Below are 72,089 nucleotides of genomic sequence, written 5' to 3'. Positions count from 1 at the left end.
AAGGGCACAAGGCGAGACCCAGATGCAGACAGGAGGCAGATGGTTAGAGTCTTTGTGTTTATTTATATCCAAAAGGAGTAGGCAAGAGAATGGTCGTGGACAGGCACAAGGTCAAAACCAGATTCTGAGTCAGAGGTACAAAGTGGTAGACAGGGTCGATGTCAGGGTAGGCAGAAGGGTCAGACAGTCGGGTACGGAGTCCAGAAAAACATGCATGGTCAAAACCAGGAAGACTAGAAAACAAGAGCACGGGAAAAGCACGCTGGTTGACTTGAAAACATACAAGACAAACAGGCACAGAGAGCCAGGAAACACAGGGATAAATACACTGGGGAAAATAAGCGACACCTGGAGGAGGTGGAGACAATCACAAGAACAGGTGAAACAGATCAGGTCGTGACACATGGTATAAAAAGGATAATCAACTCGGGGCCATGCGTTCTCTGGGAAAACTGAAAACAAATTGTTATTGACAGAGAGGTTTGGAACGCTTTGTTATTGGTCTATTAATTTACCTCATGGTGATGTCACCATGGAATGCAAAACTCCCGCCCATGCAATCATGGGTTTTTTCCGTAAGGTTAGAACATCGAAGTATTCAACCTTTCAATCAAAATGATATAGTTGTTTTAGTACATTGGTAGCATTAGTGCAGCATGCATATACAATATAAATTACTTTGTTAAAAAGTTTGGGTTATTCGGTTTTGCCGTAATGGCTTAGGTAATGAACTGAAGGACTCAAGATGAATAGTGGGTTTGAGTCTCGCATTAGATTTATTCACTAACCAGTCTGTTTCTGCTCCCTTGCCAACTCCTTATGGAACTGTGTTTGTCTTGACTATGACAGAAATGGAGTTGGCAAGATTCACAAATAGATCAGGGACCACCCAGTAAGCACCGTCCGACGCTGATGTCCATGGACGTCTAAAATATGTAATTTTGTTACTGGGCAGGCTTCACTGCTATAATAGTGACAACTTTCTAAACAAATATTTTCGATTTCACCCTTCCTCCTCCCACATCCAAAACAGATTTGAACATGATTGTTTTGATATCCTGTTCTGCTTACAGGCTTTGTTCAAGTCGGGGGAGGATAGCAAGGAGAAAGATAGTCAGTTGTTTTGAAGTTTCACGGGCCCAACAATAATAAATGAAATTTATAAATAATAATGAAATATACATCTGTCACAGAAAACATATGATTGCTGGGGAATGTGAAAGATATATGAATTTGAGGATGACATTTGGTCAAATACTATAATAGACAGCCAAAAGCCAACCCATTCCTAATAATATATAAAGCATTATGGAAATGAGTTGGGAAAGCAGGACGCTTGAGACTATTTAATAATGAATCACAAATGCAGCCGAGCAATCTCACATTGTTCTGTTCTGCATCTATTTTCTCTTTAGGGTAAGAGGAGCCCCATAATTATTGTTCTTTGTTTAAACTGAGAGCTGGCACAAGTCTCTGCCTCGGGTCTATAATCTTCACATACCAGTGAGTGGTTGAGATTCTATCTGTTCTGTGTCTCTATGTTGCTGTGCCCAATGGACCTGTAATATGCATGCAGTTGGACTGTATTCAAGCCAGAACTGGGTTCAAATACATGGGTATTTCATTATGTTATTTAAATACTTACTTTCTGTGTATTTGAGTATTTTCAAATAATGTGGCCAAATCATCTACTTCTATTTGAAGTATTTACAATTATTTTCAAATAACTTCCTATAAATAGCCAAAACGATTTTCAAATACATTATTTCAAATACCCCTAGGACTAAACAGACCTGGGTTCAAATGCATGTAGTATTTAAATATTTGTCTTTTAAAATACACTTGCTTGCGTATTGTGTTTTCAAATGCATGCCAATACTTTCCAGATGTATTTCCAAATACAACCCAATATTCAACTACTTACTTTGAAATGTCTTTGAAAGTAACCCACGTCTGATTCAAGCCTCTATCTGCACATGAATCCAATGTATTTATTTAAGGGGGAGTTTTCACTTGACATCTAAACTCATGCAGTCTGCTGAGGAAAACAAATCATGCAACAGACTTGGACACATCTTGTGGGCTTTTGGGGTCACACACTTCACAGAGCTACCACTTAGAAACTGTGTCTTGTACTCTTGTCGTGTACATGGTTGTGTTTCCATGGACCTCCTCCATATGTTAAAGGTCATTTTGATATCAATATCAAATCCTTTCTGGGTACAATTAAATACTTTACTTTATACCATTGCAGTGTTGAATACTCATACTGGCTTGAAGGGCATTCTAGAGCATGCATTATTTCAAATCAAAATCAAATCAAATGTATATATAGCCCTTCTTACATCAGCTGATCATCAGCTGATTTCCCTATAGCACACAGTATATCCGCACAGTAAAATTCAATGGCTATAGTTCACTCTTACTTGTTCTATGTTTGATCTGGTATTGAAAGCAAAAGTGAAATTGAAAATGTTATTGGCATTGATAAATTCGATTAACATAATGGCAAACTAGGACTGTTGGTTTGGTTAGATAAACTAGCAAGTATGTTGTGTTAATAAGGCAACTGCTATAGCTATCTAGTAAACTTGCTAGATACTTCAGTGGATGTTGAACACATTTCTAACGGAAAATAAACACATTTCTACCAGCAAATGTGTTAAATTATAGCCATGGTATTAAAAAGATAATCAACTTTGGGCTCTATGCGTTCTCTGGGAAAACTGAAAACTAGCTGTTATTGGCAGAGAGGTTTGGAACTCTCTTTGTTATTGGTCTGTTAACCAATTTACCGCATGGTGATGTCACCATGGAAAGCAGAAACTCACACCCATGCAAACCTGCTGATTAGAAGGTTCTATGTAGATCGTATTTTCAACCTGGAAATAACACTGATCAAATTTTCTCACACATTTACAATGTTAGTTTCATCAGCTGTTGTACAATATGATATACAGTTGAAGTCGAAAGTTTACATACACTTAGACTGGAGTCATTAAAAATCATTTTTCAACAACTCCACACATTTCTTGTTAACAAACTATAGTTTTGGCAAGTCGGTTAGGACATCTACTTTGTACATGACACAAGTCATTTTTCCAACAATTGTTTACAGACAGATTATTTCACTTATAATTCACTGTATCACAATTCCTGTGGGTCAGAAGTTTACATACACTAAGTAGACTGTGCCTTTAAACAGCTTGGAAAATTCCAGAAAATGATGTCATGGCTTTAGAAGCTTCTGATAGGCTAATTGACATAATTTGAGTCAATTGAAGGTGTACCTGTGCATGTATTTCAAGGCCTACCTTCACACTCAGTGCCTCTACTTGACATCATGGGAAAATCAAAATAAATTAGCCAAGACCTCAGGAAAAAAAAGTCTGATTCAACCTTGGGAGCAATTTCCAAATGCCTGAAGGTACCACGTTCATCTGTACAAACAATAGTACACAAGTATAAACACCATGGGACCCCACATCCGTCATACCGCTCGGGAAGGAGACGCATTCTGTCTACTAGAGATGAACGTACTTTGGTGCTAAAAGTGCAAATCTATCCCAGAACAACAGCAAAGGACCTTGTGAAGATGCTGGAGGAAACAGGTACAAAAGCATCTTTATCCACAGTAAAACGAGTCCAATATCGCCAAAATTTGAAAACCCGCTCAACAAGGAAAAAGCCACTGCTCCAAAACTGCCATAAAAAATCCAGACTACGGATTGGAACTGCACATGAGCACAAAGATCGTAGTATATGGAGAAATGTCCTCTGGTCTGATGAAACACAAATAGAACTGTTTGGCCATAATGACCATCGTTATGTTTGGAGGAAAAAGGGATGCTTGCAAGCCGAAGAATGCCATCCCAACCATGAAGCACGGGGTGGCAGCATCATGTTGTGGGGGTGCTTTGCTGCAGGAGGGACTGGTGCACTTCATAAAATAGATGGCATCATGAGAAACTAATATTATGTGGATATATTGAAACAACATCTCAAGACATCAGTCAGGAAGTTAAAGCTTGGTCGCAAATGGGTCTTCCAAATGGACAATGACCCCAACCACACTTCCAAAGTTGTGGCAAAATGGCTTAAGGACAACAAAGTCAAGGTATTGGAGTGGCCATCACAAAGCCCTGTCCTCAATCCTGTAGAAAATTTGAAGGCAGAACTGAAAAAGCATGTGCGAGCAAGGAGGCCTACAAACCTGACTCAGTTACACCAGCTCTGTCAGGAGGAACGGGCCAAAATTCACTCAACTTATTGTGGGAAGCTTGTGGAAGGCTACCCAAAACATTTTTCCCAAGTTAAACAATTGAAAGGCAATGATACCAAATACTAATTGAGTGTATGTACATTTCTGACCCACTGGGAATGTGATGAAAGACAAAAACTGAAATAAATCATTCTCTCTACTATTATTCTGGCATTTCACATTTTTAAAATAAAGTGGTGATCCTAACTGACCTAAGACAGGGAATTTTTACTTGGATTAAGTGTCAGGAACTGTGAAAAACTGAGTTTAAATGTATTTGGCTAAGGTGTATGTAAACCTCAGACTTCAACTGTAAAACACAGGAAAAATCACATTTCTGATTGCACTGGGCCTTCAAAGCCGTTTTAATGGCTGAACATGAGCTATTCCACAATACAGTTGATTGCTACAGTACAGTTCCACTATAATTATGCATGATAACATAATACCTCATCTGAGTGTGTGTGAAACTGGGGCACAGTATTCACACACTCTCATCCCCACTGTTCTTTTCATCATGCCCTAATACATCCTTATCATCATATCGTTATGAATCTTTCAGATCCTTATAAATACTTCAAAAATCCCCTTTTGATCAATTCCATCGATGTGCACTCCAGGGGGGGCAATTCAGGGCATATCAATGATAACAGGAAAATAACATATAAAAACAATATTTAAGATGTTATGAGAGAGGATCAACTAAAGAGATAAGTTGGGGCTACAGTAATTAATTCATTTGATGTGCCCACTGGATTGTGTATTTTTTTAACTAGGCAAGTCAGTTATGAACAAATTCTTGTTTACAACGACGGCCTAGGAACAGTGGGTTAACTGCCTTGTTCAGGGGCAGAACAACAGATCTTTACCTAGTCAGCTCAGGGATTTGATCTAGCAACCTTCCGGTTACTGGCCCAACGCTCGAACCACTAGGCTACCTGCCGCCCCAATAACAAATGTATTGGACATCATATTTTGAGGAGATTTATTGTTAAATTAATACACTGCGTACACAATTATTAGGCAAGTGAGTATTCTGATCTTATCATTATTTCTATTAACATTTTCGAACTCCAAACCATATAAACTTGAATGCTTATTGGATTTAATCATTTTCAGGTGATATGTATTTGTGTAATGAGGGATGGTGTGGCGAAAGTGAATAACACCTCATATCAAGGTGTGCATAATTATTAGGCAGCCTCATTACCTCAGATAAAATGGGCCAAAAAAGAAATTGAACTGACACTGAAAAGCCAAAAATGTAAAATGCCTTTCAGATGGATGCGACACTCTTTAAATAGCTAAACTATTGAGGTGTGACCACCAGACATTCAAACGTTTTGTTGCGAATAGTCAACTGGGGCGCAAAAAATGCATGGGGAAGAAAAGGCGCAAATTAACTGCAAAAGACTTGAGAAGAATTAAACGTCAAACTACCTGGAACCCATTATCCTCCAGTGCCACCGTATTCCAGAACTGCAACCTACCTGGAGTGTTTAGAAGTACAAGGTGTCAAGTGCTCAGAGACATGGCCAAGGTCAAGAAGACTGAAACAAGACCACCACTGAATAAGATTCACAAGTTGAAGCGTCAAGATTGGGCAAAGAAATACCTGAAGACAGATTTTTCAAAGGTTTTATGGACAGATGAAATGAAAGTTACTCTTGATGGACCAAATGGATGGGCCCGTGGCTGGATCAGTAATGGACACAGGGCACCACTTTGAGTCAGGTGCCAGCAAGGTGAAGGAGGGGTACTGGTATGGGCTGCTATCATTGAGGATGAGGTAGTTGGACCTTTTCGGGTTGAAGATGGACTGAAACTCAACTCCCAAACCTACTGCCAGTTTCTGGAAGATTCTTTTGTCTAAACAGTGGTACAGGAAGAAATCCTCAGCATTCTAGAAGGCCATGATCTTTATGCAGGACAATGCTCCATTACATGCATCCAAGTACTCCACTGCTTGGCTAGCCAGCAAGGGCCTCAAAGATGCCTGAATAATGACCTGGCCCCCTTCCTCACCTGGCTTAAATCCTATTGAGAACTTGTGGGCCCTTCTCAAACGTGAGATTTACAGTGATGGAAGACAATACACCTTTTTGATCAGCATTTGGGAGGCTGTGGTTGCTGCTTCAGCGAAAATTGATCGTGAACAGATCAAGAAACCGACAGACTCCATGGATGGAAGGCTCATGGCAGTTATTGAAAATAAGGGTGGCTATATTGGTCACTGAATATTTTTGAAAGACCAAAAATGTTATATAATTGTAAAACAAGTGAGTTGAGAGAAATTATTTTTGTAGTTTGGTTGCCTAATAATTCTGCACACTTATATATTTCCCTGAGAAAGACAAAACTCACTTTTCCTTTGTTAAACATTCAGGTTTGAGGTTCAATAACATTTTGGATTCAATGAGAGCATTGTGTTTGTTCAACAATAAAATTTAATCCCGAGGAATACAATTTGCCTAATAATTGTGTACGCAGTGTATTAAGTAATTCTTTGGTATTATTATTATTTTTATTTTTTTTATTTAAGGGGTAGATCAGCTTTAATATTACAAGTTGTGGCTTCTATCAATGTAATTGTCTGTGTCATTTTCAATCCCCCATATATTATTTGGTAAATATACTGAACAAAAATATAAACGCAACATGCAACAATTTTACTTAGTTACAGTTTTTAGAAGGAAATCAGTCAATTGAAATAAATTCATCAGGCCTTAATCTATGGATATCACATGAAATCAGGGGCGCAGCCATGGGTGGTCTGCGGTTGTGAGGCCGGTTGGATGTACTGCCAAATACTCTAAACTACATTGGAGCCGGGTTATGGTAGATAAATGAACATTCAATTCTATGGTACCGCTCTGTTGGACATTCCTGCAGTCAGCATGCCAAATGCACGCTCCCTCAAAACTTCAGACATCTGAGGCATCGTGTTGTGTGTCAAATCTACACATTTTAGAGTGGCGTTTTATTGTCCCCAGCACAAGGTGCACCTGTTTAATGATCATGCTGTTTAATCAGCGTCTTGATATGCCACACATTTCAGGTGGATAGATTATCTTGGCAAAGGATAAATGTTCACTAACAGGGATGTAAACAAATTTGTGCACAAAATTTGAGAGAAAAAAGCTTTTTGTGCATATGGAACATTTCTGGGATCTTTTATTTCAGCTCATGAAAAATGAGACGAACACTTTACATGTTGCGTTTATATTTTTGTTCAGTAATATATATTTTTTATATATATTTTCCTTCTTTATTATTTTCCCCAAACGCTACAATCCCTCCCTTAATTGGAGTAAACTAATGGACAACAATACATAGACTTCTATTTCCAGCTTATACATACTATATACATTTTATGGACACAGTATATTTTACATTAAATATTTCGTTTTTTTTGTTATTTTTGTTATTTTTAGTCCCACCATTCAGCATCCCTCTACCCCTCCCATCTATCTCTGAACACCATCCAGTTTTGATTTCTATTACCCATATATTTTTCAACTGTGCTGTGATATTTCACAAAAGTCCTGAGGCTTTGTATTCTCATAGTTTCTACAGATTGTAAAGGATCGGTGTCCCGCTAACATTCAAATAAATGTTTAAAATCCATAATATTTACGATTATTTATGTACATATACGTGTCTTATATCGGCTGAAAGCTTAAATTCTTGTTAATCTAACTGCCCTGTCTGATTTACAGTAGCTATTATAGCGAAAACATGCCATGTGATTGTTTGAGGATGGCGCCGCACATCAAAATATTTTTCCACCGGCACAGGTTTCATACATTCACAAATAAAGATGAAATATTCACTTACTTTTTGAAAATCTTCCTCTGATTTGTCATCCAAAGGGTCCCAGCTATAACATGTAGTGTCGTTTTGTTAGATAAAATCCTTCTTTATATCCCAAATAGTTGACGCCATCGATTTGAGTAATCCACTCGTTCAACATGCAGAGAAAGGAATCCAAAAATCTACCCCTAAACTTTGTTTCAACAAGTTAAAATATGTTTCTATTTACTCCTCAGATACCCTAAAATGTAATCAAACTATAATATTTAGTTCGGAAAGAAGTATGTTCAATAGGAAAGCGATTTTAGCAGGTGCGTAATGTCTTCATGGCGCGTGCAAACATGAATTTCAAAGACTGTGTCCCTCTACTAAAACAGATATTTCTTATTCGTTTTTGAAGTTATAAGCCTGAAATCTTGAACATAGACTGCTGACACCCTGTGGAAGCCACAGGAATTGCATCCAGGGAGCTAATTGTTCTTTCTCTTGCAATTTTAAGAGGATGGTCTCTCAAAAAAAACAATTCTGGTTGGTTTTCTTTGGATTTTCTCCTACCATATCTATCGTGTTATATTCTCCTACATTTTTAAACATTTATACAAACTTCAAAGTGTTTTCTTTTCAATGGTACCAATTATATGCATATCCTGGCTTCAGGAACCTGAGCTACAGGCAGTTTACTTTGGGCACGTCATTCAGACAGGAAGTGGAGAAAATAGGGGCCTAGCCCTAAGAAGTTAAAGATAAATGTTTTGCAAAGAGTATTATTATATTATTGATCGATTGACTATGACTTTTCAAATCACCCACTAGTGCTATTTACAGAGTTAGCTCCAGGTAAATGTTGTAATTCTTCAACCTGCGACCAAAAACAATCTACATATGTGCAGTACCAAAACAAGTGATCTAATAATTATTTCCCTGCGCAGCAAAATACGCAGAGCTGGGATGGTTGTGTCCCCTATATATATATAACATTCTATTGGTTTCAAAGTTTTGATTCCGGCGTTGTTTTGTGCATCAGTTCAAAAACCATGTGCCATGGAATCGGTACATCAAAAATATCTTCCCAACTATTTTATAACCTGTATGGCACAGCTGTCATTTTTTGGTCCTTAAATGAAACTGGTATACTTAAGCAATAAGGCATGAGGGGGTGTGGTATATGGCCAATATACCACGGCTAAGGGCTGTTCTTATGCACGACGCATAACTGAGTGCCTGGACACAGCCCTTAGCCATGGTATATTGGCCATATACCACAAATTCCTGAGGTGCCTTATTGCTATTATAAACTGGTTACCAGAGGAGTAAAAATAAATGTTTTGATGTACCCGTGGTATACCTACCCAGCTCTGATATACCACGGCTGTCAGCCAATCAGCATTCAGGGCTCGAACCACCCAGTTTATAATTTTGTGTTTATCACAATTTTCTTTAACCAATTTTGGTCTTTAATGCAGGGCTGACAGACAAGTTCCTTACCTTCTCCACCTTCAACTTGCCTCTTCCATTTTTGCGGTAATACTGTAATTAGTTGTTTATAATTTTGAATAGAGCAGACATTTCTATATATTTTTGTTAGCTGCATGTGTGACATAACTCCACCAGTCCTACTTATGATATCATTTACAAAGATTATACCGTAAAAAAGTTTTTTTTTAATCAATTAATATATTTGAGTTTAACCATAATATTTGTTGTAATATTTGTTCTGTCTTTTCTGGTCGATTAAACTGAAATAGCAACTAACTTTCTATGGCTTGTTTTAAAAATAACGATATTTTGGAGATATATATCAAATAACCAAAAGTGAGAGGTTGTAATCTGAATAAAGGGAAAAAGGCCATTCTTGAACACGGGGTGAGCCATTCTTACTAATCTGATAGAGAACCAGTTTGGATTTAAGTATAGTTTAGAATTTTTTATAATTTCTGCCCTCCGAATTCATATTCATTATATTAATAGGCCCGTTTCATTTTGTCTGGCTTAACGTTCCAAATAAAATGGCATATATTTTGCTCGTATAATTAAAAAAAAACAAGTCATTAGGTGTAGGCAGGGCCATAAGCAAATAGGTAAACTGGGAAATGCGTAAAGAGTTAATCAGTGTGATTTTTCACAAATAGACAGGTATTTTCCTTTCCATGTTAGCAAGATCTTAACTGCTTTTTCTAACTTACTATTCAAATGTATTGTAGTGAGAATTTCTTTCTGTCGGAATATCTAGTATGTCCACTTCACCGTCAGATAATTTTATTGGTAAACTTAAAGACAAGACTCTCGTTAATCAAACCACACTGTCCGATTTCAAAAAGGCTTTACAACGAAAGCAAAACATTAGATTATGTCAGCAGAGTACCCAGCCAGAAATAATCAGACACCCATTTTTCAAGCTAGCATATAATGTCACAAAAAACAAAACCACAGCTAAATGCAGCACTAACCTTTGATGATCTTCATCAGATGACACCCCTAGGACATTATGTTATACAATACATGCATGTTTTGTTCAATCAAGTTCATATTTATATCAAAAAACAGCTTTTTGCATTAGCATGTGACGTTCAGAACTAGCATACCCCCCGCAAACTTCCGGTGAATTTACTAAATTACTCACGATAAACGTTCACAAAAAACATAATTATTTTAAGAATTATAGATACAGAACTCCTCTATGCAATCGCTATGTCCGATTTTAAAATAGCTTTTCGGTGAAAGCACATTTTGCAATATTCTAAGTAGATAGCCCGGCATCACAGGGCTAGCTATTTAGACACCCACCAAGTTTAGCCCTCACCAAAGTCAGATTTACTATAAGAAAAATGTTATTACCTTTGCTGTTCTTCGTCAGAATGCACTCCCAGGACTTCTACTTCAATAACAAATGTTGGTTTGGTTCAAAATAATCCATAGTTATGTTCAAATATCCTCTGTTTTGTTCGTGCGTTCAAGACACTATCCGAAGGGTAAATAAGGGTGACAAAAAATGTCTTAATATTCCATTACCGTACTTCGAATCATGTCAACCGCTGTTTAAAATCCATTTTTATGCAATTTTTCTCGTAAAAAAGCGATAATATTCCGACCGGGAATCTGTGTTTTAGTACAAAGAGAGAGAAAATAAAAACATGGGGTCGCCTCGTTCACGCGCCTCAGTCTGATTGTCCTCTGATAGACTACTTACCAAAGGCGCTAATGTTTTTCAGCCAGGGGCTGGAATTACATCATTCAGCTTTTTCCCGGGTTCTGAGAGCCTATGGGAGCCGTAGGAAGTGTCACGTTACAGCAAAGATCCTAAGTTTTCAATAAACAGAGCCAAGAAGCCCAAGGAATGGTCAGAGAGGGCACTTCCTGTACAGAATCTTCTCAGGTTTTTGCCTGCCATATGAGTTCTGTTATACTCACAGACACCATTCAAACAGTTTTAGAAACTTTAGGGTGTTTTCTATCCAAAGCCAATAATTATATGCATATTCTAGTTTCTGGGCAGTAGTAATAACCAGATTAAATCGGGTACGTTTTTTATCCGGCCGTGTAAATACTGCCCCCTAGCCCTAACAGGATAAATAACAAAGAAAATCCAAACTAATCCAGTCAAATATTTTGATTTATTGCACCTGTTGCTGAAATGGTTGTTCCAGTTTAAATGGTTTAGGCAGTCTTGTTGTCAATTTACCTGACCCTGACAGTCATTCTGAATGCAGATTAATAAAAATTCCAACTATTGGATATCCTAACTTTGTCTGGATTCCAATAGCAATTACACATCACTTTGCAAGCCAGCACAATGTGACTTGCAAGCCTGATGTGGCCTGTAAACCAGGAGGGTAGGGTAAACCCAGGACAACAAAGTAAGGCCTTAGGATATACCTGTATATATTGGTTTTTCATAGAGTTTAATTTTAATGATGGCAATCACCTAGATACTCACTTGGTGAAAGTCACAGGCTTTACAAAATAAAGAATTTAAAATACTTTTGTCTGTCACTAACAAATACAATCATGGGTTGTAACGCTACAATTCCCTCGAAAAGAAAAGGCACCTTGGGTAATATGCAAATTAAGCTTTACAAACTACAGCGTTAAAACAAAAAACACCCCAAAATGATTAACTGTAACAATACGGGCGTTCATTTCTTACACTGAGAAAGTGTAACAGTATCAGCACTAAGCAAAGTAGGCTTTAAGTCATTCATTATTAACGCATTTACATGCAAAGGAAAACCCTGACCTTTGACCCAGTTGGTGACTACGTTACATAAAGGCCAGAATAATAATATGCATTTTTGCCCTCTGTGATTCTGTGACTGCGTAAAGCCAGAATAGAAGAGACCTTCTGTTATCTTTCCTTAAACAGCTGATAGCGTTAAACAAGGCCAGTGCAGTGGTGATAGTAAAAGGCAAGGAGAATAATGTCTTTGCTCCAGATGGCACCCCGTTCCCTATTTAGCCCCGGGTCAAATGTACTGCAATATATGTAGGCAATAGGGTGCTATTTGGGATGTAGCCTATGGTTTGGTCTGAAAGTCTGGTATGAAAACTGTGAGCTAATGAGTATCAAGGTTGTTAGAGCATAGATATTATACACTGCTCAAAAAAATAAAGGAAACACTAAAATAACACATCCTAGATCTGAATGAATGAAATAATCTTATTAAATACTTTTTTCTTTACATAGTTGAATGTGCTGACAACAAAATCACACAAAAATAATCAATGGAAATCCAATTTATCAACCCATGGAGGTCTGGATTTGGAGTCACACTCAAAATTAAAGTGGAAAACCACACTACAGGCTGATCCAACTTTGATGTAATGTCCTTAAAACAAGTCAAAATGAGGCTCAGTAGTGTGTGTGGCCTCCACATGCCTGTATGACCTCCCTACAATGCCTGGGCATGCTCCTGATGAGGTGGCGGATGGTCTCCGGAGGGATCTCCTCCCAGACCTGGACTAAAGCATCCGCCAACTCCTGGACAGTCTGTGGTGCAACGTGGCATTGGTGGATGGAGCGAGACATGATGTCCCAGATGTGCTCAATTGGATTCAGGTCTGGGGAACGGGCGGGCCAGTCCATAGCATCAATGCCTTCTTCTTGCAGGAACTGCTGACACACTCCAGCCACATGAGGTCTAGCATTGTCTTGCATTAGGAGGAACCCAGGGCCAACTGCACCAGCAAGGGGTCTGAGGATCTCATCTCGGTACCTAATGGCAGTCAGGCTACCTCTGGCGAGCACATGGAGGGCTGTGCGGCCCCCCCAAAGAAATGCCACCCCACACCATGACTGACCCACCGCCAAACCGGTCATGCTGGAGGATGTTGCAGGCAGCAGAACGTTCTCCACGGCGTCTCCAGACTCTGTCACGTCTGTCACATGTGCTCAGTGTGAACCTGCTTTCATCTGTGAAGAGCACAGGGCGCCAGTGGCGAATTTGCCAATCTTGATGTTCTCTGGCAAATGCCAAACGTCCTGCACGGTGTTGGGCTGTAAGCACAACCCCCACCTGTGGACGTCGGGCCCTCATACCACCCTCATGGAGTCTGTTTCTGACCGTTTGAGCAGACACATGCACATTTGTGGCCTGCTGGAGGTCATTTTGCAGGGCTCTGGCAGTGCTTCTCTTGCTCCTCCTTGCACAAAGGCGGAGGTAGCGGTCCTGCTGCTGGGTTGTTGCCCTCCTACGGCCTCCTCCACGTCTCCTGATGTACTGGCCTGTCTCCTGGTAGCGCCTCCATGCTCTGGACACTACGCTGACAGACACAGCAAACCTTCTTGCCACAGCTCGCATTGATGTGCCATCCTGGATAAGCTGCACTACCTGAGCCACTTGTGTGGGTTGTAGACTCCGTCTCATGCTACCACTAGAGCAGTGGTTCTTAACCTTGTTGGAGGTACTGACCCCCACCAGTTTCATATGCGCATTCACCGAACCCTTCTTAATTGGAAAAATAAAATTCAAAACATAGGTATATATTTTACTGGTGCACAAAATGAACCGTGCATCAACATCAGTGTTCAAAGAACAAAACCATTAAAACATGATTTTCACACAAAAACAAAAACATAATAATGAATATTTACTGCAAATCAGTGTGACTTCTGCTGTTGCCTTTCAGAGACCAGTTCAGAAATGCGCGGCTTCACCTTGGCAAGTGCCACTCTCATGTCATTTTCGCAACAAAGTCTGTTCCTTTTCTTCGTTTTTATGTCCAGCATCCTCGAAAAGGATTGCTCGCAAAGATATGTTGTAACAAACGGTATGAAAATCTCCAGAGCTTTCTTAGCAATAACAGGGTACGTTACCATTTGTTGACACCAAAACGTTGAGAGCGTTGTTGTTCTGAAGAGTTGCTGTTGAACCTGGCTCTGCTGAATTTCAATGATTTCATCGAGGTATTCATCATTGACATCTGTTGTCTCAACACTAAACGTGAACGGCTGTCTCACCCATGCTGGATATGACTCTCTTGTAGGGAAGTATCCGTCGAGAGACTTTGCAAGCTCATCTAAGTGCGTGGCAATTGCTTGCTTCAGTTCCGCGGGCACAGAAATGTCTCCGATTCCAGATACATCTTCGATCTTACTTACACAGTCGTCCAGCAGGGTATAGTTTGCGAAGTTATCGTTCTCTGTTCGTCGTTTCCATAACGGTAGCTTTTTTTGAAAAGCCTTCAGGTTTTCTTCCGCTTCGATGATGTTGACTCCACCGCCCTGCATCTGTTGATTGAGATGATTGAGAGCTGCGAAGATATCAGCCATGTACGCTAAAATGAGAATGAACTCAGAATTTTTTAAGCAATCTGCATGACGATGTTGGTGCTCTTGCAAAAACAGGGCTAATTCCACACGCACGGCAAAAACACGATTCAGCACCTGTCCCCGGGATAACCACCGAACGTTAGAATGGTACAGAAGTACCTCGAATTCAGAGCCCATTTCTTTACACAGCTCACTGAAGAAGCGGTGCCTCAGAGCACTATTTCGCACATAGTTCACGCATTCCACTACAATTTTTAATACTTCTGCCAGTTTTGGAGGCAAGGTTTTTGTTGCCAACGCATGCCTGTGCAGAATACAATGCGTAACAATGATGTGTGGTGCATCGGCTTTCACTAGCGCACCAAAACCAGACTTTCTTCCCAGCATGACTGGAGCTCCGTCCGAACAAACTGCAGAAACCATATCCCACGAAAGATTGTTGTCTTTGAAGAAGTCATCCACAAGTGTCATCCACAAGTGTCATCACAAATCATATGAGTCGGATGTGTGTCTTGACCTCCGCCGAACCCCTGAGACTGACTCACCGAACCCCTGGGGTTCGATCGAACCCAGGTTAAGAACCACTGCACTAGAGTGAAAGCACCGCCAGCATTCAAAAGTGACCAAAACATCAGCCAGGAAGTGTAGGAACTGAGAAGTGGTCTGTGGTCCCCACCTGCAGAACCACTCCTTTATTGGGGGTGTCTTGCTAATTGCCTATAATTTCCACCTGTTGTCTATTCCATTTGCACAACAGCATGTGAGATTTATTGTCAATCAGTGTTGCTTCCTAAGTGGACAGTTTGATTTCACAGAAGTGTGATTGACTTGGAGTTACATTGTGTTGTTTAAGTGTTCCCTTTATTTTTTTGAGCAGTGTATATATGTGCTATACCCACACATGCACACACTTGCACGCACACACACACACACACACACACACACACACACACACACACACACACACACACACACACACACACACACACACACACACACACACACACACACACTGCACAAATACTACATAATCACATCTTTAGTGTCTCATCTAATCCTCTGCAACCAGGCTTTACAGTAAAGAACACTGTAGTAATTGTGTTTTCCCTGGTAGAGACATACTGTATGCTCAGGGTGATAGCATCAAGAAGATGTACTTCTTTAGTCAATGATGCAGGTAATTGAATCCTTGTCTGTATCATAGCCTAAGAGTCTATTGACACACCCGTGTGTCTATCTAAGTAATATAATAAAATAATCTACCCGTTTAAGATAGAGATATCAGGTTTTTTGCTCTACGACCCCCACAAGTGTCACGAGACTCATCTGAAGGTAACCCATACAAACTATTGGAAGTGTGGAGGTAGTTTTGTGCCAACAAGAATAAGGGGTTAAATATGTGTCCAAAGAAGGAAAAATATTTAGTGTTCTCATATCACCTAGAGATAGGACAGACACTTTAAAACCTTATTCCTTATGATTTATTTTTTGACTGTCTTTTTTGCCACTTATGAATGTGTTAGTATAGGCCAAATTCAATATTCTGTCAGTTCATTTCTAAATGTAAAATGTAAAATCAAATAGCTAAATGATCCATAGTATGACCATCTTAAAACAATTCCATATGTTAGCTTAGTACCCCCCACAACGGCTTTGACTTTTAGAGTCTAAAGCACATCACACCTTACACACAGTGTTGGAGTGGTGCCTGGAGAAGTGGGTATACTCTAATACTGCCCAAAATTTCCCAAACGGCCCGCCCAACGAAAGAAAGGCCCCCTGTCTGAAAAATGATATGAAAAAAAGTGACATGTCCCCACTACACCACTGACTGTCAGTGACTGGCATAACAAGAGAAAAACGGCTGATGCACAACCAAATTTCGAAATTGCACCTCATGTATTCTAATGTTCTAACTCTCAACAGTAACAGTAACAGAGAGAGAGAAAGACAGCAGTGCAAATGTATATTATTTGAATTTATTTAACTTTTATTTAACTAGCAAGTCAGTTAAGAACAAATTCTTATTTACAATGACGGCCTACATACTTAGACTTCAGTATTTCAACAACTCTTCTCTTCCAACTTGTTAGGCAATCATATGTACCTACGTGGGAAGGATGGCCAGCCACACAGGAGGGTGATTTTTACTAAGGAGGAGAAGGATGCTGGCCCTTTCGGAGTGATGCGCATGATTGCCAAAATCAACCTACGCTTCTTCTGACAGGGAATTGTCTAGGAGGTGGACAGCTGGGCAAGTGAATTTTGTTTATCAATCACATTCTATTATATCTGAAATTATTATGGTTTCAGTGAATGTCTTATCAGAGAGCACACAATGTTTCAATTTGTCATCTTTTGCTTTAAGGTCAGTAACCTGTCTAGCCTGCCAGAAGTTTGAGAGGGCGAAGACCGTGGTGCCGGAGTTGAAGCCCATCAAAGTTGTTTCACCATGGCACATGATCAGTAAGTGTCCCAATTCAAATTTGGCACTGATAAATTGTTTTGTAATGGTTACTTTATTTGACCACAGCAGAGTTCAAGGAGGTATGTGTGTGTTTCAGTATCCTTACAAATATGAAAATATGCATACTGTATGACACAGATATAGGTAATAATAAAGTAATCTTCTCCCTAACACTTTAAATGTTAGGGATGGACCTCATCGGACCCTTCACGAAATCCAGAAATGTCAACAGCTGGTGTCTGACGGAGACCCATCACTGGGTGGAGGCAATACCCATTAAGGTCAGTAAAGGAAGAGTACGTGTTTAACTCTAAATTCCCTTCTGTAACCCATTAAAAAGCGTGCTAGGAACCAAAAAAGGATTTTAGTTTTGTATGATACCCATCAAGGACGAGACTGGCGAGGCCACTTCCAAGGCGATGGTGGACATCTTCATCTTGAGTGACCGAAGTCATGAACGCTGGAACAATGTACTGATGTTATAGGTTATATTCTGTTACCAATGGTTTGTTTTATTTATTGGTTTGTTTTTGTTTTTCCATGGTATATAATCAGACAGATTTTAATATCTTACATTGTCAATAGATATCGCTTTCCTACCCCCTCCTCCAGGTTTGGTGAATGGACCAACAAGACTGCCATGGGCAAGTCCCTTGACTAGTACCAGGAATGGTGGGAGAACAAATTGAAAGGTAATTATCTTTGCGCACAACAGCAGCAAATCAGCTAAAGTTCTCCCAATGCTAAAGGGTGGAGATCCCTCAGATGCTCAGATGCAGATCTCCAAACTCACTATCCTGGCCAAAGTCTATGAATCCCTAGTGAACTCACAGTTAAAAAAACTTCTTCAATGAAAAGAACATACTGAGCGGGGTTCAGTCTGGTTTTAGATCGGGGCACAGCACCACAACTGCAGCTATGGTAGTGGCAAATTACATCATAAATGCACTTGAATTGACCATGTTGCTAGCTAGACTAAGTAACATTGGTCTCAGTGAAGGGGCAGTAAATTGGTTTAGGAACTATTTTCCTGAAAGAATACAATGTGTATATACTGATAATCACAAGTCTAGCTTTGTTGAGATTAATAGAGGTGTGCCCCAGGGTTCTATTTTAGCTCCTGTGTTGTTCTCCATTTGTATTGAAGATCTGGGAAATGGGATGCAGCCAGCAAAATTGCATCTATATGCAGAAGATACAGTTATATATTAATGTGCTCCATCTCTGGTTCAGGCTGTTGAAGAGCTCCATACTGCTTTTCAGTCACTGCAGGCCTCCCTTTATGGCCTCAAACTGGTCTTGAATGTACAAAAATTATGACCTTTAGCAGAGCTTGCACTCAGCCAGAGAAGGTTAGCATTGTCACATCTGGTGGCTTATCCATTGAAAAAATGTCATCCAACAAATACCTACAGTTGAAGTCGGAAGTTTACATACACCTTAGCCAAATACATTTAAACTCAGTTTTTCACAATTCCTGATATTTAATCCAAGTACAAATTCCCTGTTTTACGTCAGTTAGGATCACCACTTTATATTAACAACGTGAAATGTCAGAATAATAGTAGAGAGAATGATTTATTTCAGCTTATATTTCTTTCATCACAGTCCCAGTGGGTCAGACGTTTACATACACTCAATTAGTATTTGGAAGCATTGCCTTTAAATTGTTTAACTTGGGTCAAACGTTTTGGGAAGCCTTCCACAAGCTTCCCACAATAAGTTGGGTGAATTTTGGTCCATTCCTCCTGACAGAGCTAGTGTAACTGAGTCAGATTTGTAGGCCTCCTTGCTCGCATGTGCCTTTTCAGTTCTGCCCACAAATCTTCTATGGGATTGAGGACAGGGCTTTGTGATGGCCACTCCAATAACTTGACTTTGTTGTCCTTAAGCCATTTTGCCACAACTTTGGAAGTGTGCTTGTGGTCATTGTCCATTTGGAAGACTCATTTGCGACCAAGCTTTAACTTCCTGACTGATGTCTTGAGATGTTGCTTCAATATATCCACCTCATTTTCCTACCTCATAATGCCATCTATTTCGTGAAGTGCACCAGTCCCTCCTGCAGCAAAGCAACGCCACAACATGATGCTGCCACCCCCGTGCTTCACGGTTTGGGATGGTGTTCTTCGGCTTGCAAGCATCCCCCTTTTTCCTCTAAACATAACGATGGTCATTATGGCCAAACAGTTCTATTTTTGTTTCATCAGACCAGAGGACATTTCTCTAAAAAGTACGATTTTTGTCCCCATGTGCAGTTGAAAACCGTAGTCTGGATTTTTTAGGGAGGTTTTGGAGCAGTGGCTTCTTCCTTGCTGAGCGGCCTTTCAGGTTTTGTCGATATAGGACTCGTTTTATTGTGGATATAGATACTTTTGTACCTATTTCCTCCAGCATCTTCACAAGGTCCTTTGCTGTTGTTCTGGGATTGATTTGCACTTTTCGCACCAAAGTACATTTATCTCTAGGAGACAGAACGCGTCTTCTTCCTGAGCGGTATGATGGCTGCGTGGTCCCATGGTGTTTATACTTGCGTATTATTGTTTGTACAGATGAACATGGTACCTTCAGGCGTTTGGAAATTTCTCCCAAGGATGTACCAGACTTGTGGAGGTCTACAATTGTTTTTCTGAGGTCTTGGCTGATTCCTTTTGATTTTCCCATGATGTCAAGCAAAGAGGCACTGAGTTTGAAGGTAGGCCTTGACATACATTCGCAGGTACACCTCCAATTGACTCAAATGATGTCAATTAGACTATCAGAATCTTGTAAAGCCATGACTTAATTTTCTGGAATTTTCCAAGCTGTTTAAAGACACAGTCAACTTAGTGCATGTAAACTTCTGACCCACTGGAATTGTGATACAGTGAATTATAAGTGAAATAATCTGTCTGTAAACAATTGTTGGAAAAATTACTTGTATCATGCACTAAGTAGATGTCCTAACCGACTTGCCAAAACTATAGTTTGTTAACAAGAAATTTGTGGACTGGTTGAAAAATGAGTTTAAATGACTCCAACCTAAGTGTATGTAAACGTCCGACTTCAACTGTTCATGTATATTCAACCAAAAGAGCAATGAGAGATAGCATTTTTTTTATCATAATAGAGGGAAAATAAGGGAAGGGCAGGTTAAAATGACAGCCAGACAAGCCAGTATATGAATCAAACGGATTGACATATGAATGGGGTGGAAATTAGCTGACTGTGATTTGTAAGGTAAGTAACTTTAATGTGTCAAGCAGATTACACGTTTTCTTTGCCATTTCCGAAAAGTAGTCATGTTTAAGACATGGATTTCGTGTTGTAATGTTAACAAGGTACCCAAAAGTAGTTTGAAGTAATGTTTTCAATTTATTAACTAAACATAACTTGTTTAAACAGCGAAATTGTCATGGAAATCAGGCTTGTTTGCATAGCGATGATGAAAATAACATAATTTAGGCTGTAACGATCTCTAAATTTCGAATCATTAGGTCATCACACCATTGATATAGCAACGGATGCTAATAGTTCATTGAATCCCATTGTAACGCAGGTGGACACTTTTTGGTCGGGGGACATTATTTGGGATGACAGGCCCCCTAATGGCTGGGGGCGGTAAGTGACCACTTATGTTGCTTATGCTCGGAGCCGGCCTTGTCATACACGTTCAGTATGTTTGAGTCTGCCTTTCCTCCTCTTTCAATCATCAAACACACAGCAGGGCACAAATTGACTGTAGTTAATTATGGTAGTCTATTAAGCCATGGTTAGGGACCGAGGATGAAGCATTTGACATGGATTTATGTTCCAAGAACCACATGGTGCCATCTTCCTCTGTAATGTTCAGTAAAGACCTCCTGAATTCATGTACTGACCATGTAATGGCTTGCACTTCCATGTGCAGGCATCTTGGCTAGAGAACACAGCATACACCTGGGTTCAAATATTAATAACATCTTTGAAATACTTTGAGCGTTTGCTTTGTCAAAAGATTAGTATTTCGGCCCATATTCCTAGCACACAATGACTACATCGAGCTTGTGACTCTACAAACTTATTGGATGCATTTGCAGTTCGTTTTGGTTGTCTTTCAGATGATTTGGGGCCCAAAAGAAATGAATGGTAAATAATGTATTGTGTAATTTTGGAGACACGTTTATTGTGAATAAGAATAGAATATGTTTCTAAACACTTCTACATTAATGCGGATGCTATAGGAGTGTGCCGATCTAGTAATCATAACCGTTTTATTACACTTGATACTCATAATCGGATTTACTGGTGAACGGCAAACCCGGAAGTGTGCTTTAAATGCCGGAAAGCCTAAACCTTAAATCTGCATTACTACGCTCAGAGTGCATCATTATGTTCCATCACTCATTCAGAAACATTGTTCAAAGTTTAACGACCCCGACAGATGAAAATGCAAATTAGGGCCATTTACTTACTTAGTCCTATTCAATTATCAAAGAAATAAGCAAATAAATACCCTAACGCATGGCTGGCTACTACGGACTGAATTTATTACAGACATTGGATGAAGGTAGGCTCATTGGCTTGCCACATATATTATTTCGCTTTTGAGAGGAGCAAAGCTTTTTCCTCCCGACTCGAATGTCACAACATTTGTACAATCAAAATAAACTATCTGCATTTATAATTAGATGTTCTAATGATCTGTTGCTCGTTAAACATGCTTGGGCTAGAATAAATAATACTAGCAAGATGCATGGGCTTGGATCACGACATAACGACAGACGTCATCAGCAATGGAGTGTTTATAGGGACAGACATAGTAGGCCTACTAAACAATGCCAAGTAGACAGACAACAACAACCAGACGGCATCAGCAAGGTCTACAGAAAATAACTAGATTGAACAACTACTAGCTACGGATTCATACATGATGTTTGGAGAAGGCGCGATTTATGCCTCGATTGACTCTAAGTGAGTGAAACAAAATGACACAATACATTATTTACCATTCACAAAATAATCTGAAACACAACCAAAACGAACTGCAAATGCATCCAACAAATTTGGAGATTCACAAGCTTGATGTAGTCATTGTGTGCTAAGAATGTGGGACCAAGTACTAAACTTTTGACTACCTTATAAGAATCTTTAGGGGTGTAAATGCTTTTGACACCTTCCTTCTTGAGAAAAAACAACATCTCTTTCTCTGAGCAATTGTCAAATAATATAATTTACCCCCCCCCAAAAAAAAATGTGTACACAATATCGCTCAGTATTTTAATGATTTATTTTAAATAGTCATTATTTCTCATCTTTAAGTCAATCTCGACAAACAGAAAATACATCCCTTCCTACCTTCTAGGCTTACCAAGTGTCGAAGGCCTGACTTGACAATCTCAGAATGTCATTCAACTTTTTGTTGTTTTGTAACAGATGTCTCTTTCCATTTATAAAATGGCCACTGTACAGTTTGGATTGATTGATTTTATTTGACATTTTTGACACCTGACATTTTTGACACCCTGTTTATTGTGGTGTTGGAAAAGGCAAACCATGATATTGAAACACCCGAAGTCGGTATGCTTTGATTATTGGTTTTGTGGGGAGTTGGCACAGAAACCTGTTGGTGGAAAATTTGTTGCATATATATTATATAATTATAAATATGGCATCAAAATGTTGAAAATCAGATTTCCCCCTAGCTGATCATTGTCTGCAGCTGGCTTTGATCGTAGTTTAGGCATAATAAAACAATCAGGTAGACTTGTTTGTGGTGGTCAGCGAACCCTTAACCTTCTGGCCCGTAGCCTTGTGCGGCATTTACTGTGCCAGAAAAGCATGAATGTGCCAACGTCGACATCCACGTTTATTAACAGGGTCCTACAGTTATTGTTATTTGTGATCATAAACATTATTTTGAGTTAATTCTTTGAGGGGGGGCATTTCATATTTTACAGTACAAAGAGCAGTGCTGGTAGCCACCACCGTATTAAGTCCCGTGTGGCTCAGTTGTTAGAGCATGGTGTTTGCAACGCCAGGGTTGTGGGTCGATTCCCATGGGGGACCAGTACGGAGAAAAAATGTATGAAATGTATGCATTCACTACTGTAAGTCGCTCTGGATAAGAGCGTCTGCTAAATGACTAAAATGTAAAATGTAAACAAACCATCAGTCTTGACAAACCATCAGTATCATAACAGCGGCACACACTTTACCTACCTGCCCTGCAATTCTGCGCCTCTTGTTATTGGATTTATTTGTGCCAAAGCGTGCGGAGCGACAACAGTCAGTCCGTGTCTCTCTTCTCGGTCGTTGCTATGTACAGATCTTCTTCATAGCAGTGCTCTCGTTCAGAAGTGAGCACATCTATCTCTTTGGACTTTTGAGTCTTCCTCTTTTAGTTTTCTACATCACCTTTTGGAAGGAAATATTATCAGTTGGACATTTTATGAAGTTCTTAAGGTAAGGTAAGATCTTTATTTCATTTTTTTGGTAACACTTTAGTTGACACCTAGCGTCATAACACGTTATGACACGGTCATAACCATGTCATAATATGGTCATGACACATTTTTAGACCGGTTGTGACATATATTGCGTTATTTTATGGCTGATTATGACACCTACATAAGAGTGTCCAAACCCACAAAACCTACCACAGTAGTTATTGTAGGGCTGGTTATGAAACCTACATAAGAGGTTCAAGACCCACAAAACCTACCACACAAGGCAAAAGATTCCATCACACCATAGCATACTTGTCAACAGTATTTTTATGTTATATCAAATTTTCTGAAATTGACGATATTAAATGGCAATTGTGTACACATTGATGTCAAACATGCACCTACAACAAAGCTCGGTTGCTGATGAATGCAAGAGCAGATTTCAGGAGCAGTGCAAGACATCCTCTTTTTAACTGATGACTGACTGACATAAGGGCATGTACTTTGGTAGGCCTATCTGGCTTACATGATTCTGATGTTTATAATGCTTATTGACAGTGTCCTAAAGTGCATTTTCTACAAGTTCTTTAAAATCTGATGAAAAAAAACATGACTGTAAAAAATGTATACAAGTTACAATAAAGGATTTAAGGAACACACTTTCAAACAAAAGGAAACTTCTTGGCAGGGAAAAAATGTGAATAAATGTGGGTTTTGACACTTATGTAGTTGTCATAATTAGCCATAAAATAATGCAATGTATGTCACAACATGTGTAAATATATGGGTCATGACGGTAATGACCATATTATGACAGGTTATGACCATGTCATAATGTGTTATGACGCTAGGTGTCAAGTATAGTCTTACCATTTTTTCCCCTTCTGCTAAATGTTAGAAAGTAATGATGAATCATCAAAGCATTATGCCTATCCATTGAAAAATAATTTTGCCTTTATTTAATTTCAAAACGCATATAAATGGTCACTTTTCAAAGCGAGATGACGACTGCCGTCACATGGTCCATAATCAACCTAATTATATGACTGACCTTCGTTGATACTCTACAACTGCAGATTTAAGTTGTAGTGTCAGAGTTCAGTGGGTAGATGGCCTATAGTGTATACGACTGTCTTTCTGATCAATGGCAGGTGCTATAGCAGTCTACCCACTCCCATCCATCTAATTTCAGCTAGAGATTGGCACAATTAAGTTTATAGTTCAGGAACTGAAATTGAATTTTTGTGAATGTAATTAAAAATAGATATTTCATTACATATTGAATTCTAACATCTACATGAGTTAAATTTGAATTATTTCCATAACTGCCGTTGTCCACTGTCCTGTGGTGCTGAATGCTGGAACCTCGGAACGCCGCGATCAACGTTGTGCGAGGTTCTGAAATCTGTTGATTTCTTCACATCGGGCATTCTGTGTTATGTGCAGAGGGTGACTCACTGCTTCTCAGTCATTCTGCTTGCTGATCTTAATATCTTGGTTTTGATCTGGTCTTGGATCTGGTCATGTCCAGTTGTTGACTGGAGGTTGTAGAGGATTACAGATGAGTTTATCTGTGTTTAGCCTGGGTTCAATTAGTATTTGTGATCTTTCAGATAATTTAGCTGTGCTTGATTGAGCTTGCCTGGTGCAATGCAACCAATTAAATGAACCCACTAGAGAAAACCCCACTTGGCACTCCAGGCAGTCAAAGTTGTAAATTTTTTTTTTTTTTTTTGAAACCCAGATCTGCCCAGGAGACAGCCCTAGAGAATATGCTGATTGAAATTCAGAATGAGATTGCTACGGTAAATTCCATCAGCGGGTCTCACCTGTGGCTTAAGTAATGAAGTGCTGCAGGTTAACTGACAGCATCTGGAAGTCAGTCTGATCTGATCATTTCTCATGTTGGTGGTGTTTTGTTCTAAATCCAATTGAACTTCTTCACTTACTTTTCTTTAGAAGTAAAGAGCAAAGTAAGGATGAAAGTGCACACAGGTGGTATGTGAAGTCTTTTAGCTAGAAAGGAGGACTTCAAAACTATTTGTCAACTCTTAAAATTTCACATGTGAAAGTTAACAAAAGCCTAAAGGAGTGTACTATTTCAATCATTGGCAGTTTGGAATTTCAGAGAAAAAAGAGCTTGATATCAAGGATAATTCTCTCCAGTCAAATATTTGAGAAATTTGCTAATTATTTGAAGTGATGTGATTGATCGCTTTGATGCCTTGGTGCACAGAGGGGTACCAGCATGTCAGCAGAATATCACCATAAAAAATACATAGACATTTTTCACTCGAGCTCATGTGTGTGTGTGTGTGTGTGTGTGTGTGTGTGTGTGTGTGTGTGTGTGTGTGTGCGCCTGTGAGTGAAGTTGAGAGACAGCATACACTTGACGGAATCCTCACACAATCATCAAAGCAGAAAATGGTTCTAGTTGATTTCTGGAGACTAGGTTGTGTATGTAATGGTGACCAATCACTATCCAGTGTGATAGTGAGTGTGATATTGCGTTTTATTACCTGTAGATTGTGAAGGCTTTAACCTTTCTGAGTATGGGCTTTCTTGATTGGATGATTTTGTAAATAGGATGTTTGTCAGGCCCTGACCTTAGAGAGACGTTTTATTTCTCTTTGGTTAGGTCAGGGTGTGATGTGGGGTGGGCATTCTATGTTGTCTATTTCTTTGTTTTTGGCCGAGTATGGCTCCTAATCAGAGGCAGCTGTCTATCGTTGTCTCTGATTGGGAATCATTCTTAGGCAGCCTTTTCCCACCTGTGTTTTGTGGTTAGTTGTTTTCTGTTTCGTATCTGTACCTGACAGAACTGTGCGCTTTCGTTTCATTTTTGTTTGAGTGTTTTTGGTGAAAATAAAACATTATGAACACTTTCCACGCTGCGCTTTGGTCTCATTCCTACGACAGCTGTTACAATGTTTCTAACAGTCTCAGCACATGGTCCTGGTAATTTAAATCTGAATAACTTGAATGGTTGAAATGGTTACACCCAGTGATGTAGTGGTAAAATAATAGGTGGGTGAATGCTGATAGCCATTCAGGATTGTTTAAAGAAGTAACGCTCCCTATACTTTTAATGCATTTTACCGCAAAAGGTGGGTAAACGCTTGAGCAAAATAAAAGGGTTTGTAAACAGCATTTACTTGCGTTCACCCTCCACTACAGCACTGTTTACGCCTCCCTCCACTTACTGCACATACACACATCCGTAGAGACCTACAGTACACACAATGTAAGATTTATCACATATGGCGTTCTGTATGTCAATGGTAAGCGCCTTCAAGGTTCAACGCCACAATAGAAAGATGGCTTTTGACGGAGAAAAAAATAAATATTAAAATAGCCAGAGTGTTGCACATCATCTCTACCAGAACTTTTATTTTGTCAACCACTACAGTATATTCACAAGGTGTCCAACATGACAAATCATTTCACTATCTGCACAGCACAAAGAAACCCACAATCTAAAACCACCATCTCGCTGTCATACTCTCCCTCCCCTTTTCTCTTTCTCTCTCTTTCCCTCACCCCCTCAATCCCTCCTCAGATTCCACCATGACGCAGACCCCGGATGCCAACTGCTCCAACAGCTCAGAAGACTGGAACACCTTTTACTTCAACTCCTCAAGGGACCCCCAATACCTCCAATACCCACCCTACCACTACACCCAACAGAATATCACCTACGTGGACTTGTACCTCCACGAGCCCTTGGTGGCGGTAGTCTTCATCGTGTCCTATCTGCTCATCTTCCTGGTCTGTATGGTGGGGAATGGTGTGGTGTGTTTCATCGTGCTGCGGAGCAAGAATATGAGGACAGTCACCAACCTCTTCATACTCAATCTGGCTATTAGTGATTTGTTGGTTGGCATATTCTGTATGCCCACTACCCTGGTGGACAACATCATAACAGGTTAGTACTCAATGGCCTCCGAACCCTTACCTTAACCCTGACCCTAACCCTCAACCACAACACTAACCATAGCTTCATGTCCAAACTTCGGCTCAACCTTAACCCTACACAATTGCAGGATTTCCCACAGCTGTGGAGGGCACCTGGGCAGGCAATCAACAGGCAGTGGTTGGTAAGGACGTGGGCGCACTAGCTCTCTCTTTCCTTATAGGACACCTGGTAGAAGCGCTGCCTCCTGACCCAAAGGTCTTGAGTTTGAGCCTTGCTGCAGCCCATGTAATACGTGGGTGAAAAGTACATTATCAAACATCCACTTTGGTCACCCATCCATGGAACTCCACCTTGACTCTCTACAGCCAGACCTCCAGGGACATAGATCCACAATCTACCCACTCACATTCCCTCTCACTGGGCCTGAGAGTGCACCTGCGGTCAGGGCTCTAAAAAATAAAGATTTTGGTCGCATACGCTCCTAAGTATTTTGTTGCGCTATTTTGGGAACCCCATGCGCTTAGACCAGTGCTACCAATTAATTGTTTTAATTTAGAGCCCTGCCTGAGGTGCTGGTAACCCGGGACTAAGAGGCCGACTTGGGGGTCATCTGGAGGGAGTGAGAACCAGGCGTGGGAAACACCCAGCCCTTCCCCAATAGCTGCCTGCACCTTTACTAGGGCCAGGTAAAAAAAAAAAAACTCGACCCTCCACAGGGTTTCGCCAGAGGGCTTCTTTTGTTGTCGAAAACCAGTACATGTCTGGTTGACCCTTGAACTAAGTGGGGCTACTAAGGGAGAGGCCGCAAAGTCGACATAAGCCCTGGTACCCACAGAGGTTCAGTTTTGACCCGTCAGTGGTGGTCAAACACTCAAGTTGAAACATAACCGTTAATAAATCAAAACGAAAGTCTAGAAACATATTTCCCCATAATCAGATACATTTTTAGATAAAGTTAAATATAGGCTAACCATATTAGAAGGTGAGGACAGCAGGGGCTGGGGGAGTGCTTTTCGACCTGAAGGCACTGCCCAGGAATAAGATTGGGGGTGAGAGGTGTCGCGGAACCTATGATTTACAGTGACCGGGAGACCATGAGGGTCCCGGGTGAGACGGAAACCAATCAGATCAGTGTTTCAATTCCAGAGGGATCCACTAGAGCTAGTCGGGCGCAACCCAGAAAAATGGGGGGGATATGGGGAGCCGGGGAGCAGAGTCAGAGCCAAAGCCCTCTCCCGACCACGAGCTCCCCGAGCCAAGGGATAGAGAGGTGGTGGGAGTGAGCCACACTGCACTACACTGCCAACAGCAGAGGTTTGAATTAGGCAGCGCTTAGCAGAGTACAACAGGGAACTAAGTGGGAATACCCGGTTCACCAGCAACCCCCAATCCCCTTCGGATGCAGCCTTGATGCCGTGCATAACGAGGAAAGGGGAGAGAGTCAGTCAGGGTGCAACCCAGGCTATGGGAACCAAAAGGTCTGTGTTGGGAGAGAGAGGTGGTTCACCAGCGACCCCCAATCCCCTTCGGAAGTGGTCGTGAGGCCGTGCGTAATGGGGAGACGGGGAGAGCCAGTTGGGCGCAACCCAGGCAAAATGGTGAGATGCGGGGAGCCGGGACGCAGAGTCAGGTGGGTGCCTCCCTCCGAGACGTGAAGAGAAAGGAGGAGTGCACGGGGGAGAAGGGAGAGAGCCGAGACCCCCTCTCTTTACCACCGAGCCGTCCTGGTCTACACTTAGGAGGACGAAGGCCACACGGAGGCAGCCTGCTACTGCCCCAACTGCGAAAATCCAGGGGTTCCGATTGATGGCAAAGCAACCCTCAGACAGGCGTAGCCCCAGGAGGAACCTGGGGCAGCAAGGTGTTTTCACCATTTTGTTTTTACGCGTAGGCTAGTGGCTAGACGGAGAATGGGGGAGAGCCAGTCTGGCACAATCAAATCAAACTTTCTTTGTCACATGCGCCAAATACAATAATTGTAAACCTTACCGTGAAATGCTTACTTACAAGCCCTTAACCAACAGTGCAGTTCAGGAAGAGTTAAATATTTACCAAATAAACTAAAGTAAAAAATAATAAAAAGTAACACAATAACATAACAATAACGAGGTTATATAAAGGGGGTACATGTACCGGGTCAGTGTGCGGTGGTACAGGTTAGAGGTAATTTGTACATGTAGGTAGGGGTGAGGTGACTATGCATAGATAATAAACAGCGAGTAGCCGTAGTGTACAAAACAAATGGAGGGTTGTCAATGTAATAGTCCAGTGGCCATTTGATTAATTGTTCAGCAGCCTTATGGCTTGGGGGTAGAAGCTGTTAAGTAGTCCTTTGGTCCTAGACTTGGCGCTCCGGTACCACTTGCCATGCGGTAGCAGAGAAAACAGTCTATGACTTATGTGACTGGAGTCTCTGACAATTTTATGGGCTTTCCTCTGACACCACCTAGTATATAGGTCCTGGATTGCAGGAAGCTTGGCCCCAGTGATGTACTGACCTGTACGCACTACCCTCTGTAGCGCCTTACGGTCAGACACTGAGCAGTTGCCATACCAGGCGGTGATGCAACCAGTCAGGATGCTCTCGATGGTGCCACTGTATAACTTTTTGAGGATTTGGGGACCCATGCCTAATCTTTTCAGCCTCCTGAGTGGGAAAAGGTTTTGTCGTGCCCTCTTCACGACTGTCTTGGTGTGTTTTGACTATGGTAGATCATTGGTGATGTGGACACCAAGGAACTTGAAACTCACGACCCGCTCCACTACAGCTCTGTTGATGTTAATGGGGGCCTGTTTGGCCCGCCTTTTCCTGTAGTCTACAATCAGCTCCTTTGTCTTGCACTTTGAGGGAGAGGTTGCTGTCCTGGCACCACACTGCCAGTTCCCTGAACTCCTCCCTATAGGCCAATCCAGGTGATGGGAACCAACAGGTCCGTGTTGGGAGAGAAAGTTGGGAAGACCCGGTTCACCAGCGACCCCCAATTGACCCCCAACAAGTCCGTATTGGGAGAGATACAAGCATATAAATATCAGGGATTTACTTTAGTAGGAACCGCACACTGGATCCATGCACCTGGTATCCGAGCGGGATAGGGGAAAGCTCCAGGGGCCCCCAAGGGTGTGCTGGGGTTCCATGGCTTTGTTGGGGGAGATCCCGACTGGGGAGACCAAGGCCCCTACCCGGGGTCAGTCACTGGGGGGAGACACTGGCCGTTTTAGAGCAGTTTAACCGCGGGCACCCAATACCTGGTCACCCAATATAAATCAATAGGAGCACTCTGAAAAATGACAGTCCCACTTTTCAACCTTTTCCCTTGGTCCTCTCCCACTGACATGGTGACTTCTGGCCCCCTTGAGGCACCCACTTTCTGCGTTTCACTCCTGCCTCACCCTCTGGAGCTCCATGCCTTACACTGGAGCTCCACAGCCTAAGCCCAGAGCTCTAGGCCTACACTCAAAGCCTGCCCTCCATGCCTGCCCTGCCTATCCACCTGCCTGCCCTCTTGCCTGACCTCTCCCTGGGCCTGAGACCATGGCCTACTCCCTAAGCCCACCCTATGGAGCTCCACACTGTTGTTCACAGTTCAGCCCTGCACATGGTAACCCACCCTTAAGAACGAATGAAAGATCCGGGGCCAGGGAGGGCTGGGGCAGACCAAATAAAGACCATCCGATTAAATAAAGGACACAAACTCAATAAAATGATGCACAATTATAATTTATTCTCAATTTATTTTGAATCAGCATTCTTGCTTTTCTGGGCAACCTGACAGAATTCTAATAACGATTCTGTGTATCCAAAATGTAATTCAAAGTGTGAATTCACCATTCCTCGATCTGTGAAGCTATCTTGGGTGAAATTTAATGTTGAAATTGAAGTCACATCACAGCCCATACTCTTCAAATATTTCCCCCACGCTTACGCCTTGCCCCGACAGCTAAAGAAAAAGGTCTTGGATCCCTAATAACCACTTAGAGAAGGGTGGATTTGGTGGAAGTGCTGTAGCCAGTCAAATCCCTCTTCCGACAAGACAATTTGAGATTCCCCGGAAGCATAATTGGTTTTGTGAGTAAAAACACAGAGTTGTTACCCCTGGTCCTCTGGAACCACTTCTGAAGAATGTTTTCCATTGAAATACGAGAAGCCCCCTGCGGAACCCTATCTGATTGCAAGGGCCAGTACTCAACCCTTGTTTGATCGAACCGCTGCTTTTTTGTAAGAACGTCTGCAGCTGTACGGGGATTAGCAGAAGGGGTTGAACATAACAATTGGAAATGATTTTTGTTCTGAACAGAAACACTATTTTTTTTCATTCCGTTCCACTCTCCCGAGTAGCAAAATAAAGTATCGGTTTATATTGTTCCTTTCTGTTCCTTTTTTAACCTTTAAAATCGACAGTGTTTTTTTTACATTTAGCTCATTAAAATACTTCACCAATCAGTGCAGATAGAGCAGCTTGCTATGGAGCGGACAAGCTACCTAGTTATTTACAGACAAGTGTAGGGCGCGAGATGAGACTGAAATTTTGCACGTGTGGAGAGAGGAAGAGAGGGTGGAACAGGAGGCTTGGCTTGAATCCCTGGGCACCTTGTAATGACATCTATATTTTAATATGCAAAAAATGTGAATCTGTGAGATAATCTGCTCCTGCAATTCTGTGTTGATTTTCTTCATTTTAGGCTCAAAAGAAGCGTGTCATCCTCACATTCGGCTGGCCACTTTTATTCCTCTGTTCCCTGGTAGCGTAGAGATGTTAAAAGTCTGCTCAAAAGTCATGAACAGTCAAAATCATGTTTTCATGGAATTTGATGATATTTGTATGAAACCAGATCAAAGTATGATGACTAAAAGAAAAATGACTGTTGCTTATACATTAATTAAGTTTGATCATAAAGTTACTGGTCCCCTCCTCCATGTCAAACACTTGGATTCGGGAGGCGGGATTATTAAGGGGCTAGGGTGACATCACCCTAACTCTCATTTTAATACACCAATGGTAACATGATATTATCTTACCTCATTTGAATAAGTACCACCTAGTAACCAGCATCGGAGAAGGTGTGTTTGTGGAGGGACGTGATTTATATAACTAGATAGCTACTCTACTGGTGCCAAAATTTGACTGTAGGGTGTCAGCAAATATAATTAAAAGTTTACACTATCCATCTATGGCAAAGATATTTAAATGTCTCCCCTTTCATCTGTATCTGATGTTAGCTAGTTACTGTCTAGCTAGGTCTTCAGCCAGCATGGAAAAAAAGGTGGGGAAGGGTCGTTAACTCTACCAGTTGTCATTTGAACACATCAATCAGTGTTGCTGTGAACTGCGACACAAGAGACATGCCAAATGGGAGATATATAAATAATTTACATAATTGATGAAATGTCAATGTTGTCTGAGTTGTTTTGTACATCACCAAATTTTCTTGAGATCATTTTTTTGCAATACTGCTCACTGCATCCAAGTTTCTTGACATACAGTGAGGGAAAAAAGTATTTGATCCCCTGCTGATTTTGTACGTTTGCCTACTGACAAAGAAATGATCAGTCTATAATTTTAATGGTAGGTTTATTTGAACAGTGAGAGACAGAATAACAAACAAATCCAGAAAAACGCATGTCAAAAATGTTATAAATTGATTTGCATTTTAATGAAGGAAATAAGTATTTGACCCCTTCTCAATCAGAAAGATTTCTGGCTCCCAGGTGTCTTTTATACAGGTAACGAGCTGAGATTAGGAGCACACTCTTAAAGGGAGTGCTCCTAATCTCAGTTTGTTACCTGTATAAAAAACACCTGTCCACAGAAGCAATCAATCAATAAGATTCCAAACTCTCCACCATGGCCAAGACCAAAGAGCTCTCCAAGGATGTCAGGGACAAGATTGTAGACCTACACAAGGCTGGAATGGGCTACAAGACCATCGCCAAGCAGCTTGGTGAGAAGGTGACAACAGTTGGTGCGATTATTCGCAAATGGAAGAAACACAAAAGAACTGTCAATCTCCCTCGGCCTGGGGCTCCATGCAAGATCTCACCTCGTAGAGTTGCAATGATCATGGGAACGGTGAGGAATCAGCCCAGAACTACACGGGAGGATCTTGTCAATGATCTCAAGGCAGCTGGGACCATAGTCACCAAGAAAACAATTGGTAACACACTACGCCGTAAAGGACTGAAATCCTGCAGAGCCCGCAAGGTCCCCCTGCTCAAGAATACATATACATGCCCGTCTGAAGTTTGCCAATGAACATCTGAATGATTCAGAGGACAACTGGGTGAAAGTGTTGTGGTCAGATGAGACCAAAATGGAGCTCTTTGGCATCAACTCAACTCGCCGTGTTTGGAGGAGGAGGAATGCTGCCTATGACCCCAAGAACAACATCCCCACCAACAAACATGGAGGTGGAAACATTATGCTTTGGGGGTGTTTTTCTGCTAAGGGGACAGGACAACTTCACCGCATCAAAGGGACGATGGACGGGGCCATGTACTGTCAAATCTTGGGTGAGAACCTCCTTCCCTCAGCCAGGGCATTGAAAATGGGTCGTGGATGGGTATTCCAGCATGACAATGACCCAAAACACACGGCCAAGGCAACAAAGGAGTGGCTCAAGAAGAAGCACATTAAGGTCCTGGAGTGGCCTAGCCAGTCTCCAGTCCTTAATCCCATAGAAAATCTGTGGAGGGAGCTGAAGGTTCGAGTTGCCAAACGTCAGCCTCGAAACCTTAATGACTTGGAGAAGATCTGCAAAGAGGAGTGAGACAAAATCCCTCCTGAGATGTGTGCAAACCTGGTGGCCAACTACAAGAAACGTCTGACCTCTGTGATTGCCAACAAGGCTTTTGCCACCAAGTACTAAGTCATGTTTTGCAGAGGGGTCAAATACTTATTTCCCTCATTAAAATGCAAATCAATTTATAACATTTGACATGCGTTTTTCTGGATTTTTTTGTTGTTATTCTGTCTCTCACTGTTCAAATAAACCTACCATTAAAATGATAGACTGATCATTTCTTTGTCAGTGGGCAAATGTACAAAATCAGCAGGGGATCAAATACTTTTCTCGCTCACTGTAGGAGTTTCAAAGAGCTGTCAATAAAGGCAAGTTCATGAATACAAACTCTCCGCCCACTTAGCCTGTCTTTTCTAACTTCCTGGTAGTTAGCCATGAGAGAATAAGTACATTTTCTCAAATTCTGAGCGTTTCTATCCCCCAAAAATAGTCACTCAAAAGCTATTTTACATGGGAATCAGAATAACTGTTCGGGACCTATAAAAAAAGATGGTCTTTAAACTAAAACTGTTATGACTTTGACTTTTTAGTATTAGATGGTTTATAAAAGTTTTAGGCAGTATAGATCATATATAAGTAGATAATAGCCTAATATGTTAGGGATAGATACAATTAAAACATTGAGTCATTGTATCTGTCCCTAGCAAATAAATACATTAAAACAATGTATTTATATACAAAAAAAACACATTCAATCACCACCCGTCAAGTCAGATGCATGGCACCATTATAGTTTAGTTTGCGCTAATTTGCAGCACATATGCCTACAATCATTTCTTGATCCAACGGTTGGATATCAACCGTTATAAATGGCAAATCATTCATTCTTAAGCATTTGCTATAGCTATAACATTGTACAACATTGACAGACAACTAAGGAAGAGAATAGACACGGGAAAATTTATTGATAATCTATATTATAACACAGTAAGCCATTTTAAGACCAAAAGAAGACCTGTCAGGGTTTTCGCTGCTGGTCATTCGAGTCAAGTGCAGGAGAGCAGAGAATAGGTGATCAGGCGACTTTATTAGCCAAGAGCAACAAACAGACGGGCGCAAACAGCTCCAACTCAAGCCAACCGGCAAAAGTGACAAGCGCAAAATACCGTCAATAATAGAACAATAAGGTTCACCAATAATTCCCCAAATAGGGTACAGGCAATGCCCAGGGTGAAAAACAGACTAGCGTGATACAACAAACACAAAACAAAAACAATTCCACACAAAGACATGGGGGGAACAGAGGAATATATATATATATATGCAGGGAATGTAAACCAGGTGTGTGGGGAACAAGACAAAACAAATGGAACAATGAAAAATGGAGCAGCGATGGCTAGAAGGCCGGTGACGTCGACCGCCGAACGCCGCCCGAACAAGGAGGGGAGCCGACTTCGGTGGAAGTCGTGACAATACCACTGGCCACTATATTTTGCTGTTTTTTTGTTTTTGTGTTTGGAATGGCACGGTTACTATGGGAGATTTAGCTGTCATAATGCAAAGGAGTGTTTGTAGGCCAATTTTGAATCGGTAGACTGACTGCATTAATCATTATACTAATTTACTGGACAGTGAGCAATTGACTGTGAGCAAAATAACCATAGACAGGAAGTTGACAATGGCATATTAATAGGCATAAATAAATTGTATTTCTACGGTTGCAGTCCTCAAAGATGAAATTGCATTGAATCAAATGAATCAGATGAAATGATTTACCACCCATAGGGCTAGGGTACATCTAGTGCAGGGGTCGGCAACCTTTTTTGTGTGGAGTGCCATTTTACAATTTATCCTACCATTTCTAACGATCTGCATGCCAGTTATGATGTTATATGTGCATTATAACTAATTGTGTTTCTTGAATGTCTGATTGCGGACACATGGATGCACTCCATAGCTCGCTAAACAGAGGTGCTGTCCATTTGCACAACCGAGCTCCACTAAAGGCCTACCTGCATCAGATGAGCAATGCCGCACCAAGGCGCTGTCCAAGGTGTTGAATCCGGCGCCGTCTTCGCTCCTTTTCAAACGCATCTATAGATGTTTTTATTGTACTTTCTGATTTTCGCCATTGTTTGGTCGATATTGTTTGGCAAGCGTTCTTGATGATTGTAAGTCATTCCTTTGATGTTATGCCTAATTTCATTGCATTATGTGTATTTGTCTGACATGCAGTTGTGGTCAGCAGTTTTAATGCTATGGTCATTTTAATTTTGATGTATTCATTTGAATTCGGTCTTATTGTGACTTGATAAGAGTGGCTTTATGTATGTTTTGTTTCGTAAAGCGGTCTAAGTGGTAGTTTTATGGTTTTGATTTATGGACAATATTCCTTTGATGTGTTTTATCTAGATAGAATCAAGATTTCAATTCAAGTGTCTTCTGCTGTTTTCAATTGCATTTATCAGACATTTCAATTGTTTATATGTGAACATTTCGTTGGAACACTTGGAAATATGATTTATGCAACTTTGTTTCTAACAATAATAATAATAATAATAATGTGTATAAATTGCTCCTCTTTCATGTGTTTTTGTGGAACAGTCCCATTTCAATATAAGCTACAGAACTACAAAGGACTAATAATACATGTGATTAAAAAATATGATTATTTATTGAAAAATACAAGGTTCAATAAAAATAAACAACTAAGATGACTGTTAAGCCTACCAACAGCCCTGAACATAACTGAATGTAAAAAAACCCCTCTTATTTCCATATTATCATCTCCATATCTGTTGCTGAGAATCGTAGGCTACTCCGTCTTCCATCTCCCCCGTCTTATTCCAAATCCCCTGCAACATAAATACACGCACGTTCACATTAGTACTTGCTGAAATTTTCTGCCGTGAACATTACAAGGTTATATCATTTGGTGTTAAATCACATCTTACCAATTTAGTGTGATTCTTGTCCCTGCTTTCCATATCTGAGCTGCGTAATATCTTTGCCGTACTTGGAGACTTTGAGCTGCACACGGGACTCTGAGTGGTCCGTTGCCAGCCGGCGGCGGGAGGGGCTCAGGGTTGACTTCATGTGTGAAAAGATCTGTTCACATAGATACGTGGATCCAAATGCTAAAAGCATTGCACATATAACATTCTTCAGACTGACAAATTTCACTGGCAGGCTCTTCCAACAGTGGATAATGTAGGCGCCCTGATCTCTCTCAGTCCCTTCCGTTTTTTTGCGCAGCTCCGTCAATTTTGATGACCAAGGGAGGATGCCGTGAGCTCGATCAGCTGCATTTCAGAGTCCTCGATACTCATCCACTGAAACACAGACAGATCCAAGTTGCTCTCCTCAAAGTTGTCTGACTTGATCAAAAAAGAAAACATTGGGCCATGTTACGTGAAGTCTTGAAATCTTTCAGGGAACTCAGACTTCAGCTGCCCCATGTATGCTCCGATAACGTCAGCACTGACAGGGTGTGGTATTGACAGCCCTTTGAGTTGCTTGAAGTGCCGGAACGTTCCACTTTGGATATCCCGCGAGTAGACTTCTATCTTGGCAACGAATACCTTCCATGCATTGATCAGATCCGGCACTGTTTAGCCTGCACCCTGCAGGCGCAGGTTGAGCTCAGTGAGGTGACCTGTTATATCAGTGAGAAACATCAATTTTACAAGCCAATCCTCATCCTCAAGCTTTGGGTAGTTTCGGCCCTTTTCAGACAAAAACCTTTAACCGTATTCAAACACTTCACAAACCGTTCCAGAACCTTCCCTCCACTTAACCACCGGACACTGCAGTGAAGAGGCAATCCTTTGAGGATTTGTTCCATCTCTTCCAGCAGTGTCAAATTGTCTGTGTCAAAGATGAGCGAGCAACAAAGGAATTCCCGATTTTAACTACAGTAGCCATCACAGTACCTAAATCGGAATTTGAAATATTGTAACATATTCTCTTGGTGAATGATACAGTGAAATATAACCACAGGGGTGGCCAATCTTAACTTCAATCAGCATTGCAAATCCTTTATGTTTCCCCACCATAGCGGGGGCACGGGCAGTTGTAATAGAGAATATGTTTTTAATATCGGCACCTCTCTCCTTTAAATGATCAGTGAAGGCTTTTGCTACATCTTCCCCTTCAGTAGTACCATGCAGGGGTTTTAGACAAAGGAGCTTGTCGCATACCTGCTCTGAGTCACATTATCTTGCAACAACTGACAGACGTGGAATGTCATTCACATCCACACTCTCATCAAGAGCCACACTAAACGCAAGTGCATCTTTTAACGCTACAGTTTGCTGCTCCTTTATATTTTCAACGATCTCGTCAATGCCCCTTTCAACAGTTCTGGCAGACACAGGCATGTATTTTATCTTTGAGATGATTGTGTCTTTGTTAGGCAATCCATCAAATAAAGCCTGCGAACTACTGAAGAAAGACTCCTTGATATATTTCCCCATCAGGAAATGGTTTTCCATGTTTAGCAATGCACTGTGCAACTTTATAGCTCCCCTCTGTTGCTTGATTTTGACTGCATGTTGATTTTTTTAAACACACTTCTTTGCTTTTCATACCTGGACACGGCCATCTTGATTCATTCAGCCTTGCCCGCCTCATCCTTGAAGTTTTTCTCATGTCTCGTTTCAAAACGACACTGTGCACTTGACTTGACGTCCAACAAACAACAGTTTTACAACAGAGAATCCATATTCTGTTGTCCAAGAGGCAATACATGAGCGGAAATCTGCCTTATTTTTCATTGCTGATGAGATTTTGCGGCCTGAACTTTTTTAAATAACAAAAGAAAGCTTGCTAGCTCATAGCCATGTGAAAACTAATCTCTCATCTTCAGTGCTGCCTTGGTTTTGAATTTGGAGGGAGAGGCGAGGCGGGTCATCTTGCGCTGAACTAATAATATTAATCTCCTGCAAAATTATGAAAAGCCATTGGCCAGTCAGGATTGACATACCTTGGTAACTATAACATTGCGGTGAATATCAATGCAATTTCAAAACCAATGCATGCAATTTCAATCATTTTCTCCAGTTCATAAAAAAAAACCTGGTGAAAATAAGTGAGATAATAAACATCAAGCCAAGGCTTGGCAAGCCACACAAATAAATAATACTTTTTAAAAAGCCTTGGCGTGCTAAGGCAAATACCCTTGCATGCCAAGGCTGGCACCCTTGTTCTAGTGCATTATATTATGACATGCATTATCTGACTTATACCTACAGAATTATATCTCAGGAGGAGCGGCTTCTGTGGAGGAACTTTGAATTTCTCTGAACTTCCGATTGGCTTAATGCTGGACCAGAGCTAGCTAACAAGCTTGTGTGTGCAGATCGGCACCAACATTTAAAATGACCTTTTTGTAGTTAATAAATCCAATGTGAAACAATAGTATCTTTAACTAGCATTGAAAAAATTAATCCATTCTTCTCTAATAAAAAATAAATATTCAGAGGGGGGAGGTAGGCTACACACGCACCCACTGGCAGATTTTCAGCTGGCAGGCAGACACTGGAAGAAGTTTCTGAGTGACAGGCACTTTGTTGTTTTTTGTGGAACATAAAATAATGTTATTAACCAGTTCCCATGCTTTAAAAATAATGATTCAGGAACAGTATAGATCACTTAATTCCCGGTTCTGTTTCTGTTCCTTGATAATGTTTGTTATTTTCCGGTTTTCAATTCTGCTCTCTGAACCGGTTCCAACCCCTGGTTAGCACCCGGCTACCTCTGAGATGTTGTTGGTGGTACTGGGGTTGTTTTCCTGAATGTTTGTGTTTACTGTAATGGTCATATTCTGACACCTGATAGGTCTAATGGACAAAATCAGTCTAAGACTGTCAACCGTGGCTGCTTCTATACAGAACTTACTGTAAGTGGCACAGTCATGAGCTTAGAGTGCTTAGTGCTATCTACTTTGACCCAATGTCTATTACACAGTTTCCAATCACTCTATCACGTCTTTGTCTTATTTGACAGGCTGGCCTTTTGGAAGTTTAGTGTGTAAGCTGAGTGGGATGGTTCAAGGCATATCAGTGTCAGCTTCAGTCTTTACTCTGGTGGCAATAGCTGTGGACAGGTGAGGTTTCTTTCAACTGATGAAATCATGAATTAAGCTGTGTGTGTGTGTGAAAAACAAAGTGTGTGTGTGTTGAAAATGTTCAGTAAGGAACGATCCATTCTCTCCTCTCCCTATGACAGGTTCCGCTGCATCGTATACCCCTTCAAGCAGAAGCTGACCATCTCCACCTCCACGCTGATCATTGTCATCATCTGGGTCCTGGCTATTTCCATCATGTGTCCTTCAGGGGTCATGCTCCAGGTACTGTCTAATGCTGGTTCATCTAAGGTTTTATTATTCAAATGATTTGAGAGGGACACATTGATCAAAATGTCAGGTTCAACATCAACTTGAGGATACAATCCCGCTAACGGGATTGGTTGGACAACAACCAGTGAGATAGCACGGCGCGATATTCAAAACAAAATAATCTCAAAATTAAAATTCAAGTATTATACGGCATTTTAAAGACACTCTACTCGTTAATCCAATCACATTGTCTTATTTCAAAAAGGCTTTATGGTGAAAGAAAAACATTAGATTATTTTAGCATAGCATCTCAGCAAAAAAAAAAAAAAGGAATTTTCCAAGCACGATAGCCATCACAAAACCAGGTATACAGCTGAAATGAAGCACTAACCTTTGACAATCTTCATCAGATGACACTCCTAGGACAGCATGTTAGACAATACATGCATTTTTTGTTCGATCAAGTTTATATTTATATCCAAAAACCCAATTTTTACATTGGCGCGTGTCGTTCAGAAAACGTTTTCTCCCCATAACCTCCGGTGAATAGGCACATTTCATTTACGGAAGAACTCATAAACGTTGAACATTTTTATAACAATTATTTAAAGAATTAGAGGTAATCTACTCCTTTATGCAACCACTTTGTCAGATTTCAAAATAACGTTACGGAAAAAGCACATTGTTCAATATTCTGAGTACAAAACTTAGCCTTCAATGCTAAGCTATACAGTTAGCCTACAACCACGGCGTCGACAAATCTCTAACAATATGTTCGAAATATTTACTTACCTTTGCTGATCTTCGGCGGAATGCACTCGGATGGGCACCCACTTCCACAAGAAATGTTCATTTGTTCTGCAAAGCCCATAATTTATTTCCAAATACGTCTGTTTTGTTGACCCATCCAGAACACGTTACAATGCCATGTGGCGTGGACGCAAATCCATAGACGAAATGGCCAAAGGTTCCATTACCGTTTGTAGAAACACGTCAAACGATGTTTACAATCAATCCTTTAGGGTATTTTTTTACGTAAAATTGCGATAATTTTACAACCGGGCTATAGGTATTTGTCATACAAGAAAAATAAAACAACAGCTAAGTCACATGGATGTGCATCATAAGACACCTGTTCTCTGACTGGCCAGGGATTGAACGAGCCAGAATTTTCTGCCCGGTTACAGATGACGGATGAAAGCAGTTCCTAAAGATTGTTGACAGCCAATGGAAGAGTCAGGAGGTGCAACGTAAATCCTATGTCATTGTAGTTTTTCAAGGGATTCAAAAGAAAACTACATTTAGAATTTCTCCCACTTCCTGACAAAATTTTTCTCAGGTTTTTTGCCTGCCATATGAGTTCTGTTATACTCACAGACACCATTCAAACAGTTTTAGAAACTTCAGAGTGTTTTCTATCCAAATCTACTACTAATATGCATATTCTATTTTCTGGGCCAGAGTAGTAACCAGATTAAATTGGGTACGTTTTTCATCCGGCCGTGAAAATACTGCCCCCTAGCCGCTAGAGGTTAAAGGCCATATTTCTCTTTTACAAAAGCAAAACAATACAGTGCATATACAGTACAGTACCAGTCCAAAGTTTGGACACATCTACTCATTCAAGGGTTTTCCTTTATTTTGACGATTTTTTACATTGTAGAAAAGGAGTGAAGACATCAAAAAACTCCTTCAAGACTGTTGGAAAAGCATTCCTCATGAAGGTGGTTCAGAGAATGCCAAGATTGTGCAAAGCTGTCATCAAGGCAAAGGGTGGCTACTTTGAAGAATCTCCAATATAAAATATATTTTGATTTGTATAACACTTTTTGGGGTTACTACATGATACCATATGTGTAATTTTATAGTTTTGATGTCTTCACTATTATTCTACAGTGTACAAAATAGTAAAAATAAAGAAAAACCCTTGAATGAGTAGGTGCATCCAAACTTTTGACTGGTACTGTATGTATCAATCTGTAATGCTCGGGCGTAGTGGGAGAGGAATCAAACGCAGGAAGCAGCGATACAGGGTAGTGGCTTTTAATGAGCCAAATGGCGAAAACACAAGCCACCCCAAACAGCGATGAGAGCGCACATAAAACAAAGTGCCCCAAACACAGGGGAAAACACAGTCGGCGCAAAAACCACGCACTAGCGCAAAAACACAATCAGCGTGTACACAAGCAAACAACAGAGAAACAATCCCGCACAAAGAGCAGGCGGGCCAGCTAGCTCATATAGCCCCGCTAATCAACCCAACTAAGGACAGGTGCAAACAATAACAGAAAGGGGGAAAACAAAAAGGAATCAGTGGCAGCCTTCCCTGTAGCTCAGTTGGTAGAGCATTGTGTTTGCAATGCCAGGGTTGTGGGTTCGATTCCCACGGGGGGCCAGGCCAGAAAAAAAATGTAAGTCGCTCTGGATAAGAGCGTCTGCTAAATGACTAAAATGTAAAATGTAAAAATGTAGTAGGCCGGTGACGACGACCGCCGAGCACCACCTGAGCAGGAGGGGGCACCACATTCGGTGGGAGTCGTGACACAATCTGATATCACTGCATGAAAGACACGTTTCTGGGTTGAAAATTCGAGCATACGTTTTCGCAAACGGACAGTTCTTGGGAGTTTTTGACGCCGTGTCACACACACATAGCCATTGCTGGTCAGCAGACCAGCGCTGTATCCAACATGTCTGACAGAAACACAATGACAGAAAGAGAGTTTAGATAATAAAAGTTGGCGCATTGATTATTGCGATCCTAATGAATATAAAATCATATATCATTTTTAAGCACGTGGATAATTGCGTCGTCTGTGGACCTATTGGGGCGGTAAGCAAATTGGAGTGGGTCTAGGGTGTCAGGTAGGGTGGAGGTGATATGGTCCTTGACTTGTCTCTCAAAGCACTTCATGATGACGGAAGTGAGTGCTACGGGGCGATGGTCATTTAGCTGTTACCTTCGCTTTCTTGAGAACAGGAACAATGGTGGCCCTCTTGAAGCATGTGGGAACAGCAGACTGGGATAAGGGTGGATTGAATATGTCCGTAAACACACCAGCCAGCTGGTCTGCACATGCTCTGAGGATGCGGCTGGGGATGCTGTCTGGGCCGGCAGCCTTGCGAGGGTTAACACGTTTAAATGTTTTACTCACATTGGCTACAGTGAAGGAGAGCCCGTAGGTTTTGGTAGCGGGCCATGTCAGTGGCACTGTATTGTCCTCAAAGCGAGCAAAGAAGTTGTTTAGTTTGTCTGGGAGCCATACATTGTGGTCCGCGACGGGGCTGGTTTTCCTTTTGTAGTCCGTGATTGATTGATTTGAGTGAAGTTCAACGTTGTATCAAATTATCACAGGGTCCGGCCCGAAACTGTCGCTGACGAACTTGCAACATTGTATCAACTAGCCTATTCCGCGACCTCAAAGTTTCCTGCGCCAGTGAACTCGGGACAGAAAGCTGTATGACATTTTCACTGGATATGCAGCGCCTTCAGAAAGTATTCATACCCCTGACATTTTCCCATTTTTTTTACGTAACAACCTTATTAAAAAATGTATTATAAACAAAAAAATCCTGAGCAATATACACACAACACCCCATAATGACAAAGTGAAAACAGGTTTAGGAATTTTTTGAAAAGTATATATATACACTATATATTATATATATATATATATATATATATATATATATATATATATATATATACTTTGCTATGAGATTCGAAATTGAGCTCAGGTGCATCCTGTTTCCATTGATCATCTTTTAGATGTTTCTATAACATGATTGGAGTCCAACTGTGGTAAATTCAATTGATTAGACATGATTTGGAAAGGCACACACCTGTCTATATAAGGTCCCAAAGTTGACAGTGCATGTCAGAGCAAAAACCAAGCCATGAGGTGAAAGGAATTCTCCGTGGAGCTCCGACACAGGATTGTGTCGAGGCACAGTTCTGGAGAATTGTACCAAAATATTTATGCAGCATTGAAGGTCCCCAAGGCCCAATAACAATCAACCTCATCCTCTGTCTAAGACATTCTTCTGAGCTGAGAACCCAACGTACAGAACTCAACATCAAACTACAGTAGATGGCATTAACTCTTAGCTCACTGCGATAGGGGGCAAGGTGACAACACTGGAAAATGCCTTGCCTGACATCAACAACAACATGGGGGGCCCGGATGAGGCAGAGGGGCGAATCCTATCCATGGAAATCTCACTGGCAGATGCCATGAAAACAATAGCATCTGCTAAAAAGGAAATAGAGCATCTGGAAGAGAAAACAGAGGATCTGGAAATTAGGGGGTGAAGGAATAACTGTGTCCTATTAAACCTGGCCAAAAAAGAAGAGGGAAACATGCCACTCAAAGTCTCGAGTGGTTTCACCTGTCCACCGACAGGCCCATAGTACTCGAGAGAGCTCACAGAACACAGTTGGAATACGGCGAAAGTGCAGAGAGTTTGACGAGGTGAAGATACACTTCATTAACCGAGGCATCTTGAGGGGATTCAAATACCCAAACGAGCTCAGGATTATTCACCAAGGAACCATGCAACACTTCAAAACTCCCAAAGAGGAAAAAAGTTTTTTTGAAGGACAATCCTGGCCACTGAGAAATGGACTAATAACTGAAAGAGATTACTGTTATTACTAATGGAGGTAAGACAACATACTGCCGCCATCCAATGACCCACCCGCCCCGCTAAATGTCATTATAGCCGTCTATTTTTTATACATTTTATTTTAGCTGAGAGAGGGATGTGCCCTATAGCCTAACCCAGGCCTACTAACGTTTTAGCCTACTTTTATTTATGTCAGATGAGAAAATGAACAATTTACAGCCTGTTATCTTGTTTGTAGAACATATACTGTAGGCTTCTTGGCAGACAAAGTGATCAGATTCTGTCAATTTATACTAGGCCTTTAACCTACTTTTTATTTGTAATTTATCATTTTCACATAGGCCTTTACCACTGATAGCCTGTCAATTACGACATATCTACAGACCTAACGAGAGGCTCAGTGTGTACATTTTATGCCTACGTATGTAACTATTATCCACCTATACCCAGAGATGACTGCACTAGAGTTTGATTACTGTTCAGTGATGTTGACTAGTACCTTAAATCTACTGACATGGAACTGCCATGGCCTAGGTCATGCAATAAAACTGAAAAAAATACTATGTGCTCTAAAAAAGGAAAAAGCAAACATCACACTATTACAAGAGACGCACCTCTGTGATGCTGAACATGCCAAACTCCGCAGAGCTTGGGTGGGACAGGTGTATTTCTCATCTTTCAAATCAAACAGTAGAGGTACAGCCATACTTATCCATAAGCATGTTCCATTCATAATTGACAAAAACATATGTGATCCAGAGGGGAGATTATTTCTGATAACTGGGTCACTATATGGGCAAATAATTACTATCGTAAATATATATGCATCTAAAACATATACTCCTGCTTTCATGTCGAAAAAGATAACCCTGTTCAACGAGCATTGTGTTTCCTTTGGAGTGCTGGCTGGAGATTTTAATTGTACCCTCAACTCAACTCAGGACAAATCATCTCAAGTCCCCACCACAAACCCTAGATCGGTAAAGATGTTGAAGTCTCTTACTAAAGACATGGGACTGATAGATATCTGGAGAGAGACAAATAGCTCATCTATACATACTACTCCAATGTCCATAACACCTACTCTCGTATAGATGACATTTTTATCACAAAGATTTTCATAAATTCTGCCCCTTTTACAATCGGACCCATAGCACTTTCAGATCACGCCTTTGTCCGCCTCCAATTCAACACCTCCATATTATCAAACAAATCATTCCATACATTGGTTACTACATGGATAGACAACTACACACAAGACAACAAAGACTCCTGTTTCTCCGGCCACAATGTGGGATGCTGTCAAAGCCACACTAAGAGGTCAACTAACTGACCTCTTAGTGTGGCGGCAGGTAGCCTAGTGGTTAGAGCGTTGGGCCAGTAACCGAAAGGTTGCTGGATTGACTCCCTGTAAAAATCTGTCGTTCTGTCCCTGAACAAGGCAGTTAACCCACTGTTCCCCGGTACGCCGTCATTGTAAATAAGAATTTGTTCATAAACTGACTTGCCTGGTAAAATAAGAAAATAATTGCATCTGCTTTCTCTATAGAAAAAAGCAATGGAAGCACACAGGTTAGATCTTGAGAGGGAGCTGGAATGCTATGAAAAAGTACAGAAACAATCCCCAGACAGCACCTCCCGGAGTCAGCTTATAAAAGCAAAACGACTTGGGAGATAAAAAGTTTTCTTTACTTAACAGAAATACCATGAGTATAACAATAAGCCTAGCAATAGGCCTAGCAGATTGCATGCATACCAATTAAAAAATGGCCATCCGAACAGCAGATGATGAGGTCACATATGATCCAAATAAGATAAATAAAAATTTTCATGAGGTTTACTGCAAATTATATACTTCTGAGAGAAAATATACGTATGCAGAACTCCATTCCTTCTTAGAGGGAATCTCGCAACCAAAACTATCAGAGACCGACCAAGATGATCTCAATTCCCCCTTCCCTCCTGAGGAGGTCCTAGAGGCGATTATTTCCCAGAGTTCTACAAAGCTTTTTTTGCCCCAGCTTAGCCCTATTTTCATGCCAATGCTGGATGATTTTTTGCAAAAGCGGAGCTCTCCCAGACTCTATGTGCTCAAAAAAGACAAGGGCCCTCTATCCTGCTCGTCCTTCCGGCCCATAAGCTTGTTGGATTTCGACTACAAAATAATTACCAAATTGCTCGCCAAAAGACTAAACTTCACAAAATATTAAGTGGACCAAACTGGATTTATTAGAGGCAGGTACTCTTCTGATAACATTCACTGTCTTTTTGATATTATAGATCAAGTAAACGCACCAAAGACCCCTGTCCTGCTGGCTTCACTGGATGTTGAGAAGGCATTTGACAGGATGGAGCTGTGCACATTTTGGAGAGACGTCTGGCCACTTGAAGACACCAGTTAGTCCAGCGTTTCCCAAACTCGTATTTTGCCCTAGTACTAGACAGCTGATTCTAATAATAAAAGCTTGACGATTAGTTTATTTGAGTCAGCTGTGTAGTGCTAGGGCAAAAAAAAACGAGTTTGGTAAACGCTGGACTAACTGGTGTCTCCAAGGGGCCACACATCTCTCCAAAATGTGCACAGCTCCTAAGCAATTTCAATGCACTTTTATGACTCAAAGAAGAGTCTTCAACTATAAGGTCATTTTTTTAGCTCTTCTAGCGGTGCCCTTGAGAAACAAGAGCAAGTACACCTGTAGTTGTTTCATTTGGAACACAAGCCTGCATCCCCGCCATCACGTATTATAAATCGCAATCTGGGTAAGGTGGGCATGATTTGAATGCTTGTTCAATTGCCAACATGACTAGCTAAGTTATAAAATACGATCTTGCTGTGTTAGGCTTCCACAGGACAATTCAGATTGTTATTTTGTTGTTATTCTGTCTCTCACTGTTCAAATAAACCTACCATTACAATTATAGACTGATCATTTCTTTGTCAGTGGGCAAACGTACAAAATCAGCAGGGGATCAAATACTTTTTTCCCCTCACTGTATGTTTACATATTTTTGCCTACCACAGTCCTTCATTCATCAAACAACAAGGCATGGTTCAATCAGGCTGTTATGATCAAGTCCATCATAAAATCACAACAGGGCAATTCCACGATAACGGAATTACGTTGAGACTTAAAATGTATGCCAAACAAAAACCATGCATTTCAAAGCTGAACAAACTGCAAAACTCTTTGCACAAGGACTACTTTGAAAAATGTTCATGGAAGATTTCACAAAAACACTTTTACTGGAAGAACTGTGCAGATGCAAAATTTGGTGACAGTATTAGAATCTCTTAAATGTCCCTCTGTTTTTTATGTGTCCACTTTTTCCAAAAATTCGGTTAAATATCTGCTCTGAATTAAGATTCACAGATGTCAGCAGGAAGAATGGGGTGTCAGCTATGACATGACACCTTGAGCTAGACAAAAACATTTTTTAGTTATTGAATTACAGTAAGTGAAGTGGATTTACACCCGGTATCAGAATTACGTTAACTGAATTACATCATGGGTCCCTGATCTGTACTACACAGAAATGCATAATTATGGATATTAATGTCATTCTCTTCATGGTTATGTATCCTAAATAGGTACACAAAGGTAGAAATATGCAATATCATCCATTGCATATATTGGTATTATTCTACACACTGGCTATTATTCTAATGAGCTCTGACCCCAAACAAGACCCAATTTGGTTGGTCCGGACTGTGAAAATATGTCAGTGCTTGCGTCCGTATCAGTTCGTATGAATTTGAATGGTTACATACAATACATGTTGACAGAATGGCTGTGACAGAGAAACTGTTGTTGTACTCCCAGGTAAAGCCCTTGCTTCCGGTACCACTGAAGTTGTGATGTGCAGTTCGGTTCGTTTTTTTTAACAACTCTTTGTACTGACTTGAGAGTCATGATTCGTTTTTCTGAGTGACTGGTTCATTTTAGTTGTTTGTTTGACCCACTGAATTCTAGGTCCGTGCTATCCGGGGTGCAATTAACCTTTTACTGCAGTGGGCTAAATCAGGGTGTCACATGCGTCGAAATGAGTAGACCAAGGCGCAGCGTGTACAGTGCTCATATTTCTTTTAATGACGACACTTCAACAAAAATAACAAAACGACAGCCAACAGTTCCGTCAGGTACATGAACAACTAAACGGAAAACAACTACCCACAAAACCCAAAGGAAAAACAGGCTGCCTAAGTATGGTTCCTAATCAGAGACAACGATAGACAGCTGCCTCTGGTTAGGAACCATACTCGGCCCAACACAAAGAAATACAAAAACATAGAATACAAAACATAGAATGCCCACCCACCTATCACACCCTGGCCTAGCTAAACAGAGAAAACACAGCTCTACTAGGTCAGAGCGTGACACAGGGTCACACAGAGTGTTTATTGGTTGTCTTAAACAAATCTACTTTGAAACAAAAGTACACACCTCACACACATGGTACATGGTTAAAGAAGACACCTGTACCATGTCAGATATAGAGTTTGCATCCCAATATATACACTGAATATACAAAACATAAAAAATACCTGCTCTTTCCATGACAGACTGACCAGGTGAATCCAGGTGACAGCTATGATCCCTTATTGATGTCACTTGTTAAATCCACTTCAATCAGTCCACTTCAATCCACTTCAAATCCACTTCAATCCACTGCATTCGGAAAGTATTCTGAGCCTTTGACTTTTTCCACATTTTGTTACATTACAGCCTTATTCTAAAATTGCTTAAAGTTTCCCCCCCCCTAAAACTGGCTTTCCTCTACAGAAATGTTTCCCAATTAAGTTGCCCCAGTCAGCTCCAAAGCCTTCACCTGGTGTAACGTCACAGGCAAAATTACAGTCTCTGTCATGCACTTGAGGAGTGTCGTTGCTTACTAGCTCACATTTGTTTCTCTAGCAGCCCGGTGGGAATTGTTTTACCTTTTTTGGAAGTATTGCCATCTATTATATTTTATTGGCAAATTTAAACCAAATTTAACTTGCAACATAGTCTTTAAGGTGCTTGAGTAGGCATTAGAGCAATTTATTTTTTGTGTGACTGTCTGTCACTTTGTAGGTATTATAGTGTTTTGTATGCTGCAAAATTACTTGCCAAATTGCCTTATTGAGGACATTAAAGTCAATTTAAATAACAATTTAATGAATCTAGTTTTTTTTTAATCTAATCTTATCCAAGGTGACCAAGGAGCAGCGCGTCCTGATCCTACTGGGGGACGGCTACAACATCACACGCCCAATCTACTGGTGCCGTGAGAACTGGCCCAATCAGGAAATGAGGAAGATCTACACCACCGTCCTATTTGCTAACATCTACCTAGCCCCACTGTCACTCATCGTCATCATGTACGTCCGCATCGGATTCACCCTCTTCAAGATGGCTGTACCCGCCTCAGGCCGGGGAATCAGTAGTGGCAGCAGCGGTGGGACGAAGCCCGGCCTGGACAACCACCGTCAGACAGTGTCGAAGAAGAAGAAGAGAGTGATCAAGATGCTGCTGATGGTGGCGTTGCTTTTCATCCTGTCGTGGCTGCCGCTCTGGACGTTGATGATGCTGAGTGACTACGCCAGCCTGACAGCGAGCCAGCACCGTGTCATCAACATCTACGTGTACCCGCTGGCCCACTGGCTGGCCTTCTTCAACTCCTCCGTCAACCCCATCATCTATGGCTTCTTCAACGAGAACTTCCGCCGGGGGTTCGAGGCCGCGTTTAAGTTCCAGCTGTGCGTCGCCTACATGGAGCGCCAGGTGATCTACTCGCGTCGTATCCAAGGCAACGCAGTGTTACCTGAGAACCTGCATCTGCCCACCAGGCCCGGCTCGGTGTCAGGATTGGCTTTGGTGAACGGGAAGGGGCTGGGCCGGGAGGAAGTTGTCGGGCGGACGTCAGGTGAGAGGTCGTCGGGGAGCAACGTGAGGGAGCATGATCTGATCATGGAGGATCTGGAGAAGGTATCCCAGATTTAAACATGCCATACATACTGTATGTGCCATTGGGACATGTCGAGGAAAGATTTAAACATGACATTTAAACCATGTGTACTGTAACACACATACTGTATTGTACATGCCATGGAGATACATTCAGATAACCTGATTGTATCCCATATTTAAAAATGACAGTTAAACATTTGTACTGTTGCATGAACTGTAATACACATACCTGTAATATACCTATATTGTGCAATAGACATTCAGGACGCAGAGAGGACACAGGCGGTGGGTGTTCCAAATGGCACCATGTTCCCTATACGGCACTTATTTTTTACCAGGGCCCATTTGGGACGCAGATTCTGTGAAGGTATTCTATCAGAGAGTTAAACCAACCACATAGAGAGAGGCCCTTGAGGGTAAACTTGACTCTCTAGGATAAAATTGAAATATGATTCTTTCCCCACAGCACAATATCATGTTGTGTTGGTTTATTATGTGATTAGTTACCCATTCACATCTTGGTATAGCATAAGCATGTACAATCCCACTAACAAAATGACATCGAAAACACATCTAAAATACATTTTTTCCCAGACGTTGAAGTTACGTTAATTTTAGGTTCTGAATGAAAGGTGAAAATACGTATTTTCCGTGTGTTAAAAATACGTATGTTTCGGGCGTTGAAAATAAGTATTTTTTGGACATTGAAAACATGTATTTTCTGGACTTTGAAATCATTCTAATTTTCTATTATGAAGGAAAGCAGAAAATACGTATTTTCCAGACGTTGAAATCAGGTACATTTTTGGTTCTGAATGAAAGTTGAAAATACTTAAATTATGGACGTTGAAAGTACATATTTTTTGGCCATTGAGAGACACTGATTGTGGAGTACAGGGAAGAGGATTACGAGGGAATTATTTTCTTGCTTTCCTGATTTTTACATTTACAATAATTAATTTGCCTTCTGCAAAATAAATGACTAATGCATAGTTATCAGGGGTTAAAATCGGTTCAGGGAACAGAGAAGAAAACTGAAAAATAACGTCATTTTCGAAGAACAGAAACGGAACCGGTTAAGAAAGTGATCTATAGTGTTCTGGAACATGACCATTATTTAAAATCACTGGGAACTGGTTGTTAACGTTATTTTACATTCCGAGCATTTTTTCTTCAGTCCCACAAAAAATGACATCAAAGCACTCACTCTGTCACTCAGAAACCTCTCCTTACAGTGTCTGTCTGCCTGCCAGCTAGTTTTCTAGGGTAGTTAATGATACTCTAGTTATCACGTTTCACATTGGATTTATTATCAACAAAAAGGTTAGACGTGTTTTGAATTCTGGTGTTGCTGCACACATATACTTGTTAGCTAGCTCTGGTCCAGGGCGTTGAGCTAGCCTTGCTGTTGAGCCAAGTCTCGGATGTTCACAGTTCCTCTATATTAACTGTTAAAACCTCCTCCATGTCAACCTCTCTCTCTCCACACCCTGCAAAAATTTGAGTCGCATCTTGCGCCCTACACTTGTCTGTCCATTAAACCGGGCCAGCCTTAGGCATAAGCCACATAAGCGAACACTTAGGGCCCCGTGAACTTGGTAAGTTAGTCTAACCAGCTTTCTAAACTTGTAGTCAAATTACCGACCGGTCACAGAGGACATGTGCCCAGGGGCTCTGACCTCCAGGGGGCCCCATTGATTTTATTAGTCACTCAGATATCATATTTCAGTGAATATGACCTATAATTACTTACAATATGAGTGAGTACTTATAGTTTTACTTCCCAAAACATTTTAAAGAAGTATGTTAAAAAGCAGCTTTTCTGTGTTGGAATGGTGTGAGCATACCTCAACATCAGTATGGAGTTGATGTATACAGGTCATTAATAATATTCATGCGAGTAGACCACTGATTGGCCAGCTCATCCTAATCAGGAGTATGACATCATATAGCAAGCATTTAAAAAAGTTTTGAAGTGGGGTTTTTGAAGTGTTTTTCTCCAATTTATGCTTTGGCCACAAATATAGGACGAGTCATCAACATTTCCTGGGTATGAGTTAACAGAATATGAACTTATAAAAGTGAGATTTTCACTGGACAGTTACTTTAACATGGCATAAGTCATGGCAAAATGTGTAGAATGTCAGAAAATGTGCTTTAAAATTGCAAAAATGTATCTCCACCCGATTGCAAAATGAGTAGAATTGCAGTATATTAGTTATAATATTTCTAAATCTTCTCTCCACCCCATGGCAAAATTTGTAGAATTGCGGCAAGCTTGCTTTAAAACGGAAATATTTTCTCTACACCCAATGGAAAAATGTGTAGAATTGCAGGATATTAACTCCACAAAATATATACTCTCCACTGTCAAGATGGGGGCCCTCGAGGTGTGAGGTTGGGGGTGGGGTGGGGGTTAAATGTCACAAGTTAAAAAAGGAACATAAAAGGACGATATAAACCGGTACTTTATTCTGGTTCAAACCGGTTCAGAACTTTATTATGCTGGTCAGGACAGTGGAAAGGTAGAAACATTTTTTGGGTTCTGTTCAGAATGAAACGATTGGAAAATAACTTAGGTTCCAACCCCTGATAGATACACAATTCTTTATTATGTTATATTATATGCCAATCTGTATATGGGGAGAAGTCTGATTGGAAACTACAACATTAACTATAGAATCAATTCGGATTTCAGCATGATCTTGTATTATACTGCACTTTGATAGTCTTATCTTACAGAAAAAAAGACAGGATTTAACGTGTGGAAAATCACATGATATTTATTTATACAGTAATTATTATTCAACATGTCCTCACCTGAGATTTTAACTCACAACACATCTGCCACGCTGATCCTCGACACTGGGGCCCCACAGGGGCCCGTGCTTAGTCCCCTCCTGTACTCGCTGTCCTCCCTGACTGCGTGGCCAAGCACCATCATTCATTTAAGTTTGCTGACGACACAACAGTGGTAGGCCTGATCACCAACAACGATGAGACAGCCTATAGGGAGGAGGCCAGAGACACTGCCAGGACAACGACCTCTCCCTCAATGTGAGCAAGTTTAAGGAGATAATCGTGGACAATAGGAAAAGGTGGGCCGAACAGACCCCCATTAACATCAACGGGGCTGCAGTGGAGTGGGTCGAGAGTTTCAAGTTCCTTGGTGTCCTCATCACCAACGAACTGTCATGGTCCAATCACACCAAGACAGTTGTGAAGAGACCTTTTCCCCCTCAGGAGACTGAAAGATTTGGCATGGGTCCCCAGATCCTTAAAAAGTTATACAGCTGCACCATCGAGAGCATCCTGACCGGTTGCATCACCGCCTGGTATGGCAACTGCTCTGTATCTGACCATAAGGCCCTACAGAGGGTAGTGTGTACAACCCAGTACATCATTGGGGCCAAGCTTCCTGACATCCAGGACCTATATACTAAGCGGTGTCAGAGGAAGGCCCAAAAAATTGTCAAAGACTCCAGTCACCCAAGTCATAGACTGTTCTCTCTGCTACCGCATGGCAAGTGGTACCGGAATGCCAAGTCTAGGACCAAAAGGCTCCTTAACAGCTTCTACCCCCAAGCCATAAGACTGCTGAACAATGAATAAAATGGCCACCCGGACTATATACATTGACCCCCCCCCCCCCCCCCCCCCAAGTGTTTTTACACTGCTACTCGCTGTTTATTATCAATGCATAGTTACTTTACAAATTACCTTGACTAACCTGTACCCACACACATTGACTCGGTACCTGTACCCCCTGTATATAGCCTCGTTATTGTTATGTCATTTTCTTGTGTTACTTTTTGATTTTATTACATTCTTTTACTTTAGTGTATTTAGTCAATATTTTCTTATCTCTACTCCAATCTTTCTGCTACGCCACCACATCTTTGTCAATAACTGGTTTCTCCTGTATTCACACACTTTAGCCTTCAAAGTAAATCTCAGTCTTGTTAAAAATACACAAAAAAAAACTATTATATTTATCATAGTAATTCAGGAATAACATTGAAACTGAATAATATGCCCCATTGTCACGCCCTGGCCATAGAGAGGGTTTTGTTCCCTATTTTGGTTAGGCCAGGGTGTGACTAGGGTGGGTGTTCCATGTTTTTGTATTTCTTGGTTTTGAGCCGAGTATGGTTCCTAATCAGAGGCAGCTGTCTATCGTTGTCTCTGATTAGGAATCATACTTAGGCAGCCTTTTCCCACCTGTGCTTTGTGGGATCTTGTGTTTGTGTAGCTGCCTGTGAGCAGCCCAGAACGTCACGCTTCGTTTTCGTCTGTATTGTTTTGGTGAGTTTCATATTTATTAAACATGTGGAACTCTAAGTACGCTGCGCCTTGGTCTACTCCTTTAGACGATCGTGACACCCATCAACATTAAACAACTATACAGAAAACCCTGAAATTGCAAAAATAAGTAAATTAAATCAGTGATAAGAGAATAGTCATATTAATTAACTAAAATAGGAGTGCAGAAGTCACTATTTTGCTGAGTGCAGAGATGTATAGGTAGTTAAGGTGTAAGGGACTGAAACAGACTTTGTGGTGCAGCAGAAAGATCAGAATACCTCAAATCCAGCGGATGTGAGATCAAATCCCAGGTGGGGTGATATTTTAGCTGAACTGCATACAACTTACTTTAAAACCACCATACCACCATACATTTCAGTACTTTACTTATAATGGTTTAGGATGATTTGAGACCATCTGGGGCCATCATGTGAAGTCCTGGCGACTGATAACACAAACATCATGAGAACATCTTACAAACATCCCAACGGGGTCCTCAACCTTCCGGAAAAACCACATGAATTTCACGTAATCACGTGTTTCATGTAATCTTATGTGAAGTTAATGGGCGCGTTCCTCTGCCCAGGCATGTCTGATGCATGCCAGATCTTACAATGCCTGGATAGGTATTTTATCAGCTAACCACATCATATGCTATGTGGTACCCAGTGGCACAGTCGATGACGTGGCACGAATCCATTGGTTGATGAATGCAACGTCTGAGCCAAGGAAAGCAACCAATGTGACATGTAAAGCATAGTTATAACATGAAACTACACGTGACAAGATGTGAGAATGTGACAACATGTAAGCACATCTGGAAACGTGATCTCATGTGAAGTGTTCCAAAAACACATTTGCAAATGATTTCCTATGTGAAATTTCACTTGCACATGATTTCACATGTGAAATGTCACGTGAATTTTTCCAAAAACATGTTTTCACATGTAAAACAGCAAATGTGAAGAGTTCCAAAAACATATGATTTCACATGTGAAAAAACCCACATATAATATGCTCTTGCAACATTTACAGAACAGACAATGTCAAAGGTGGTAATCACATTGCATTGGCATGACCATCAAACACAAACACTGATACAACACTTCCACTGATGGTTGGCAAAAATACACTTATATGTGACTGCACCCCCAAATATGCTAATGAGCCCCACCAATACATTTTCCCCCACCTATCAAAGCTAAGTGATGATTGTACCTTTATTAAAACATATTGGGTCCCAAACTGTCCCATTATGACTACAAGGTACCGAATTGTTCATGTGTATACCCCAGGGAACAACACTGTACCCTAATCATGCCATTATTTTTTGGGGTGTTAATGCATGTTCCAAGGCAAGCAAGAAGTATGAACCTGGTGGCACTGCAGAAACATCAATGCAACCAACCAAGAGGTTGCAAGTTCAAATCCCCAAAGCATTCATGTATAGTCTATGTCAAGTATCCTTGAGCACGTTTAAGTTGATGGTATGTTGGTGGTGATAATTTTATAATTATTTACTTGATTCGGGGCAGCTTTTAGCAAAGTCCAGAAATGTTTTCTTACCAATAAGTCTGTGGCCATATCTTTTTTTATGCTCGTAGACCTGGTGGTGTAGCAGGACATTGCAGGTTGTTAGTGACTGAGAGGTTCAAATACCAGTTAAGGCTGAATCCCAAGTGTGGTCAAAGTACCAGATTTTTTACACAAATTGAAATTAGAATACAGCAGCATACTGCAACTGCACTGGAATGATTGCATTCCATTTGCTTGCATACCAAAGATATAATCTTTCAATTCCGTACCTGTTCTGTATTGAAAACCATGTCGAGGACATCTTGTTCTTCAACTTTCTCTTCCTTCCGCAGAGTATATATGACCTATGAGACACTTAGTGTCACAAAGGAAGGTGCACTCGTTCTTCCTTTAGCCGTGCACGTAGACATCCATTTTCACATGGCTATTTAGGGTCATGACTTACAGGTAGGGTTGCAAAGTGAGGGTATATTACTTGAAACGTTCAAGGTTTAGCCGTACATTATCCGAATTTTGGTAACTTAAAGGTTTATTTGGAATTTTATCAGGTGACATCTAGTGGCCTTTTTGGATATTTCAGATTATCACAGGGATCTGTAATTATCTCTGTCCCTCTGTGTGGCCTTATCACATAAAATACATGTAATTTAATTTTAATTTTAATCAAATGACAAATCTGTATAAACCATTAACTTAGTGAACAATATTGGTGTTTAATATGAGGGTTTCAGCATTAAATATCCTTTATCTTTTTTTACTATGTCAATATGCCTTTGCTGTAAATTTTTGCTAATAGAATTAGGTTATTAATTAAGTTATTTTCTCTTGAACTATATGGTCTATCCACTAGAAATGAATGTACACTATGAACATAGATATAGGAAATTAATAATATGAAGTTATTCAAGTATAAATTATCAAAGTTACCATAGATTGCCATAGATTACCTGTTAATTACCAAAATTACAGAAGATTCCAGTAACTTTAGTAAATTGCTGGTAGCTTTGCAACCCTACTGACGGGTGACATTTAAGGAGGACATCTCACACTAAAGGAGTATTGAATGTCACAGATATGTGTGGGTTCAGCCTTACAGATGGACAATAGAGTACTAAGCCAAAAATGGGAGTGAGAGGATGCTGGAGGCTTCTTAATACTGGCCGGGGGTGTAATTACTATATGACAGTCTTTCTTCCAGTCAAATGGGATGTCACTCAGAGCTGAGGCTGAGTCTATTCAATTGCCTTGGGACTGACACTAGATCAGAACATGGCAAGAGACCACGCGGGGCTGGGTGATGCCTCCTGCTACTGCACACTTAAAGGTCCAATGCAGCCATTTTTATCTCAATATCAAATCATGTCCAGGTAACAATTACAGTGCCTGCAGAAAGTATTCACACCCCTTGACCTTTTCCACATTTTGTTGTGTTACAGCCTGAATTCAAATGGATTAAATTCAGATTTTGTGTCAGTGGCTAATACACAATACCCCATAATGTCAAAGTGGAATTATGTTTTTAGAAATGTTTACAAATTAATATAAAATTAAAAGCTGATATGTCTTGAGTAAATAAGTAGCCAACCTCTTTGTTATGGCAAGTAAAATGTGCTTTAACAAGTCACATAATAAGTTGCATGGATAAGTTGCAATAACAATGGTTAACATGATTTTTTTAATGACTACCTCAGCTCTGTACCCCACTCATACAATTATCTGTAAGGTCCCTCAATTGAGCAGTGAATTTCAAACACAGATTCAACCACAAAGACCAGGGAGGTTTTTCAATGCCTCGCAAAGAAGGACACCTATTGGTAGATGGGTAAAAATAAAAAAGCAGACATTGGATCTCCCTTTGAGCATGGTGAGGTTACAGTGGGGGAAAAAAGTATTTGATCCCCTGCTGATTTTGTACATTTGCCCACTGACAAAGAAAGTACCAGTCTATAATTTTAATGGTAGGTTTATTTGAACAGTGAGAGACAGAATAACAACAAAAATATCCAGAAAAACGCATGTCAGAAATGTTATAAATTGATTTGCATTTTAATGAGGGAAATACGTATTTGACCCCCTCTCAATCAGAAAGATTTCTGGCTCCCAGGTGTCTTTTATACACGTAATGAGCTGAGATTAGAAGCACACTCTTAAAGGGAGTGCTCCTAACCGCAGCTTGTTACCTGTAAAAAAGACACCTGTCCACAGAAGCAATCAATCAATCAGATTCCAAACTCTCCACCATGGCCAAGACCAAAGTGCTCTCCAAGGATGTCAGGGACAAGATTGTAGACCTTCACAAGGCTGGAATGGGCTACAAGACCATCGCCAAGCAGCTTGGTGAGAAGGTGACAACATTTGGTGTGATTATTCGCAAATGGAAGAAACACAAAAGAACTGTCAATCTCCCTCGGCCTGGGGCTCCATGCAAGATCTCACCTCGTGGAGTTGCAATGATCATGAGAACGGTGAGGAATCAGCCCAGAACTACACGGGAGGATCTTGTCAATGATCTCAAGGCAGCTCAAGAAAGCACATATACATGTCCATCTGAAGTTTGCCAATGAAGATCTGAATAATTCAGAGGACAACTGGGTGAACGTGTTGTGGTCAGATGAGACCAAAATGGAGCTCTTTGGCATCAACTCAACTCGCCGTGTTTGGAGGAGGAGGAATGCTGCCTATGACCCCAAAGAACACCATCCCCACCGTCAAACATGGAGGTGGAAACATGCTTTGGGGGTGTTTTTCTGCTAAGGCGACAGGACAACTTCATCGCATCAAAGGGACGATGGACGGGGCCATGTACCATCAAATCCTGGGTGAGAACCTCCTTCCCCCAGCCAGGGTATTGAAAATGGTTCGTGGATGGGTATTCCAGCATGACAATGACCCAAAACACACAGCCAAGGCAACAAAGGAGTGGCTCAAGAAGAAGCACATTAAGGTCCTGGAGTGGCCTAGCCAGTCTCCAGACCTTAATCCCATAGAAAATCTGTGGAGGGAGCTGAAGGTTCGAGTTGCCAAACGTCAGCCTCAAAACCTTAATGACTTGGAGAAGATCTGCAAAGAGGAGTGGGACAAAATCCCTCCTGAGATGTGTGCAAAACTGGTGGCCAACTACAACAAACGTCTGACCTCTGTGATTGCCAACAAGGGTTTTGCCACCAAGTACTAAGCCATGTTTTGCAGAGGGGTCAAATACTTATTTCCCTCATTAAAATGCAAATGATTTTATAACATTTTTGACGTGTTTTTCAGGATTTTTTTGTTGTTATTTTGTCTCTCACTGTTCAAATAAACCTACCATTAAAATTATAGACTGATCATTTCTTTGTAAGTGGACAAAAATACAAAATCAGTAGGGGATCAAATCCTTTTTTCCCCCACTGTATTAATTACACTTTGGATGGTGTGTCAATACACCCAGTCACTACAAAGATACAGGCAACCTCCCTAACCAGTTTCTGCTCAGGGATTTCACCATGAGGCCAATTGTGACTTTTAAACAGTTACAGAGTTTAATGGCTGAGATAGGAGAAAACGGAGTATGAATCAACAACATTGTAGTTACTCTATAATGCTAACCTAAATGACAGAGTGAAAAGAAGGAAGCCTGTACAGAATAACAATTTTCCAAAACATGCATCCTTTTTGCAATGAGGTTCATAATAAAGTTAAACTACAAAACATTTTGCAAAGAAATTAACTTTTTGTCCTGAATACAAAGCATTATGTTGGGGGCAAATACAACACAACACATCACTGAGTACCACTCTTCATATTTTCAAGCATGGTGGTGGCTGCATCATGTCATGGGTATGCTTGTCATCGGCAAGGACTAGGGAGTTTTTGGGGCGGATAAAAAGAAATGGAATAGAGCTAAGCACAGGCAAAATCCTAGAGGAAAACTTGGTTCATTCTGCTTTCCAACAGACACTGGGCGATAAATACACCTTTAAGCAGGACAATAACCTAAAACACAAAGCCAAATATACACTGAAGTTGAATGTTCCTGATTGGTCTAGTTACAGTCTATGGCAATCTTGAAAATGGCTGTCTAGCAATGATCAACAACCAACATGAAAGAGCTTGAAGATTAAAAAAAAATAATGTGCACATTTTGTATAATCCAGGTGTGCAAAGCTATTAGAGCAGGTGTGTCCCAACTAGGCAGCACACTGAAAAACTGAATTAATTGATCATTTTGGTGATTGCCTAAATTCAAAACACCTGGTCTTCTAGGTCGGGTAAATCAAAAACATGAAGAACAGTACCTACGGCACTCCAGGACCAGGGTTGTCTATCCCTGTCTTATAGACTTACCCAGATAGACTTACAGCTGTAATCGATGCCAAAGTTAATTTTAACATGTATTGACTCAGTGGTGTGAATACTTATGTAAATTAGATATTTTGTATTTCATTTTCAGTACATTTGCACACATTTCTGAAAACGTGTTTTCACTTTGTATTGGGTATTGTGTGTAGATGGGAGAGAAAAAATACATGTAATCAGTTTGATTCAGGTTGTAACACAACAAAATCAATGGGTATGAATACTTTCTGAAGGAATCTTACTGTGATTGTTTTCAAACAAAAATACCTTCTTACAAAGCGCAATTTCTCAAGCAAGAATTTTGCTAGGAATGGTCTGAGTGGGGAGGAGAAAACTGAAAACCTGGTGAAGTCACCAGGCAGGCCACAGCTCCATCTCATCAAAACAGGGTGAAATTTCAAACGGCCTTTTCAATCAGCTCATAAACTAAAAGGGCATTATCATTATTTTCACAACTTCATAGTATTATTCCAACCACATAGTGTGGAAATATATATACAAATCAGAAAAATCCTGTTTTTGTCTGCACTGGAACCTTTAAACAGACAGGAGGACTGGGTGTAAAGGGAACATAACCAACCAACCGGCAACCAACCCTTATTGGATACAGTGAAGGATCTTATTTTCTGTTGTCTTTTGTTTTTGTTGTATTTTATAAGATATTGTGAATATTATTTTCAACAACGTGTGTCTTTTGCCTGCATTTTATGGCGCTTTTTCTGTGCCAGAATATTGTGTGCTCTTCTGCAAAACAGGAATAATTTGTCCTCTGACTCTAATTTATTCTTGTTTACAAAGACAATGTTACTTCATGAGTGACATCCTATTTAATTTGGAGGGTAATGAATCTGTCACATCAATACAGTGGTGGTTGAATGTTGTAACTGTATTCATGCATGTTTTACTCTCTTTGAAAATCTTTATCCTGTTGGAAAATAAGTGGTAGTCTAATATTTCACTTCCAGGCGCCTGTCATGGTTTCCAGTTCCCGCGCAACACTATGGCTTAACAAATCAAATCAAATCAAATGTATTTGTCACATTCACATGGTTAGCAGGTGTTAATGCGAGTGTAGCGAAATGCTTGTGCTTCTAGTTCCGACCATGCAGTAATATCTAACAAGTAATCTAACCTAACAATTCCACAACAACTACCTTGTACACACAAGTGTAAAGGAATGAATACGAATATGTACATAAAAATATATAAATGAGTGATGGCCGAACGGCATAGGCAAGATGCAGTAGATGGCATAGAGTACAGTATATACATATGAGATGAGCAATGCAGGGTATGAGAACATTATATAAAGTGGCATTGCTAAAAGTGGCTAGTGATACATTACATCAAGATGGCAAGATGCAGTAGATGGTATAGCGTACAGTATATACATATGAGATGAGCAATGTAGGGTATGAGAACATTATATAAAGTGGCATTGTTTAAAGTGGCTAGTGATACATTTAATTACATCAGATGGCAAGATGCAGTAGATGGTATAGCGTACAGTATATACATAAGAGATGAGTAATGTAGGGTAAGTAAACATTATATAGTATAAAGTGGCTAGTGATAAATTGATTACATCAATTTTCCCATTGTTAAAGTGGGTGGAGTTGAGTCAGTATGTTGGCAGCAGCCACTCAATGTTAGTGATGGCTGTTTAGCAGTCTGATAACAGAGTAGCAGAACATCACAGTTATGACAGCTGACACACTGGCCGTGTCTAAATAGTCATACTTGAGTCTTAAATAGTAGGCCTTTGAGTAAACATAAAAATCAAGTTTAATAGTGAAATTTAAGTGACATTTAGAAAATGTAGTATACCTTAAATGCCTGCATGTCATGCTCATTTTGGCTTTGACAAGAGCTGCTCAATTAGCTATGGGGATGCGCTACCGAAATCAACGAATAGCGGGAAACAACGCAATCTCAGTATGCAAATATATGTTTTATAGTACAGTTGAAGTCGGAAGTTTACATATACCTTAGCCAAATACATTTAAACTAATTTTTTCACAATTACTGACATTTAATTCTAATAAAAATTCCCTGTCTTAGGTCAGTTAGGATCACCACTTTATTTTAAGAATGTGAAATGTCAGAATAATAGTAGAGAGAATGATTTATTTCAGCTTTTATTTCTTTCATCACATTCCCAGTTTGTTAGAAGTTTACATACACTCAATTAGTATTTGGTAGCATTGCCTTTAAATTGTTAAACTTGGGTCAAACTTTTCAGATAGCCTTCCACAAGCTTACCCACAATAAGTTGGGGGAGTTTTGTCCCATTCCTCCTGACAGAGCTGGTGTAACTGAGTCAGGTTTGTAGGCCTCTTTGCTCACACACGCTTTTTCAGTTCTGCCCACAAATTTTCTATGGGATTGAGGTCAGGGCTTTGTGATGGCCACTCGAATACCTTGACTTTGTTGTCCTTAAGCCATTTTGCCACAACTTTGGAAGTATGCTTGGGGGTCATTGTCCATTTGGAAGACCCATTTGCAACCAAGCTTTAACTTCCTGACTGATGTATTGAGATGGTTTTTTAATATATCCACATAATTTTCCTACCTCATAATGCCATCTATTTTGTGAAGTGCACCAGTCCCTCCTGCAGCAAAGCACCACACAACATGATACTGCCAGCCCTGTGCTTCACGGTTGGGATGGTGTTCATCGGCTTGCAAGCATCCCTCTTTTTCCTCCAAACATAACGATGGTCATTATGGCCAAACAGTTCTATTTTTGTTTCATCAGACCAGAGGACATTTCTCCAAATACAACGATCTTTGTCCCCGTGTGCAGTTGCAAACCGTAGTCAGTTTTTTTTATGGCGGTTTTGTAGCAGTGGCTTCTTCTATGCTGAGCAGCCGTTCATGTTATGTCGATATAGGACTCGTTTTACTGTGGATATAGATAGTTTTGTACCTGTTTCCTCCAGCATCTTCACAAGGTCCTTTGCTGTTGTTCTGGGATTGATTTGTACTTTTCGCACCAAAGTACGTTCATCTCTAGGAGACAGAACGCGTCTCCTTCCTGAGCGGTATGACGGCTGCGTGGTCCCATGGTGTTTAAACTTGTGGAGGTCTAAAAAAAAATTCTGAGGTCTTGGCTGATATCTTTTGATTTTCCCATGATGTCAAGCAAAGATGCACTGAGTTTGAAGGTAGGCCTTGAAATACATCCACAGGTACACCTCCAATTGACTCAAATAATGTAAATTAGCCTATCAGAAGCTTCTAAAGCCATGACATCATTTTCTGGAATTTTCCAAGTTGTTTAAAAGCACAGTCAACTTAGTGTATGTAAACTTCTGACCCACTGGAATTGTGATACAGTGAATTATAAGTGAAATAATCTGTCTGTAAACAATTGTTGGAAAAATGTATTGTGTCATGCACAAAGTAGATGTCCCAATCGGAATGCTAAAACTATAGTTTCTTAACAAGAAATTTGTGGAGTGGTTGAAAAACGAGTTTTAATGTCTCCAACCTAAGTGTATGTGAACTTCCGACTTCAACTGTATGAGTTACAATCCACCAATACAGAGGAAGTGTGATGTAAACACGGAGCAGATCGGGCACGTGTTGTTATGCACCATGCTCTTCACAGCCTTTGTGGCTGTATTATCTAGAGGAAACCCATTAGCACGGGAGGTTCTGGTGCATTTGTGCCGTGGGCTAAAAACTAAAGAGAAAATCATACCTACTTTCTCTAATATGTGTAGTATCTCATCTGTTCTCCTTTTTGTTTTGTCAACTTTTCGGCATTTTCTCTTTGAAGTAGGCTTTTTCCACCTTGGCTTAGTGCTAGCGCGCTGGAATCAATCTATTTTGGATTTTTCTGACTCTCCCTCGGCCCGGCCCACCCTTTGGTAGCTAACTCAGCCTGCACACTTTTAAAAGTTTTACCACTAGATGGGCCCCAGCCATCAATCTGTAAATCTGCTCTTTCTTTGCTTTTAATCTGCATTTAGCTGGTCTCAAGTAGTTGGGCTCTTGCTTGCAGACCATAACCATGGTGGTTAGCTAGGCCAGCTAGGCTAATAGCTAGTTGCCTAAATAGCTAACGTTAGCTGGCTGGCTAGCTTATTGGCTAAGATAACTCTGTGTAACTCTGTTGTTTTTGTCGCACTGCTTTGCTTTATCTTGGCCAGGTCGCAGTTGTAAATGAGAACTTGTTCTCAACTGGCCTACCTTGTTAAATAAAAGGTGAAATAAAAATAAAATAAATAAGATAACTGCACATAGCAAACTGAAAACATTTGTTAATAATTGGTTTAATGGCATTATGTATTTCCAACACTTTGGTTTACATTAATGTAGCTAGCTGAAAGCTAGGTGTTGATAGCAACTGGCAACCTTGCAAGTTGATTTGTAACAATACATTCACAAAGTATTTGCTTGCAAGTTGGTTGAAAATGTAATTGTAAACAATAGTCAGCGCAAAATATTTGGATTAATTTTAAGTTATTTCTGTTGTAGTTATAGGTAATAGACTGGCTTGCTGGGTCCTCCATATTACATCACTTCCTGGAAAAACATATTCCAACATGACTACGGCATTCTTCGGAATTCTGATCGGTTTTATGTAACAACTCAAAAAATAGAAACATGAGGTTTAACTTTGCATTGGGACTATTGATGTGTATACTAATGCAAATCCATATGTTACATGTGGTTACTTTTATGCTACTTACTACTTTAATTGGGATGATTACGATTCACAAAGCTTCTGCAGTGGTTTTTGTTCTCCGTAAAATTGACACAAGTATTACATTGTAGGCTACATCTTTGAAAAAACATGCAACAACTTCAATGATTTTACTGAGTTACAGTTCATAAGATAATCAGTCAATTGAAATAAATTTATTTGGCCCTAATCTATGAATTTCACAGAATTGGGCAAGGAGGGCATAGGCCCACCCACTTGGGAGCAAGGTCCACCCAACGCTGGAGCAAGGCCCAGCCAATCAGAATACATTTTTCACACAATTTTTTTTTTATTACAGACAGAAATACTCCTCAGTTTCATCAGCTGTCCGGGTGGCTGGTCTCAGATTATCCCACAGAAGAAGAAGGTCCTGGGCTGGCATGGTTAAACGTGGTCTGTGGTTGTAAGGCCAGTTGGTCGTACTGCCAAATTCTCTAAAACAACATTGGAGACAGTTTATTGTAGAGAAATTAACATTAAATTCTCTGTCAACAGCTATGGTAGATATTCCTGCAGTCAGCATGCCATTTCCACGCTCCCTCAAAACATAATAATTAAAACCAGCACAAGGTGCACCTGTGTAATGATCACATGGTTTAATCAGCTTCTTGACCTGTAAGGTGGATGGATTATCTTGGTAAAGGAGAAATGCTCCCTAAAAGGGATGTAACAAATTTGTGCACAAAACTTGAGAGAAATAAGCTTTTTGTGCATATGGAACATTTCTGTGATCTTTTATTTCAGCTCATGAAACATGGGACCAACACTTTACATGTTGCGTTTATATTTCTGTTCAGTACAGCGCTTTGGTTTCACTAATAAATATATTGAAATGGAACCAAATGATCTGTTTCTGTCTTCAGTCCTTTTTAAATAGAACAGATGGGCTACAGTATAGGTTGAATGTGATAGTCTGCATATAACCAGCCTGAGTAGGACTATAACACCATTCCTATTCTAATCCGAATTTAGAGAAATGAATCTAATTGGAAATAAATTTGTTGAATTTGGAAAAATCCACTCGCACTCAGCCCTGCCCCACCTACTCAGCCAGTCAGGATCTGCTACTGCGTTGCGGCAGAGACATACTGCTTACCTTTTACTAAACGGTATGTATGCGACGATGAGTACAGTATGCAGTTTAAGTATGAACAGTAGTACACTAGTATGGGTATTCGGCCACGACCTCTGACACTGTTGACAGGGAATTATGGATCTGTTCCTGGAGAGTTACACTGCTGTAGGTTTTCGCTCCAACCCCAGTTGTAGCTAACCTGATTCAGTTTATCAACCAGCAAATGTTTTGAATCCGGTGCGCTAAATTAGGGTTGGAGCAAAAGCGTACAGGACGGTAGCTCTCCAGGAAACGGTTTGCTGTGTAAATATATTATGAACTCTATCATGTCTGTTAAAGTCAAAGTCATGAAATGTCATGACATTGTCTGTCATTAAAATAAAAAGCATGAGCTGGTGCACACCCAGAGAAAATTATTTTGTATTGAGGTGCTGACTAACGGCGAAAATCTGTAAGCTATAAAAAAATTAAAAAAAGAGAGTCGCACACTCTATGCCTATAAACTATGAGTCATTTATTGCCTACCTCTCTCTCTCTCTCTCTATATATATATATATATATATATATATATATATAGAGAGAGAGAGAGAGAGAGAGTGTGACTCTATTTATTTTTATAGGTTGTCTGTCCTTGTTATGAAATGGACAAGGCTGTGATTTGTCATGAAGTGTTGTCACAATGGCGGTGTTGTGATTGTCTCGTTCAAGAAATGTGCGCCATAAAAAATACATACCTCAGCTTGTCGGTTGAAGATGAGTCCACCCACCCTCTGAGATTGGACAATCCTTTGAACTGTTACAGACAGGCAGATAAGACCACATTTCTTCTGCGTAGTAAACCTAATACATAATGAGTTAAGAGGATGTCAAAGGCTGTACTATGTTGTGTTACTGGGCTTCTGTGTAATCAATTTAAATGCTGTGTGAGCTTGTCATTTCTGATGGAGGACAACAGCGGGGCTTCAAAATAAACATGTTAAAAAAATCTACATGGAAGCTCAGTTGTTGAGTCAGTGAGTTCGTGAATGGATGTATGCTTTGATGGACTTGCAAATCAACATGAATTTAGACTTCAGTTTGATACATTTTTTCAATATATCAATGTTCTGTTCACGGATAAAATCGAGACACCTAATGTAGGTTATGTCTGAAAATGAAAACTAGAAAAAGATTTGGTGAGAAGTATAACAAGTCTGCAGTGAGATTTGGACTGTGCTTTAAACTTCAAAAAGAGGAGTATAGAGTCCCATTGGTTTCTAGAGAGCCATGGTTGTCAGTTTGCTCAAATAGAGTTTCAGAGTGTTGGCTAGTAGTCATTTAGCAAGTACAGAAGTACTTCAAAAGTAAGTCCATCTTAATGCCCTCTTGGGGATCAATAAAGTTATATTATATTAGACAAGGACTCCACCATATTTAGACATGGACTTCACCAGATTGTCCTTGTTGTTGGCAACACATTTCACAGGCATTATTATTGGGCACAGAGAATTAGCCTTACTGTATAAACTGTTGTATCCCTTACCATTTTGGGTATGTGCGGTTAAGTAGCCTTGCATGAGCCTTGGCTTGTACAAGCCGAAATGGCTCATAGGAGAAGGAGCATCTCTTTTCTCTGTAGCCTGTGGCAGCTTGATGTACAAGTAAACAAGTAGAGAGAGCAGAATGGTGCTGCAATGGATACCTGCCGTTTTATGGTCTCCTTACCAATTCTCATATTTGTAATTTATTTTTGCTTTGATCTTCATTTGGTTTTGTACATAATGTTTCCGGCATCGTTTCCTATGACCGAGAAAACTTCTGGACATTAGAACAGTGAGTCTAGATTTCTATTTCAGCGAGTCAGCAGTGCAGGACATACTGCTCACCCCGGACCAAGTCCTAATCCCAGAGACTCCCAGAGACTCGGAAAAGAAGAGGTATTGAGGTCGACATGCGGGCATCCTGACGAAACGACGTCAGCGAGTAAGAAAAACGCGAGTCAGCGAGTAAGAAAAACGCCTCTACCACAGGAGGTTGGTGAAACCTTCATTTGGAAGGACCGCTCATGGTAATGGCTGGAGTGGAATTTGTGGAACGGTATCAAATACATCAAACACATGGTTTCCATGTTCACCGAGTTTGTAATACCTAAATGTTTCAAGCAAACCAACATAGGCCCTGTGCCCAAGAACACCAAGGTAACCTCTCCAAATGACTATTGCCCTGTAGCACTCACATCTGCTGACATGAAATGCTTTGAAAGGCTGGTCATGATTCACATCAACACCATCATCCCAGAAACCTTAGAAACTTCAATTTGAATACCGCCCCAACGGATCCACAGATGAAGCAATCTCTGTTGCACTCAACACTGCCCTCTCCCACCTGGACAAGAGGAACACCTATGTGAGAATGCTGTTCATTGACTACAGCTCAGCATTCAACACTATAGTGCCCTCCAAGCTCATCACTAAACTAAGGCCCCTGGGACTGAACACTTACCTCTGCAACTGGATCCTGGACTTTATAACGGGTCACCTGCAGGTGGTGATGGTAGGCAACAACACATCCGCCATGCTGACCCTTAATACGGGGCCCCTCATGGGTGCGTGATTAATACTCTCCTGTACTCCCTGTTCTCCCATGACTGTGTGTCCACACACAACTCCAACACCATCATTAAGTTTGCTGATGACACGATGGTGGTAGGCCTGGTCACCGAAGATGAGACAGCCTATAGGGAGATGGTCTGAGACCTGATAGTGTGGTGCCAGGACAACTACCTCTCCATTAATGTCTGCAAGACAAAGGAACTGATCATGGACTACAGGAAACAGAGGGCCGAGCATGTCTCCATTCACTTCGACTGGGCAGTAGTGGAAAGGGCCGAGAGATTCAAGTTCCTCTGTGTCCACATCACTAAGGATCTATCATGGTCCTCATACACCAACAGAGGGCACGACAACGCCTTTTCCGCCTCAGGAGGCTGAAAAGATTTGGCATGCGCCCTCAGATTCTACAGCTGCACCATTGAAAGTATCTTGGCTGGCTGCATTACCGGTGGGTATGGCAACTGCATGGCGTCTGACCACAAGGCTCTACAGAGGGTAGTGCGTATGGCCCAGTACATCAGTGGGGCTGAGCTCCCTGACATCTAGGACCTCTATGCGAGGCGGTGTCAGAGGAAAGCCCTAAGAATTGTCAAAGACTCCAGCCTCCCAAGTCATAGACTGTTCTCTCTGATACCGCACAGCAAGTGGTACCAATACACCAGGTCTGGAACCAACAGAACAGCTTCTAACCCCAAGCAATAAGACCGCTAAATAGTTTGTAAAATAGTTAACCAAATAGCTACCTGGACTATCTGCATTGACCCTTTTTGCGTAAACTTTTTTGACTCATCAAATACGCTGACACTACTGTTTATTATCTATTCTGTTTCTTAGTCACTTTATTCCTAATTATATGTACATATCGACCTCAATTACCCCATGTTAGTCTACGCCTTTTGTTTTTACAAAGTATGTGACAAATAACATTTGATTTGACTTGAGATCACAGCAGGTTCACTTTATTCCTAAATATATGTGCATATCTACCTCAATTACCTCATATCCTTGCACATCGACTCGGCACTGGTACCCTGTGTATATAGCGAAATTATCCTTACTCATTACTTGTCCGTTATTTCTCTGTTTTCGTCCTTTCTGTATTGTTGGGACAGGCACGTAAGCATTTCCCTGTTGGTCTACACCTGTTGTTTTTACGAAGTATGTGACAAATAACATCTGATTTGAGATCACAACTGGTAACAGTCGTGATTCTCCTGCTATTCATACAACATACCTGGAGTCTGTTCTCATTGGAGCAGGAGCACCAGCAACAGCACTAACCCTGGAAGAACTCTACGGGGATGTACTGGTCTACGAGTGAAATGATCTCCTACAACTCTGTATGTTTTCTAACCAAGATGTGGTTTGTTGGATCTTCCCAATGGAGTGCATCAGGAGAATGAGATGTTGATGGGGTAAGAAAGGAGGGTTACGGCAGCGCATCCATGAGAGGAGGAACCGGCCACCTCTACCTACAATCTTGCAAGCGAACATGCACTCATTACCAAAGCAATTCACCAAACTCCAGTCATGTGTAAAATATCTATATGAATACAGAGACAGCTGCCTGCTATACTTTACCGAGACCTGGCTTAAAGATTCTGTGGACAACAATATCACGCCAGGGTTTTGGATGTTCAGTAAGAACAGATAGGGATCAGCAAACCGCGGGGAAACCACTAGGAAGGGGCTTGTGTTACATCAATGAGGGCTGGTGCAACAACTACAGTGAGGGAAAAAGTATTTGATCCCCTGATGATTTTGTACGTTTGCCCACTGTCAAAGAAATGATCAGTCTATAATTTAATGGTATAATTTTAATGGTAATTTGTCTATGTATGTTTGTGTTTATTGTAAAAAATAAATAAATATTAGAACAACAAAAAAACACAAGAACTACGATCACAGCTAAAGAAACAGGAGAATTAAAGTATATAAAGGTCAGTGGTAGTACCTGTTTCAGTGTGCAGGGGTACTGGAGTATGGAAGCATTTAGCCACCGAAATTCAATTGGAAATGCAAATAGGCAAATGATAAATCAATATCATGTTTACAATTCCTTTTCCTAAATGGGAATGCATTTTTTTTGACACAATTCAAATTGGAATGCAATAACAATATTGCATTATTGTTCATGATTGAGTATGCATAATGTCTGCCAATTTGAAAAATAAATATCAAAATGTGTTTGATATTTCATTTCTATGGTACTATCAAGAACACCACTGACACATTTAAAAATCTAATGTAAATG

The 72,089-nt window shown here is 40.7% G+C and overlaps 1 protein-coding gene across 1 annotated transcript; it reads left to right on the top strand.

The window, feature by feature from the left end:
• The first annotated feature begins 27,281 nt into the window (after nucleotides 1-27,281).
• LOC115202730 (neuropeptide FF receptor 2-like) lies at nucleotides 27,282-51,342 on the top strand. The gene is made up of 5 exons (XM_029766786.1): nucleotides 27,282-27,639; nucleotides 40,375-40,474; nucleotides 40,597-40,717; nucleotides 50,524-51,186; nucleotides 51,241-51,342. The coding sequence occupies exons 1-5, from the start codon at nucleotides 27,282-27,284 to the stop codon at nucleotides 51,310-51,312; spliced, it is 1,314 nt and encodes a 437-aa protein (XP_029622646.1). The 3' UTR covers nucleotides 51,313-51,342.
• The last annotated feature ends 20,747 nt before the right edge of the window (nucleotides 51,343-72,089 follow it).

The sequence above is a fragment of the Salmo trutta genome, chromosome 12 (genome assembly GCF_901001165.1).
Source record: "Salmo trutta chromosome 12, fSalTru1.1, whole genome shotgun sequence".
Taxonomy (NCBI): Eukaryota; Metazoa; Chordata; class Actinopteri; order Salmoniformes; family Salmonidae; genus Salmo; species Salmo trutta.
Note: the sequence above shows the minus strand (reverse complement) of the source record. Positions and strands in the feature narration are given on the sequence as shown.

What these genes read in the sequence shown, in the direction of transcription:
- LOC115202730 (XM_029766786.1), top strand. Translation starts at nt 27,282, where the DNA reads ATGACGCAGACCCCGGATGCCAACTGCTCCAACAGCTCAGAAGACTGG. An exon ending in GGTGGACAACATCATAACAG is followed by an intron (nt 27,640 to 40,374) that starts GTTAGTACTCAA and finishes CTTATTTGACAG; the next exon opens with GCTGGCCTTTTGGAAGTTTA. An exon ending in GTGGCAATAGCTGTGGACAG is followed by an intron (nt 40,475 to 40,596) that starts GTGAGGTTTCTT and finishes TCCCTATGACAG; the next exon opens with GTTCCGCTGCATCGTATACC.